This window comes from Tachysurus vachellii, chromosome 9 (genome assembly GCF_030014155.1).
Source record: "Tachysurus vachellii isolate PV-2020 chromosome 9, HZAU_Pvac_v1, whole genome shotgun sequence".
NCBI classification, from domain to species: Eukaryota; Metazoa; Chordata; class Actinopteri; order Siluriformes; family Bagridae; genus Tachysurus; species Tachysurus vachellii.
The window spans coordinates 19,523,163-19,595,251 of NC_083468.1; the positions used below are offsets into that span (position 1 = coordinate 19,523,163).

At 36.7% G+C, this 72,089-nt stretch overlaps 6 protein-coding genes and 1 long non-coding RNA gene across 7 annotated transcripts in view; 3 read left to right on the forward strand and 4 right to left on the reverse strand.

The window, feature by feature from the left end:
• Positions 1-5,415: 5,415 nt before the first annotated feature.
• LOC132851671 (pro-adrenomedullin-like) lies at positions 5,416-7,340 on the forward strand. The gene is made up of 4 exons (XM_060878647.1): positions 5,416-5,556; positions 5,769-5,885; positions 5,988-6,107; positions 6,647-7,340. Exons 2-4 carry the CDS (start codon positions 5,782-5,784, stop codon positions 6,852-6,854), a joined length of 432 nt encoding a protein of 143 aa, XP_060734630.1. The 5' UTR covers positions 5,416-5,556; positions 5,769-5,781; the 3' UTR covers positions 6,855-7,340.
• A 1,329-nt stretch (positions 7,341-8,669) lies between these two features.
• Positions 8,670-10,767, reverse strand: LOC132851550 (uncharacterized). The gene is made up of 4 exons (XR_009649039.1): positions 10,702-10,767; positions 9,761-9,829; positions 9,120-9,290; positions 8,670-8,764 (listed from the first exon to the last, which is right to left on the reverse strand). It is a non-coding gene; the product is annotated as an uncharacterized LOC132851550 (long non-coding RNA).
• Positions 10,768-12,148: 1,381 nt separating this feature from the next.
• On the forward strand, positions 12,149-14,257 carry dusp3b (dual specificity phosphatase 3b). The gene is made up of 4 exons (XM_060878646.1): positions 12,149-12,338; positions 12,599-12,831; positions 12,903-13,128; positions 13,854-14,257. The coding sequence occupies exons 1-3, from the start codon at positions 12,217-12,219 to the stop codon at positions 13,100-13,102; spliced, it is 555 nt and encodes a 184-aa protein (XP_060734629.1). The 5' UTR covers positions 12,149-12,216; the 3' UTR covers positions 13,103-13,128; positions 13,854-14,257.
• A 705-nt stretch (positions 14,258-14,962) lies between these two features.
• On the forward strand, positions 14,963-22,995 carry utp4 (UTP4 small subunit processome component). Its single transcript, XM_060878160.1, has 16 exons — positions 14,963-15,101; positions 15,909-16,084; positions 16,213-16,401; positions 16,580-16,754; positions 17,373-17,584; positions 17,923-18,094; positions 18,934-19,025; positions 19,135-19,231; positions 19,971-20,035; positions 20,121-20,243; positions 20,954-21,110; positions 21,223-21,329; positions 21,415-21,510; positions 22,067-22,252; positions 22,521-22,631; positions 22,767-22,995. The coding sequence occupies exons 2-16, from the start codon at positions 15,926-15,928 to the stop codon at positions 22,881-22,883; spliced, it is 2,058 nt and encodes a 685-aa protein (XP_060734143.1). The 5' UTR covers positions 14,963-15,101; positions 15,909-15,925; the 3' UTR covers positions 22,884-22,995.
• A 563-nt stretch (positions 22,996-23,558) lies between these two features.
• On the reverse strand, positions 23,559-35,404 carry wfdc1 (WAP four-disulfide core domain 1). Its single transcript, XM_060878161.1, has 7 exons — positions 34,920-35,404; positions 27,054-27,249; positions 26,718-26,801; positions 26,451-26,591; positions 25,151-25,201; positions 24,986-25,048; positions 23,559-24,565 (listed from the first exon to the last, which is right to left on the reverse strand). Exons 1-6 carry the CDS (start codon positions 35,028-35,030, stop codon positions 24,993-24,995), a joined length of 639 nt encoding a protein of 212 aa, XP_060734144.1. The 5' UTR covers positions 35,031-35,404; the 3' UTR covers positions 23,559-24,565; positions 24,986-24,992.
• Positions 35,405-45,120: 9,716 nt separating this feature from the next.
• Positions 45,121-49,568, reverse strand: si:dkey-246g23.4 (uncharacterized protein LOC559426 homolog). Its single transcript, XM_060877752.1, is given in 11 exon segments — positions 45,121-45,245; positions 45,775-45,818; positions 46,186-46,230; positions 46,232-46,351; positions 46,387-46,467; positions 46,469-46,667; positions 48,175-48,243; positions 48,246-48,322; positions 49,332-49,420; positions 49,423-49,472; positions 49,475-49,568. Coding segments are annotated over 11 exon segments (993 nt in total).
• A 21,485-nt stretch (positions 49,569-71,053) lies between these two features.
• The window catches only part of kcng4a (potassium voltage-gated channel, subfamily G, member 4a), a 26,286-nt gene continuing 25,250 nt past the window's right edge, over positions 71,054-72,089 (reverse strand). Inside the window, exon 3 of the mRNA XM_060878162.1 lies at positions 71,054-72,089. This exon is cut by the window's right edge and continues 167 nt beyond it. Within this exon, the coding sequence (XP_060734145.1) occupies positions 71,381-72,089 (709 nt within the window). The 3' untranslated portion in view covers positions 71,054-71,380.

The following is a 72,089-nucleotide window of genomic DNA, read 5'->3' on the forward strand; positions in this document are numbered from 1 at the left end:
GAGACACACACAAAAGAGAGTGAATGTTTCTATAGCTGCATGAGCAAACTGTAATTGGGATCTGTGTGTACTGCAGTCAGCAAATCAAAGTACAGTAACAAGGTCACCTTTGTAACGGTGCACCAAGATTTACATTCATTTTCATCTCTCTATCTCCCTCACACACACAGACACACTCACACACATACACAAATGTTGCCGTCATCAGAATTACAATGCTTATTATACATATTCTCATCTCCACTGTTAGCAATGTTAGTTTCACTATTTAAATATTCTGAAACAAACAGCAAATCTTACTTCTGATATCTGGTCCCTCTGATCCTATCACCTTCATCAGAGATCATCCAGGTCTTGTGTTCATTGTGTTTCTGTGTGTGTGAGAGAGTGTGTTCTGCTGTGTTGTATTCAGCTCTGCAATGCAGCTTCTCATTCAGCACAGAACACAAAAAACTCAGCCTCTCAGCACTCCTCCATGCTTCTTAAAGCTCTGTCACTGTAAAGAGGTGAAATATGACCCAAATACAAAGTCACACAATCTGCACTGATGGTGTTGATGATGGTGAGGTGGAGGGATTTACACTGAAATGCAAAAATGATTTTTAAAAGTTACAGCATTTTCCACAGAGTTTTGAAATAAATTTGGTACATATATTTAGTGTCTTTTTGTAGATCTTATCACAATAATATGTAAGCATTATTAATAGCTAGGGATTTGTTTGATGTGTCACTGCTGTATAATCTGCCATAGACATTGTAAAGACAGTAAAGATAACCGTACTAAGACATATATTTATATAATAGTCCAGCCTAAAGAGTATTGTCCTATTTGCTCAGCTGCCACATATAAATCTAAATGTAAAAGTCTCTCTCTCTCTCTCTATCTCTCTCTCTCATATATATATATATATATATATATATATATATATATATATATATATATATATATATATATATATATATATATATTAACATCATATCTCTTCATATCTGACAAAATTCTTTTTACAACTACACATTTTAATGCAGCAACAAACTGATACTTACTCAACATCATCCTCTGCCTCTTCTCACACACTCATCTCACACACACATGACTTTGCTTGTCGTTATGAAGACTTATTTGGAACTGGTGCCAGCTAGTGACACTCTCTGCTTCCTGTAACATCAACCAAAAGTCCTACCTCTTTATCAGGCTCCTCCTCTTCAATATAATCTCAATATACCTGAAAATCACTGTGGGAAAAACCAGGTGGATTAAATCAGGCTGTTAAATAATGGAATTAAATTGATTAGAAGGTCTGACGTTGGCTATATCAGCAGCTCTGGCAGTAGGGAAGGCTGCAATACAGTATGTGCTCCATCACATATGATGTCCTATATTAACCCAGAAAACTCAGAACATTTACATTTGGTTTCCCCGAATGTTCCCTTTTTTGATTAATAATTTCCAAACATATTCTTTCGTGATTATACAACAAATAACAATAAAAAAACAATAAAAAAAACATATCTAAATACAAAATATTATTCAGGGAAATTCTCTTCTAATATTAAGCTGTAGTAGCTTACACAGACCATGCATTGTGTACAACTGAAGGATTGCAGGCTGTTGTCAACTGTACTCTGAATAAATGTTTCTTGATTCTTCATGTTGATTTTTAAAAACATAATTTAAAACATAATTAGTTTGGTTACTCGGTGAAGGCGGTGAACCCAGTTGAAAAGAAAATAGCACAGTCAGAGAATAAACATAAATGTTTCTATAAGGAGCCCAAAAAATGAACCTAGAAAAAAGTTAAAGTGGATCCACTACTGTAGCTCAAAGAAAATTAAATGGGGCTAGTTCGTGTACAATGAGACACAAACTAGCCGCAAGTAATTACAATGAGTCCATTTAAAAGGCATCCAAATGAAAAATAAGGCTTCACAAATATTAACACAAAAAAATCTGAGAAAACAGGCGTGACTAATATTCAGTTATATTCACTAATATTGTGTTTCTTAACACAATTCAGCAAAAATGCTCAGAAAACAGAAAAGGAAACAACAGGCTAAAGGCAAAAAGAGGAACAAATAGAGAACATCGAGGTAACAGGAGAAGCTGGTGACAAAACATCAAATGATTAGTAAAGAAACAGGGAAACAGGGCCACTTATATACTCTCACAGGAACCTGTGCATTAGTGAGAATAATAACAACTGATAAAATGTCAGGAAACTTGACAATGAGTGCAACAAAAGTGCACAATGAGAATCCCTAGTGGCCAAAACCAGTCCATCGTCCAGACCATCACATAAAATAGAAGATAGAAAACCTGCCAGAAACAGGATGTCTAATTCTGTGATTTAAAACAACACAACAGCACAATTTATTCTGTGTTTTCATTGTTAAAAAAAAAACTTTTTGTGTATTCAATTCAATTCAAATTTATTTGTATAGTGCTTATAACAGTTGTCACTGCCTCAAAGCAGCTTTACAGAACATAAACATAAAACAAAATGTTAATATAAAGAATAATTTACAGATTAAAAAAAATAAAGATATTATCTATATTTAAATGTGTATGTATTTATCCCCAATGAGCAGGTCTGAGGTGACTCAGGTGACTGTGGTGAGGAAAAACTCCTTTAGATGATGAAGGAAGAAACCTTGAGAGGAACCAGACTCAAAGGGGAACCTCATCCTCATTTGGGTGACACTGGAGGGTGTGATTATAAATATACAGTCTGATAAATGTTGTATTGATGAGGAGGTTGTTGTCCTCAAAGACCACATGGAGTTGACATCTCTTCTTTAGTATATCAGAGTCTAACTGGAGCTGGTAAATCTCTAGATGTCTCAGGATCCTCACAGAGTCGGCCTCATCTCAGTGGAGGTCCAAAATCTTCATGGCCCGGAAGACAATCGGACATGCCCGCTCCCTCTTAAATCCAAATCCAAATACAGATATGAATATTACAGGGATTAAACAGATACAGATAACGGCCTTGTGTTGCATTTCAAGTTTGTACTAATAGATATTAGGAATACAGCTGGTTACTGTAATTGAATTTATCCAAGCACTCTTTGTCTGTCCTTATTTCTTTAATTGAAGTTTTTACAATTCGGATAAGTCAAGGCTTTGATTTCTATAATAACTATATATATAGTTTTCTATATAACTTTTCTATAATCAAAGTGACTTGTTGTTTTCTTACAAATTAAAGCAGACACAACATGCGTGGTGTAGAAAATTACCTAAAACATTCTTGATAATAACGCAATCACATCTGAATTATCCTAAAGTGTAATTTTCTAATGTGAAGGTTTAGTTGGCATGTATAGTACAACACAGAGTGTCAAAGTGTGTGCTTACATTTATGGGCACAAATTCATTAAATTCCTGCTTTCCTTCAATGCCGCTTTTACTGTTGATATCACTGGTAATGGAGAGGGAGGAACGTGTGACTAAAGGCCAAATCACAATAACAGTGGCCACTGACCCAAAGCAAAAGTAAAGGCTATGTGAAGCGAGGTGACATTGAGTCTTATTCGTATGTCATAGAATCTTGCCTTGACAATCCATGCATAAGATTTCAGCACAGTAATGTTCGATGCAAACAGTCTGCTTCCACATTGGAATGTTTTAAAAAATTTATAAACTATAAATTGTGAATAACTTGATTTATTTGTCAAGTACGCATAAACGAATACAGGGCCTACTCCTTCTTAAATAAATGAAATTTAAGAGTTAAAAAAGTAAAGCAATATTGAATGAACAGAAATAAAAAGAAATAAGTGAAGCAAACATTACAGAAGGAAAGTGATGTACAGAACGTGTAGGTGAGCTACATGTAATAAGAACACAGTAAAATTTCAGTGGAGTAAACAAGATTTTTATAGGATTTTCTACAAGAGTATGAATATAAAAACTGTGGAAAATCGAGCATTAGTGGGCTTAGATAAACTTTTGCAATTAATTAGTCGGAGTGAAACGGTTACAAATTTTGTGTTCGTGAATGAATTCCAGCACAAATGAACACAACCTCGACTTTATTGTGACCTCTTCACACTTTTCAAAACTGCTCACATCCTCTTTATGTTAATGATGTAATAAGATGACATTTTTAAAACAACACTCTTCAGAATAACAATGAACCTAATAACAGGGAAATGACTAATGTATGATTGGAAGATCAGTGCTTGCTTTACTCTTTACGAGGGTCTTGGCTTTAGTCCCTAAATTCTGATATCATTCTGCTAAAACATCCAGAGCACAAGCACAAGTGAACTCTACCTGTCACATGATCTAACGCAACATCATTCAGTTTTACTTACGCTAGCAATCCATACAGTAACTAGGCAAGTAACACTACATCCTACTGGATTCAGAAAAGTGATTTATTACATCATTCACAGAGAAACGTGGTGAATATAGACACTGTTTACGCATAAGCCTCTAACTGCACTACACACTCAGCTGCTATGAAGTCAGCTTGGACACAGTAGGCGACAAAATTCAACCAGCAGCTGCCTGGTTATTGCTGCAAGGAATGATATAATATATGTCATCAGAGATCCATCTTAAAATATTAGGAGGAATGAATTTCAGTTGATGTACCCTAATGTGAAAAGTCATTTTGGAGGTTGTTTAAAAATCATTTATGGATGTTGTGTAATGCCTCAGAGCATCAAGCAACAGTCTCAGCACGTACAAACCATTTGATCAGTTGATTGCAGTATTTCCAGGGACTTGTGATGTGCCTAACGTGATGTTACCATAGTCACCAATTCTCAAAGTCAAGCATATTTGCAATTCCACTACAATGTGAAAGAAGAGGTCACTAAAGTCAGTGTACTGGAACACTGCATCTAAACATCTAGACTGAAATGTAGAAATAACAAGCATCACAATGACTCTTGATAGAAATAAGTGTCCTAAAATAACAGTGTTGCGACGTCAAAGCATAGGATTTTATTTTATATAAATAATTGTCTTTGTTTTGTGTCTGAAATTTCTGAACCATGACGTTCATGAGCTCATACTTCAAAGAAGTCTCTGTAATACATAAATATTACAAAAGTAGAGAGTCTTACAGCCTGACAGCTTTTCAAGAATGAACAATGACCAATAGAAATTCTATGCAAAACAATTACTTTAATAAATTTAGTAAATCGGGGAATGATCAAATCAAATTGGTTAGAGATAGATATATATATTGGTATAGAGAATAATGATGTCGCTCCTTTAAAAACACATAACAGCAACCAGAGTTCTATTTTTAATGCATGTAATGCACAGGACTGGGGACTTGGCCGATTGTCACTCACCTTTGCGCCTCAAACGTCCGTCTCCTCCCACTCTCTGTAAAGAATAAAAGGCTGGTTTGCCTTTTAGACTAGTGTCACAGCTGTATCCTTCATTATCACACACACGCAAACACACACACACACACACACACATTATTTTGGACATTATTTAGAATTTCCTATTTCTCCAGACCAACCAATCAGTGTTGAGAAATCAGGAGTACGGTTCTTAATTCTTACTCAAGAATAAAGCTTCCTTCTCGGGTATGTACCTTGCACTGCTACTCAGACATGATTATCATAACATGAATGTTTTAGTTTTCCCTCAAAGGTCAAGGCTAAAACAGGTTTGAGTTGGAAAGACATCCAGCATTTATCATCCTGCCTTTGGTGTTTTTGGGAACTGTTCAGTTTTTACAGAAATGCATTATTTGATGATTCATAAACAACTACAATGTTCTGAACTCTTTCTGCAGGTCAAAGTCAAAAATGAAGAAAGTCTCTCTGAGTATTCTGATGTGGTGTTTGCTGGCAGCTTTCATGCCTTGCGCTTTAAGTGCAACACTTCCTTCTAATTCTGACAGAGAAAATAAGTATGTTTAAGCATCAACACTTTTTTAATAAGTCTCTCCTTTTGAAATTACAAATTTGCAATTCTGAAGCTGGTAAGAGTTTTGCTGGTGTTTGTGTGCCAGACTGAATATGGCACTGCAGAAGAGGCATCTCTGTGTGCCTAAAAGGAGTTTAGAAGATTCAGTTGAACACCTCGCTCAGCAAGAGAACAGGAATATGGGCACACCTATATCACAGAGCAGGTAGGCTTCCTCTCTCCCCAGGAGCATGTCTGGATTTTGGCATCCAAAGTGGGATGGTAGCACAAGAGGTTTGCATTCAAAGAATATCAGTTTTTTAAACTGCTGGAAAATAAGTTGTCACACTATGACATGAATGAGCTTCATTGTAGCTATGTAGTTAATGACTTGTTTTGTTACAGTGATACAAGCTAGATATGGGTTATGAAGTTATAAACGAAATGCATAAATAAAAGTAATAGACAGTTTGAGATATGATTTGAAGTCAGTGTTGGGGTTGAAATTCGGGGGTGAGGTTTATACTCATTTGTTTTTTTTTTTTGTTTTTTTATCAAAATATAGACAACAACAAAACTCTAATAGCAGACACTATTCAATTAAAAATGCATTGCTGATTGAGCTTTTCTTCAGCTGCAGGACACACCAAACATTCGAATGTACTTATAACTCAACTACAAGACACAGATTCCATTATGTGAGGCTCAGTGGATTAAAATGCCATGTAGAATCATTTCCTTTTTTCTTTCTGTTTCTTTTTGCAGTGATAATCCAAACAGAAGGGGGAAAAGAGGTTGTAACCTGCTCACCTGCTCAGTACATGATCTGGCCTACCGCCTCAGCAAGCTCAGTAATAAGATGAATAATGCTCCCCTACACAAGATCAGTCCCTGTGGCTTTGGCCGGAGACGGAGGCGTTCCCTCTTTCGGCGCTCCGCTGCTCAGACCCATCTGACTGCATCTGAGACATGACTCATAACAAACAGACTTAGCCCTAAGCCTTTATCATCTTCTTGGCTTAGTTTTCTTAAAAAAATACAAGCATTGAAAATGGGAAATATCTGCTAATGTCAAAGCAACCAAGTACTTTCTTGAACATATTTTATCAGACAGACAGAACTTAAGAAGAGATCTCAGGTCCTCTAGATTGGGTAAAACGCTGCAGGAAGCTCTGTTTTGTAAGAAAGAAAAGCAGAGACTATGAAAGAGATAAGAAAGGTGTGGCGTAAGATAAAACAATAAAACAAGCTTGAGCAGTTCTGTATTCATTTTGGATATTTCTAATTCTTTCATAGCTTTGGGATCAGACCAGCTCGCTGTCTCTCCCCAGTGCATTGCATATAACTTAAAGAAAGTGAAAAAGCAGTGGGTTTTCACAGATGAGTTTTACAGAAACTTAAATACTAGCTAAGAAACCTTCACCAATCCAAAGAAGTTTTTGTGAAAGATGGATGTGAAATGCTCAGACATTAATCTGCTCAGTTACCTACAAAGAGAACTTCAAGCTCAACATGTGAATTGGAGAGGAATGTACAATACATACATAAATATACTGTGTATTAAGAAAATAAGTGTATATTACAGATTTGATGTTTTTATACATCTATTAATACAATAATCTCAGAGATGAAGTATTTTTAATACACAAACTACTGCATTGCATACTGAAATAAATTATTGAACTATTAGTTTTATAATGCTTTAGTGATAGATATAAGTTCTTTTGAGTCATTCCGATATAAAAAAAAACATACTGCAAAGGTGATAAACATAATGAAAATGTTTTATTTCTTGTTTTATTATAAGAAAAAGGATTAAAATTATAATATTTTACTCAGCATTTAAGCACTCCTTCATTATGAAATATAAATGAGTGATTAATGATACAGTGTCACATTTACAAGATACGACAAAAGCGGCACAAAACATGCAGAGTGCAGCAAGACAACAGTATATAACATGGTACAATCTTTTAAAAGGAAATAAATAACATTGAATAGCATGGTACTGTATCTTTCAAAAATAAATAAATAAATAAAATCGGTGGTCAGCCTTTTCTAAAACTGGACTGACTTGGTAGGGTTGTTTTCTTTTCTCAGTTCAAATGTAGTGTATTTGTCCACATTTGGGAGAATGTTCAGATTACTGCATTGTTGATTGTTAACTGTAGATGATATTGAGTATCTCATTTCCCAATTATGAATTATTTTAAAATTATATTATATTTAAAATGATTTATATATTTCTATCTACTGGAGCTCTTAGCTGAACCCATTTTTGAACAACACATAATGAAAACTAATTTAATTTTATATCTTCTCCTTCTATAGCTCATGGTAAGCCTGCATACATTCTTCGTATCTTCAACTGATGTTCTTCATCTCTTCTAAAACACAACAATGAGGCAAAAGAGATCAAAAAACATGGGCTTAATGGTTTATGCAGCATGAGCATTATTTCCACATGGACTATGCAAAGCTTTTTTTGCTTACCTTCAGTAGCTCCTCATTCTCAAGGTGACACTGAGAGAGCTCTTCTCCCAGCTCCTGCACTGTGGAGCACAGCTTGTCTACCTGGTCCTTCAGCTCTGACTTCTCTTCCTCCAGCTGACTGATGGAGTATAGAGCGTCCTTGTGTTTCAGCTCTGCATCAGCCAGAGACACCTACAAGTTCAACAAACACTGCTTTAATTACTTTTATACCCACACTCTAATGTAACTACACAAGAACAAACACATACACACAGAGTTTCCAACAGCTGTCATGGTTTTGCAAGAAGACAAGTTTACCTTCAGCACTACCTCCTTGAGGACCAGCTCCTGTTTCAACTCTACATGTTCCAGCTGCAGGGCTTTGTGAGCCTCCTTGTTTTGCTCACACTCCTAAAACATGAAAATGTACATATAACTAACCTTGTAGTGTAATTAAACCTGTATCAGACGGTTGCTATACTGTTTAACTTTTAATGTTGCTTGGCTCACATCTAAAAATCCCTTCTTATGTACTGATATTCTATAGAGAGTTCAGAAATAGGTCCGGTTTGACAAAGTCAAATAGTTGTTTGAGCAGCATCATTTACAGGATGCAGGAATTTCATTGTTTACTTTTTTGCTGAATGATTGTAAAAAGCACTTGTATGCATTGAGTAATGCAAAAATGTCACCAGAACTCTTACTGGAATTCAGTAGTGTATTAATCCAAAAACAGACTCCTTAGAGCAAAGCTTTATTTGCTTACCTTCAGTAGCTCTTCATTCTCAAGGTGACACTGACAGAGCTCTTCTCCCAGCTCCTGCACCGTGCAATGCAGCTTGTCCACCTGGTCCTTCAGCTCTGACTTCTCTTCCTCCAGCTGACTGATGGAGTCCAGAGCGTCCTTGTGTTTCAGCTCCGCATCAGCCAGAGACACCTGCAAGTTCAACAGACACTTCTGGCTTTATTTTCATACACACAAAGCGTATTCATCAGTTGTGAGAAGAGCCTAAAAAGTGGGTGCACAGAAAAGGGACCACATGACAAAGACAAGGATCAACACAAACACAAATTCATGACCTTAATAGCTACCTTCGTTTATGCTAAACAAGAGGTTCAATATAAAAATGCAAGTTCATTAATAGGAAAAAAAACATCCATTCTCTGAATTGTGTGTATATATATACTTGTCTGGTTTGCTGTTGAGACGGATGATGTGAGACTTCCACTGTTGACATTTTGGTCAAGTACAATTAAGGACCACAAAATCTTACGTTTTAAGGTCTACATGAGCTTTGATACCAAAATAAATGTGAACATCCTACTAGTGATGACATGATGAAAACCTAAAGCGCTTAATGCCATGTGTCCAAATTTTGTTTTGTACTAGTGACGTGTTTCACATACCAAGCTTTTTGCCTCATTCTCTTGTGCCTTACGGAGCAGTCCCTCCAGCTCCCTCACTCTTTCTTCCGGCTAAAGGGAAATTTACAACCGTCAAAGCAGAAGACACAAGAACACAGAAACACAGTTTAAGCACTACTTCGTTATGAAACGTAAATGAGTGATTAATGAAACAGTGTCACATTTACAAGATACGACAAAAGCAGCACAAAAGTGCTGCAAGACAACAGTATATAGCATGGTACGATCTTTGAAAAGGAAATAAATAATATCGAATAACATGGTACTGGACACAAGAACACAGAAACACACATGTACACACACACACACACACACACACACACACTTCGAAAACAAGCACATTTATTGACAGAAGATCACTTCTTTGTATCTAACGATCATATAGCCTACAACCTTGTGTTTGTCAGAAATGCGAAGTTTGTGAATGTTTTTTTTGAATAAAATAAAAATAATAGAAAAAAATCATGATCTATTTTTTGTTTTCTTAAAGGCGGGGTGCACGATGTTTGAAAGCCAATGTTGACATTTGAAATCACCAAAACAAACACGCCCCTAACCCAAATGGGTGTCACCCCTGTTTTGATAGCTCCGCCCCACACATACAAACGTAACCCAGGCAACTATTATGGCGGAACCTGCTGGGGCAGCTGACCGAGGGGATATTTTTGTCAATAAATGAACTCAATGAGTAATACTATAGTAATACAAATGTGTTTTTGTAGTACTGTGTATGTTGAACCGTGGAAGGTTTAGCTCCGTTTCAAGCGGAAGGGGCGTTAGGGGCTTGTTTGTTTTGGTGATTTCAAATGTCAACATTGGCTTTCAAACATCGTGCACCCCGCCTTTAACGTCCCGAAAGTCTTTTTTACATGTAAATAATATAATTTAAGGGTTAAAAGCATAATAAATATGTGCAGTTTTACCTGAGGAGCTCTGCAGCATATAGGATGAGCTTCTGTGGATGGAAACACTGAAGCCTGGAACTGACCTGAATGTAAATATCAAAAACAGTAACATCACACAATCACAGAATATGTTTCTTCTAAATGTACACAATCTATACGTGTGGAATATGATCTAATAAGAAAACACTGACAGATATTTTCACGTTAATGAACTCAAAACTCTCTCCATTTAAACTGACAGAAAGAGAAGGCGGGGCTTCCAGACGGCGTCCGTTAATCTCATAGGGTGAAAGTAACCTATCAATCATCCCGGATTCAAACGACGATTGGCTCAAGTGCTAATTCGCGTTAGCGTACTTTTAAATGAATTTAAAATGCCGAGCTTCTTAGCAAAATGCTTAAATGGTGTCAGGTCTGATATACAAATTATTGTATATTGTTATATATTTTTAACAATTATATATATTGTTATTTCTATCTCACTTGGTGCAGTTTAACACTGTTAGGTTAACAATAAACTGAAAATAGCTTACCGTCGGTCAAGGCTTTCTTCCTCCTAAAGCAACGTTTGTATGTAACATAACAATAAACGCCGACTGCAATCCCAGCCGCACACAGCAGGGGGCGCGTCGGAAGATCGGCTGCTCGAGGGTTAACTGAACCAAACATTTTCCTACTTTATCCACAACAGATAACTTTCTTAAACACAACAACAGGCAGAAAAGCGAGTTAGAGGCGATCTGTAATCTTCGCGTTCTACGATATTTCGTCACGATGGTATCCGAACACATTTAAAAAACAACAACATGCGTGTGTGTCAAATCAAAACAAAACAAATCAAATTTTATTTGTCACATACACATACATACAGGAGCACATACAGAACACGACATGCAGTCAAATGCTTTTTACACTAACTATTTAAGCATAAAAGGAATGGAATTAAGGATAAAAATAAAACCAAAAGAAGATATTATACTTTTTATTAGTATAAACATTTATTTTAAAATGGCAAACAACAAAAATAAGAATTGAAAATGAACAATAATAGTAATGAGAAATTTTCATTAAAAAAGTAATAATAATAAAAACCAATCACAATATTTAATTCCATGCGATGTATAATGTTAGGGTTTATATAATGTAATAATATGCATAATAATGTATAACACACAATATAATAATCTTAAATTCAATCTACAGTTCCGTTCAATCTAGTTAAATAAAATATAAGTATAAAATTCAAATATTTTAGTTTCATAAATGTAAATGTTATAATGGATTTTATTTGCAATTTAAAAATAAAATGACGACGATGTACTGTATATATGTATGCTGCGTGTGCGTGTGCGTGTGTGTGTTTGTGTGTGAAAAACCTCAGAATCGTCAGTCATACAGTCTACATTATATATTAAAGTACAGGAGGATCTGCTGCCATCTAGTGGTTAACAAGGATAACATTTCAGTCGTTGGAATAAACAAGTTTCAGGCGTCATTGACAAAGGACTTACTTAAGAGGATCTACAGTCGAATATGAACGACTATGGAGTGTCTGTGCAGCAGCTCAATGACCTTCTGTCAGACGAAAATGGCCACTTCAGCATGCCATCTAAAGATTTCAATGAAGTCTGTCCCAGGATTCTGCTTGGAAATGAGTATGTCTTACTATAGCTTAAAGATGACAACAATGCTGCCCTAGTTATACTATCATATACACAGATGATTTGTCCTTAGTCAAATCATCTTTTGGCTGTAATTACTGACTGTATGTGCATATGTGGAAAAAACATATGTGAAACACCCAAGAAAATGATAGATTAAAACAAAAACATAACACTGATGGAACAGGACCTGAACTATTTATAACTAGTCACATGGCAGAGTAATAGAACTTCCTCTATCCACTGTATTACAGGTCTGTGGCCACAAATGTGAAACTCTTGAAGCAACTGAAAGTGACCCACATTCTTAATGTTGCTGAAGGAGACTCATACATGCATGTGAATACAGGGGCAGAATATTATGTGGGTACGGGCATTATCTACCACGGTATACCAGCCAATGATGTGGAACATTTTGATCTCAGTGTATACTTTAAAGAGGGTGCAGACTTCATAGCACAGGCCTTGGAATCTAAAGGAGACAGAGGTAAAGTTTCAGTAGAACATGATCAGTATTATTCATGTATTCATGGTCTTATAAGGTCTGGTTATTTCTAGGCAGGGTGTATGTGCACTGCCAGAAGGGGTACAGTCGTTCAGCAGCAGTTGTCATCGCTTACCTGATGTTGAGACACAAACTGGATGTACGAACCGCTTTAGCTACAGTGAGAGAGAAAAGAGAGATCGGGCCTAATGATGGTTTTCTGTACCAGCTCTGTCAGCTCAATGACACACTGGAAATGGAGGGCAAGTTATAAAGCAGAGAAGGTCAAACATTTTCAAGGTAATATGGTTTCACTTGTATTTGCAATATTTGAATCTTCTTCCAGCAAATAATATTTTCCTTAATACTTACATCATTTAGCAGACACCCTTATCCAGAGTGACTTACAACTGAGCAACTGGCCTTGCTCAGGGGCCCAGCAGTGGCAGCTTGGTGGACCCAGGGTTCGAACCCATAACCTTCCGATCAGTAGCCCAACACCTTAACCACTGAGCTACCACATCCCTTATTATGTTCTGTGTGTTCTGTGTTGTCCATTGTGTGACACATTTATTAAAATGATTAGAATTCAAATTTTCTTTTTGATCTTGAATTAATTCATTAATGGTGTACCATTTCTCTCATGCAAAAAAAATACATTAATATATAAAATATAAATAAATACATATAAAAAACATAAATATATCAATAGTAATATCAACCAGGTTGGAAATAGTAGTAATTACAATGGTCATAAATACTTTTTAAAAACTTTGTTACAGATTTCCTTAGGTAAACAACAATCAGAAAGCAGCATATGACCTTATAATGGAACAACTTTATTCTGATCCTTTAAATTTTAAAATATTAAAATGCTGTTTGTGGGCCACTGAAATATGCTTTGTAGATGTGCATCTGAAAGTCTGTATGTAATGGTGTTGCTGATCATAGTATTCAAAGCTGCACTGTTTCTCTCACACTTCTTCCACTTTTTTCCACTTCTTCCACGTTCCTCTACTTTTCAGGAGATCAGGATCCACAACACTTCTGGCTTTCAGAACCTCTGAAGAGAAAAGTGAGCAACAAGTGATCTAGGTGCCATGATTGTTCTGAGCTTCTCACAATGATTAACACTCTAAAAGCCTAAAACAGTCCAAGTTTCTCATTGAAGAAAAGACAGCAAAAACACATTTCATTGTTTTTGTTAAAGGAAAAGGAGCGGAAAAAAATTGCAAAGACCTTTTTTTATCAGGTCTTCACTATTTTGTATTTATGTCTTGCCATCACTTGCCATCTAGCATGGAATCATCATGAAGAACTATGATATGACATGATGCTTAGAAGTTATGAGCAGTTTTATTAATGTGCGAATTATAGCGACCACTGGGTTGAATTTAGAGAAAACCTCTTGGAACCTTATGGACGTCGTTTAAGACGTGATCCTTTACGCACCGAAAGATTTCTTTTTCTTTTTGGTTATCTTTTTCTTTTTTCTTTTTCTATTTTAAGTATTATATATTTATCTTAATTGTATTTAATCTATCTAATCGTGTGATTTCTTGGTAAATAACTGATGCAGCACGGTAAATGGTGAAAAAAATAAATATTTAATTTTCTGGTGAATAAAATCAGTTTGTTTATGCTTATTCAGGTCTTTCTTGGTGTTCACCTGTAGCTCTTCATAGCTCATATTATTATTATTATTATTATTATTATTATTATTATTATTATTATTATTATTATTATTATTATTATTATATTAGATACAAAATTTAAGGAAACGTTGACAACTAACAAGGGTTTTATCAGTATAGTAACACATTTGTATAGGTAAAATAATAATAATAATAATAATAATAATAATAATAATAATAATAATAATAATAATAAGAAGAAGAAGAAGAAGAAGAAGAAGAAGAAGAAAATATTTAAAATATAAAAATATAATTATTTAAAAAATAGTCATAGTTGTCGTTGTGTTGCTATTTCTCCACTATTATTATTATTATTATTATTATTATTATTATTATTATTATTATTATTATTATTATTATTATTATTATTATAATAGTAGTTGTAGTAGTAGCAAGAGAAATAGCAACACAGCACGGCGACAGCTATGTCTTTTATTTTGTAGAGTAAACTCAGCGCGTCTGCTTCCGGGGTTAAAGGGCCTCAACGTGGTACAGCAGGAGCTCAACGTGTGTAGCAGCTCGAAATGAAGCCTCAGCTTTACTAAAAGCGGCAAACTGTAAATTCAGCGTTTAAAGGAGGTAAACTACTACTTACACATTTAATCGTGTCGAGAAACATTTACCGCCTTTCTTTCTTATTAGATGAGTTAAGTGTAAATTCCTTTAGTTTAACAGTGTTGACCAGAGGAAGCTGCAGCAGCTCCATTATGTGAAGTCATTTAAAACTGTCTGTGGTGCAGAGATTCAAGTAATAATTATATTATCTGAACTTTTATTTGGTTTAAATGAACTGCGTTTAGTTATTAGTTTGTCCATATTACCTGATGGTTTATGTGGTTAAGACGTTGGGCTACTGATCAGGAGGTCATGGTTTCGAATCCCACCTCCACCAGGCTGCCACTGTTGGGCCCCTGAGCAAGGCCCTTAACCCTCAATTGCTTAGTTGCAGCTGTATAAAACGAAATAAAAATGTACGTCACTCTGGATAAAGGTGTCTGTTAAATGCTGTAAATGTCAGAGGTGGACTGATGAACTTTTGTGTATAAAAAATATATAATGTATAAAGATTAGAATATATAAAGATTAGAATTATAAAACAGAATCCACAGATGAAACGTAAACATTGCTGCATTCATTTAATCGAAGTTACTTAGAATGTATTTGTGTTTATATGTTGTGAATTAACCTTCTTGAAATCCAAAGTAGTTTCAGTTCAATATTTAGAGATTGACCTTAAAAACCTCAAGCATTTTTTTTCCAATTTCAGCTCACAGAATTCATTCTGTATTGTATTTTACCTTCTGTCATTACTTGTATTTTTCTTCCCTAAATTTTTACTTACATATTTAAAGAAAAAGTAAAAACCGTCGCTGTGTTGTTTCTCAGCTTTAATCTGTTGAGTGATGGGGGAGTTCAAGGTTCATCGTGTTCGGTTCTTCGACTACATGCCCTCAGCTCTTCAAGCTATGGCTTTTGAGCCCCAGCACGAGCGGATCGCAGCGGCGAGGGCAGATGGCTCTGTGGAGATCTATAACGTGGCTGATAACCTCTTCCAGGAAAAGGTCTGTGACTCTGGCAGAACATGGTGTACATCAGGGAAAGTGTGACTGAGTGGCAACCAGATCAGACACTCATGTATATTAGTTGATGTGTGTAATGCGATGAACTTATTACAGTCGTGTGTTTACAGGTGATTCCGGGGCAAGAGAAGCGAGCCACTGAGGCTCTGGCCTGGGCCGGAGAGCGTCTCTTCAGTGCAGGTTTAAACGGCGAGATAGTTGAGTACGATTTGGACAATCACAAGGTGAAATACACACTCGATGCTTATGGAGGCCCAATTTGGGCCATTGCCAGCAACAAGCAAGGAACTCATTTGGCTGTAAGTTCAATGCTTGTTTTAAGGTTTCTTATTGATTTTGGATGCAAGTTATTAAGAATAAAGAAATAAAGATGATCATAAGCTGAAAAAAGGTTCTCATCAGTTAAAAACTCACCCATTCTTATGATATGTTTTTTTTTTATAACCGGAGTATTTTCCTGTATGTGGTTTTGGGCAGGTTGGTTGTGAGGATGGTACTGTTAAGCTGTTTGAGGTGTGTGAAGGTAAAATCCAGTTTGAAAGAAATCTGGCCAAACAAAAAGGACGCATCATCTCATTATCATGGCATCCTTCAGGCTCCAGGATAGCTGCAGGAATGATGGACATGATTCGGGTGTTTGATACTGAAACAGGTAAGTTTTAGAATGTGAAATGTCTTAGGATACATGTACAGTAATCTGGATCGATTTGGAAACGCATCTTTAACTCAAAGTTTTAGTCTTTTTTTTTTTCCTAGCTTGACCAGTGAAAGAACTTAGTGTAGAACTTAGAACTGTGTAGTGTGGACTGACGAAACAGTGATATCGAAAGCATCGATGTCTAAAAGTGTCTTTAGCCTTGGGTAGTCCATGGCCACTTTTTTAATTTTGTGTTTTTAAAATTCATTTATTTATCTTTTTATACCTCATGTCATTTGCAGAGTCTTTTTTTTTGTTTGTTTTTTTTTTAACTTTTACACTGAACTCTATAAAGTTATGTAGTTCATGTCACTCTGGTTGTGAGTAAATCCTTAGTTGAAATGCAAGGTTGTAGAATGTTTTTAAACAGTTATTTACCTCAGAGTTGCATTGTTTTATTGTTTCTTCTGCTCTGTGCACCTTCTGCTAGCACTCGATTAAAAATCCCTGTGAGGCAGCACTACTTGTTATTTTCTGCTTGATCACTTTGCTTGTATTAATCATCTGCTAAATGAGTAAATGGAAATGGAAGTGCTTTATAACTGAGTCCTTGGGCCTTGTCTTGCTGCACAGGTCAGTCAGTTCACAGGCTGCTGGTGGAGCGTGGAATAGGAACAGCTAAGGGTAAGGAGTGTGTCGTTTGGAGTGTGGTGTACCTCAGGGACGGCACCATCGTCAGCGGAGATTCGTCTGGGAAGGTTAATATATGGGACGATCGCACAGGAACGCTGATTAAACGCCACCAGGTCACCAAGTGGGATGTGCTGACATTATCAGCTTCACAGGTGAAAAGTTGTTTGTCTTTGTGTGTATCTGTATTTTTAGAAAATCAGCTGTGGGTTACTTTTCCACACTCTCGGAAGGCTGATGTTTTTTTAAGAAGAGATGGTGGTGGTTTGTTTGTTTTTAATATGAGAAAAGTTTCCAGCACGATGTGACTAGCTAATTCTTATTGGATGGGTAACATGTCACTACTCACACTATTTATTCTACACAATGGTGTGGAATGGTCTCTCTCTCTCTCTCTGTGTCTCTCTCTCTCTCTCTCTCTCTCTCTCTGTCTCTTCCCCCAATCCCTCTCTCTTTTAATTGGTAAGTATTTGTCTTGTGTTACGACCCACAGGATGAGACCAGTGTCGTTGCCGGTACATCAGAGGGAACTGTGGTACAATTCCAGTTCCTCTCCATGGTTCTAGGACAGGAGGAAAAAGAGTGGGTCCGAACCAGAACCTTCAAGAACCACACACATGATGTCCGAGCTGTTTTGGAGATCAACATGGCCGTTGTTTCAGGAGGTTTGTTCATCATTTTGAAATTCTTTCTACCTTAATTGTATTGAGGGGTGGAAGTGATGATTAAAATATCTCCATGTTTAATATATAGGTGGGATTTGGTGTGTTAGCAAAACTGTTTTCACACTATTGTATATTTGTGTTTAAATGCACTATTGGGTTTAATGGAATAAAAAAAAAAAGTTTCATGCTATTCTATTAGGGAGGCTTTTACACTGGCAGATCAGTCTAAAACATGGAAAATTCGTCAGGCTAAATTGTCATGTGGAGCAGGAAGCCCAACCAAGCCGACCTGAAGGAAGTGGTGTGACTTTGGTTGCCCTTCATGAACCCCCACACCGTTGAATGTGAACACAACTCGTCCTCTGGTCAATACTTGTTTAGGATATTAAGTAACCTGTGCGCGTGTTTTAGCTGATGATGACGACGTTTGTTAGTTTCTACAACACACACACACACCCTGACTGGTAGGGGAACATTTGTGGGACAAAGAAGAGGTGAGGAGCCTTATGTCTCATAATGGCAGCACAATAATAATAATAATAATAATAATAATAATAACAATAACAACAAAAACGCGTCAGTACATTTATGTTCTCCAAGCATGTTTGTGCTTACGTAAGATAAACAGAAATGCACCGGATTGAGACCACATCAAACTGCCCAGTGTGAAAACATCCTGAGTTCAGTGAGACCTCAGTTTTGTCTAAATGTATATAGAAAACGGTGAAATTAAACAGAGAATGAAGTATTACATTATTCACTCAGCTATTTGTTGAGATATTGACTTTATTGTTTTTAACATTTTTTTGCTCTGTGTGGTCTGTTTTTCTGCGGTTCAGGAATGGACACCCAGCTTGTCATGAGGCCTCTTTTGGATAAAATTGAAGTGAAGACCACTGCCACTGCCTTTCGCAAGATCCATTTTCCTCACGTGAGTTTTGGCACCTTAAAGCTTTTCAATCTTCACCTACAGCTGAACACGACTCAGCTCTGCACAGCTCTGTGCTAAAGAGAATTGTTTTGTTTTTTTCACCATGTAGCGGAGTTTAGTGTCCTGTGTGAAGAAAACGGGTCTGTTGCTGTTCCAGTACCCAACACATCTCGATCTGTGGAGACTCGGGGAAAGCGACGGCAGCGGTGAGAGGAAAAAAAACAACATAATATACATTAAATAAAGTTTAATTCTTATTTAAGTTTGTACGTTTTAATGGTAACAAAATCCAGTCACCAAACATCCACTCATTGGCCACTTATTAGAAGCACCTAATTCATGCAGTCATCCAGGCAGCACAGTGCATACAATTTTGCAAATACGGGCCAAGAGCTTCAGTCTTTCATTGTTTGGTGAAAGATGGGCTTGAGTATTTCAGTAACTGCTGATCTCGTGGGATTTACACACGCACACTGAAAGTCTGTAGAGTTTACACAAAATAGATTGATTTAATTAATTAATTTTTTTAATTAAATTTTTATTAAAAGAAAAAAAAAGGTCATGAGAAAGATCACCTTGAGTGATCTTGACTTGTGGCATCCATGTGATACTTTGGTATTATCTTTCAGATTACTATTACAAATCTATTTCATATATTACACACACTAATTTTTCAGCTTAATATTAAGGCAGTTTAGATTTTGTCCCCTATTTTGATTCATCCCTCTGTGCAGCCCACCTTAAAATATCCATCTAAAATAGTTTTTTTTTTTGTTGTTTTTTTCCCCTTTTTGATTTTTATTATTTTACATTCAGCGTTGCTTGACGATAAAATTTTCAAACACAAAGTACTTAATAATAGTAATAATAACTAGAATGGCCATCTTTAAAAAAAAAAAAAAAAAGTGATGGACTAATTTTTTTTTATTTTTGTATGTTTTGTAGGGATGCCTGGGAGCAGTTTACCTATTAAAAGGAAACCAGAGAAATTACTTCATTTAAAAATAAAGGTAAAGGTTGTGCTTCTAAATCAATCACTCCCAAGCTCTGAGAATCCGGTATGTCTATTGAATTTATTTCTTTTTTCATGGTCAGGGTGAGGATCATGTCCGCTGCAGTGCCGTGTCTCCGTGTGGAGAGTGGATTGCTTACTCTACAGTGGCCAGTTTCCGACTGTACAGACTACACTGTGACAACAACAACGTCAGCATCACTAAGGTCAGATGAGTTTTATATACTGAAGAGTGAACAGATGCGTCTGAGCACGTGAGCTGTAGGGCTGCCTGGAACACAGCTCTCCTGAAGCTTTAAAATGAGCCACTTTATGCTGCTCACCATCATTTCATACAGCTGGAGAACCCTGGTGTGTGAGGGTGTGAAGGAAGACACACTGTCTTTCAGCAGACTTTCACAGAAACTCAACAAAACTATAACAGCTTAACAGAGATTTCAAGTTCTTGCTCTGTGTTTGTGTGTATTCAACATGAGACACAAGCCCATCACCTCTTTCTCTCTCTCTCTCTCTCTCTCCCTCCCCCTCTCTTGCCCTCTCTCACTCTCTCTCTCCCTCTCCTGCCCTTTCTCCTGCCCTCTCTCTCGCCCTCTCTCTCTCTCTCTCTCTCTCTCTCTCTCTCTCTCTCTCTCTCTCTCTCTCCCCCTCACTCTCTCTCCCTCACTCTCTATCTCTATCCCTCTCTCCCTCGCCCTCTCTCTATCCCTCTCTCTCTCTCTCTCTTTCTCTCTCGTACTGAAAACTTAAACACACAAATAAATATGCTGGCAGGTAATAAGACACAGGCCAGAATCATCTGGTTTGACTTGCCATCTCCCTGCCCACAGTTGACACACACAGACGCCCCATCACCACAACAGTATATCAGGCTGAGAAATATATTTTAATAAATAGCTGCTGTACTTGTTTCTTGTAGGTGTCCAAGCTTCCAAAGATCTTCAGCTCAGCCAATCAGATATGCTTCTCTTCAGACTCGTCTCGCCTGTTTGTGGCTTCCACTTCCTCTACTGTTCACGTGGCAGCTCTGAGCCAAACAGAGTGCAAGCTCGTATCCACTCTCAAGTCAAAATTAGGTGAGAGGAAGAATATAAATAGTTTGTTTTGTTTATTTTTAGGAATCTGCGCATGTGTTTTTAATCACTTTAAGATTCATTTACACTTTTTCTCCCTTTCTTTCTTCTCAAGGCTCTGGCCAAGCCATTCATCTATTAGCAGCCAGTGAGGATGGGAAATGGCTGGCCTCAGCCAACAGTGGCCACGAGGTCCACGTGTATAACCTGAAGAAGATGAAGGTACACTTTAACACCTACATGTCAAATGAGGAGGAAATAATGAATGATGTGTATAAAATCACATCCTTGACTGTGTGTGTTTCAGGTACACTGTACAGTGCCTATTTATAGCTCTGGAGTCAGCGCCATGGCCATCCACCCAACAACGAACAACCTGGTTATGGTTCACGCAGATCAGCAGGTACTCAACGCACAAAATACCCCAGTGTTTACTCTGTTAACCAAATGAAACAATATGTACACTAAATGATTTCCTCCTCGTCTACACACACCCACTGAAAAAGGAGTTCTTACTGGTCTTTACTCACATTGCTTAAATATCTAGCATAGGTTGCCATCTAGATCAGCAACACAATATCAGCAACACAATATTTTCTAATTCAAGATATCATGTTTATTGCTTATATTCAATAACAAGCTGTTATTTCCACCAGTGCTTTCATTAATATTTGTTTAAATCTCTATTGAAACTTTAATAATAATTATTATTATAATGTATTATTATTATTATTGTTGTAATTATTTTTTATTATTATTATTACTACATCACGTACAACTTGGTGTAAAATGGCAGCTAAGTAAAAATGCTTCTCATGTTTCTCTCTTCCAGCTAGTAATTTGGTCTGAACATGTGTGTTCTACATGTTTTGCACTACATTAGTCTTTACAATAAACAATGCTTATGTAACTAGTGTAGAATGAAGTGATTTTAAATGTTTGTTGTTTTGGTCCTGCAGCTGTTTGAGTACTCGATAGAGCAGAAGCAGTACACTGACTGGAGTCGACTGGTGCAGAAGAATGGTCTTCATCATGTGTGGCTGGAGAGAGACACGCCAGTGACTAATGTGACCTTCAGTCGCAAAAACCCAGCTCACATTTTACTCCATGATATGTACATGTTCTGCGTCATTGATCAAACCCTGGTAAGACATAAAGTTCACTTTGCTATTATTCTTATTTGCATAATGAGAAACAGCTAAAAATGTGATTTTGAGTGCTAGAGCTTGAAATGTAACTAATAGCTGATTGCCCCCAAAGTGGTGACCACCTTTAAAGAATCTGGACCATTTTTTTTCATACTATTAATACTCCTCTTTGGACTGATTTGTGGACACTTGGGGAAATAATGTTCATTTCAAAACCTGATGTTATTCTGAAGTTTATTATTTTTATTTTTTATTTCCCTTCAAGCCGCTACCAGATCAGAAATCTCAGTTCTACAATCAGCTGACTCTGCGAAGCCTGCCTGAAAAGGAAAGGACATCTCAAAGCCATGCTTTCAAAGTTTGCAAGACTTACAAGGTGTGTGTGTGTGTCTACTAGACCCCAACTGCTCTACCCAAAAATAGTGCATTCATCCATGAGAATCTTCCTCAATTTTAATCGGTTTAATATTTATAATATTTAGCTTTAATATTTTCACTTCTTTCCCCACAGGAGCTGCTGTTTGCTGGGCTAATGGAGGATCAGTCACTGGTGGTGGTGGAGCGCCCCCTGTTGGAGATCACTGCACAACTTCCACCACCCGTCAGACAGAAGAAGTTTGCTACATAAGTGTGTGTGTGTGTGTGTGTGTGTGTCTGTGTGTGTGTCATATTGTGAACCTGCTCATCCCATGCTTTGTATTAAATGTTTACTACAGTAATAAACAGAATATTTACTGTAATACATGCATCATGGGCTTCTCATTTTATCTTAAACATTGGAATTATTTTAATGAGTAAAATGCTTAAAATCTAGTGAACTGCATCACTAATTAATAACAGCGTTTTGTTTTGCTTCTCTGCTTCTCTGCTTTTCTCTTTTCTCCTTGTCATAAAGGCATAAAAATGGCAGTTAATCCAGATGATTCAATATAAACTTGACATTAAGGCAGATGAATAATGACGCGTGCTGTAGACTGCAGGAAAAAAACAGAGATTTTATTCACACAGGATTTGCAAAAGTACTGCAAATTTCTGTAGCACCTTCTGTATTCATGATGTTTTATTGCTGCAGTTTTAACATTATACAAAACCAAAATTCTATCTAAAAATCCATATGAAGGTATTGTACGTATGTAATTATGATCACGTGATCATATATTATACAGCATGTCAGGTGACATAATGTAGTAAATATTACTTATAACTTAGTAATATATTATAACACAGGGTCTGTTATAGCATCTGTATCTTTTTTTATAATTATTTCAGATTTTAGGAAGGAGTCTCTAGGAGTTAGTGTGTATATTTATTTATTTATTTATTTCATCTGCGTCTGAAACCGCTTACTTCCATCCAATAATTAGGCGAAGTAGTGCTTAGGGGGCTTTAGGGGGGCTTAGCCCTCAGTGAGAATTTAAAACAAGAAGAGTTTTATATTATATGACCACTCTGGTAATAAGAAAAGTGAAATTTCACTGCTTTTGGTTGCCGTCTTTGCGGCGATTAACATTATAGATAAACGCTTCCAGCTCTGACTGCGCGTGCACGCTGCGCGTACCTGTGCTTCTTCGTTCAAATAACGCACTTTTGAAAGACTACAACGCACGCGCGTAAAAGCAAAGTAAAAAAATCGCTCTTGGGTCAAACTGATAAATAATTTTCTTTCCCATCCACGACATGTCCTGCATTTTAACGTAATTTTTATTGTTTATTTATGAAAGTAAAAATTATACTTATAGTCTTAGGGTGGCTGAGATGACAGACAGGGGGCTGGAGACACCCTAAAAAAGGTCTAGAACCGCCCCTGGTTCCAAGGCACTCAAATTGTACAGAGAAAAATTATTTCCAAGAAATTTCATTTGCTGCTGAGACTAAGTGAGAACAGGATGAATATCTGTTTCCTAAGCATCCATACAGTATTCTCAGCTGCAGAAGACTTCTCCTAGAGGATCCCAAAACATTCCCAATCTAAATAACAATTTGTAAATAATTTGGAGGAATCTATGACAATTTTTTGAATGATAAAATAATGCCTGAGGTATTTGTGCACATACGTGTTCTTTGGTTTCCGGAGCCTGGGAAAGTGTATAAGGGTAGATGTAGCTTTGATACTTTCTCAGCTTTATCATACTTTAAATATTCCAAATAATCTGAAGAACAAATTCTATTGTTTACTAAGCAGTATGTGTATATACGAGAAAGGAAATGATGACTTTTCTATGTTACAGCACCTCAAATATAAAGCACCAAATAAAGTTAAGGATATCCAGTTTCTGTAGAAGTGTTGACTGGTTTTGTTGTGTAGGTCACCTATCAGAAAATAAGAGAATATTCATGTAAAACATTAATGTGTAGTGTGTAGATAATTATAATATGATGCAGCAAAATGGTAATGCATACAGGTCTGCATTAGTCTGAATTAATAGATTATAATCCATGGATGATATAAAATACAATATTGACGTCTCAACAAATCAAGAATTTCTCATAGTGTTGAACAAGTCCAAATGCCTTCTATCTTAATTTACGACCTTTGATTGAACTGCCAACGTTCCGATGAAATATGGGAGATACAGCAGAAATATATGCATATTAAAAAAATCTCAAGATCCAGATCCATTTATTTTAGCACGCAATGATGAGCTAATAAAATGCTCTTCACAGCTGTATGATTCCTCACGCAGCCAAGTACATTTTCAATGTCATTTTTCAACAACAAACAACCCTCACCTGCGTTTCAGCCTAAGTGCTTGTGATATTTCTCATAACCCACTGCAATATTGGCATTGCTTCCTGTTAGGAAGAAACAGCAAAGATTAAAAAACAAATTGTAAGTCTTAGAGGTTTCTTCCTATGACTAATTTGCTGTAGATATAAATTGGCAGTAATACTAACCTAGGGAATCCTTTTGCTCTTTGAAGTACTTCTGCCTAAGGCTACGACCATCTAGAGGGAGAACAGTTAGTATAGCTAAGGTAGAAGAGGTTGTGCACAATATTATATTACAGCATTATAGCTATATTTTATATCTCTCTAAGTAGTTACAAGTGTACATGCAATTACTGTATTTACTTGTGGCCTGGGAAATACCTCCATAAATACATATACAGTATATTCATCTTCTGTAAACACTTTATCCTGGTCAGGTCATGCTTAGTGAAGATGAATGAATGAATGAATATGTACATGCATTGTCCAATTTATAAGAGACACCTGTACACCTGCTATGCACATTACAGTGCATGATACACTTGCTCACATTAATTTTACTCTCGTCACTCAACCTATCTGCAGGGATTTGGAGCAAACCAGAGAACCCGGAGAAAATCCACACAAACACTGAATGAACATGTGAAATGTTAGACATACAGTATCCTGAGCTCAGGATGGAACCAGGTAAACTATAGTCTTCTTTATATAGTTCAGAAACCCAGAGCCTCCGTTTTGTTTTTGCTCATATATCTTTGTTAGTTTTCTGATTCCTTATTGCTGTACTAAATTGATCAATAAATGTATTTTTGTCATTTTCTCATTGGCTTACTGTGTGTGTTATTTTATTAATGGTGTAGTTTTTTTGTCTATGATTTAACATCATTATCAGAAATACGGAAATTGTTTCGGAAATACGGAAATTATTTTTCAGCAAAATCCAGCAGATGTAAGTTCTGGCACTTTAAAATCTGCTTAATCCTAAAAGTGAAAATGGAGACAATTGCATTTAAAGATTCCTTTCTGTCTGGAGGAGCACTGTGATCATTTTGACACTGCTATTTGATTACAGACTGAATTGATTAGGCTAAAATCCATTTCACTATGGCAGTCAGCCCAGCAACTTGATCACACTATGACAGCACACTTGAAAGGTTTTAGACACCTTTAGGTTGACTGCATTTAAGACTGAATTTGTTAAACAGGCTTCTTACCCATCACTTTCTTGATCTTTGCAGGGAGATTAATAAAATAATTAAATAAATTAAACAAAACAGCATATCCAAATCATTTTGGTGAAAAATTATAAATGTATAGCTTCTTACAGTAGAGACCTTAAAGTATGCATTAGATATAAAAACCCTAATTTTCACCAAAACCTCAGTTATTTCAGCTATTTTAAAGGAACTCATTTACATTGATATCTGACTGGTTTTCACAAATAAGATGATGAACAGGATATGAGATAACTGAGCTGAATTCAGACCCGCGTTTCCTCTCTGTTTGATACACTGGCCTCGGTTGGGAATGCCTGCGGTGGGGTTTCCAGGGTTAATGATGTGGCATTCATATCCGGTAGGACAGTGTAAGGGCTCATCCCCATCCTCTGTGGTGCTGCACGCCTCAGCTACAAACACCAAAATAAAGATAACAGCATGTTGGTAGATAAATATACATAATAAAAGCTGTTATATGATCAGGTCTGTGGTGTATTGGAGGTTTACATTATATGATGATGATGATTACTACTCACCCTGGAGAACCTCCTCTGGTCCGTCTAAGAGCCAGCCATTTCCACCAAGCCATCTTGGCTTTGGCTGCACCAACCAGTCCAGCACTGATCAATACACAGAAACACAGTGTGAGCAAACCTTTGGAAAACTTTTGTTAAAAAGGGAACCTCTAACTGCATTTAACTCTAGTTCTACACAGTTTAATATAGTAACTTCCAGAGAGTCCTCAAATACACCAAAAATAATTAGATGTTACTGCCTGCCTTTGCTACTTCCTGGACTCCTGGACTGACCACCATTTTTGTGCTTCGGATTGATGACTGTATGTATGTCTGCATGTGGGTGTTTATTCCTACCAGGTGGAGGCTGAACTGATTCCAGACAGGCATAGATGCAGCCATTGTAACAGCAGCGTTTGTGCCTTTCACACACTGAGTCCGAGCGACAGCTTGGAACCTCACACGCCCTCTCAGGAAGCATCTGAGGTGGAGGTGGGCACCGATCACTCTTCTGGTGTTGAGTGGACTGGGAGTTGTTTGGGTACTCATAGTCCTGCAGGGAAAGTCAGAACAATCCTTATTAATCATACATTCTCACAAATAAAGGTAATAAGCTGTATTGTTTGATTAGGAAGGGATCTTTTGCAAATTTAATTTAATATGGAAGGTGTGGTCCTTAGTATTCAATTATGTAATTTAAATTATTATCACAACTACACTACATTCACATTTAAAGGTCAAAGATAAGGTACAAAACAAGTACCCTTCATTGTACCACATCAGTGACAATGAAAAGTATTGTGTTTATTTCTGAGGGTCTTCAGGATCCTGTTCTAGAAACTTTGACATGCCACGCAATCTAAAAACTGTTGTTCTTCTTCTACACACTTAATGGTTGACTGGTTTCTAAGTTTGTAGTTAATCCTGGCATCATCAAGTCCTATAGATGGCGCAGTTTGTACTTTCTTATAACTTTGGCTTCAACACCTAAACCTTTGTAGGTGCAGACTCATTTCTCACAGTGTTCTCAAATGTCTCAGATTAATAATCATTTAGATATCGTGCTAACCACATTCTCAACAGTGTGTAAGTATTCAAATAAATAGTGAATTCTGCACAGATGAATCATGTTAAGAGGCCCCTTTCCCTGTCTCACTTGGGCGTAGGCTATGCTGTAGCTCTGCCAGGGATTTGTATTCATGTGAATCAAGGTCTGTAAAGCAGCCCTGTATGCACTGCTCTTAGTTCTCTGATCTTGGCATTCTTTCTATGCTTTCTATAGAAAGGCGAACCGGGGACCCCCATGACGTTAAAGTTCAGGACAAGAGATTTACTGTTATTACTGTTTGCCTACCTATAGTATAATAGAGACACTGTTCTTCACTGTTCCCCTTTAAAAGGGGAAAAGGCCATAGGGATTTGCAATAGAATTTCCGTTCTCTTTTTGCAGGAGTTGAAGGATGTGGGCTAATTCCACAAAGGCTTGACTTCGAAAATGGTCTAGAGCCAGGTTTCCAATAAGAGGTACTGTTTTTGACAGAATTGTCTCTGTCTCATAACCTCGCCTCACTATTGTCCTTTCTTTATGCCTGACTACAATCCAGGACTGCTTAATCATCTTGGCAGTTAACCTCTGAATGTAGGAAAAAGGATAAATTGTAATCTAGTCTGCATTCTGCAGGTTAAATCTACCCTGAATGTAGATACAGAAGTGTTTCTGTCTCAGAGTGCCAGTGTACTTTGATGCAGGGTTGCCAGGTCTGTGTGACCGATGCATATACTGTACCTTGCAGTTTAAAACTACTCCAAAACTCCCCAATTGTCAATAAATCCAGTAAAACTCATATACGCCAAAGTCATGATGACATTTGCACTATTATTTACATATTAACTTCTATTGATAGAATTAATCTAATGTATGCAAAAACCAACCCACATTAAAATAGCACTAACTTTCTGATGTGATATTGAAGCAGGATAAGGCAAGGCTGCCTTGTGTGTTTATTTCTTTGGCGGTGAAACAACCGTTAAAATGAAAGCAAATGTTTGGAATGGATATTCAAGCAGTTAAGTGTTTATATCAAATAGACAAACATTTGCTGTATAAAAGGAGTACAGATCAGCACTTTTTCAGTTGATATACTGCATTAGAAGGCAGCTGAGGACACTGGGCATACAAGTTATTTGATTTATTTAATTTGCATTCAGGACAGAAATATAAAGAATCCAATAAGAGGTCTAATCATGCTGTATTTTGCTTATTCTCTATGGCCATTTTTCGTGGAGATCTTGTTTTATAGCAAATAATTGGAATAAAATTGGAATAAAAATCAGGCTTCACTTGATAATTTTCATCCCCCTGGGCCGGTAGGTGTTGTATGATAGTGAAGACTAAACTGGTAGGTGGGAACTAGACTAAACTAAATTCAAGAGAATACGTTAGAGGGTCTGTGCATTAGAAATGTGCACCGCAGTGATGTTTTGTCCATAGAAAAAGAAAAGAAAGAAAAAAATGATTATTTTATTTTTAAAAACCCCAATGTTGGATAATTTCATTTTTCTGTAGTTTTTGATATGAAGTTGGGCTGAACTGTTATGTCATTGTGGAACTCCTACACACATTGACACCAAAGATTACAACATTGCAGTCCCAATTCAGTGTTCAATTCAGAATCATTCTGTTCCAATTATTAGTATTTTAAAGTGTGGATCCATGGACACTTTTTCATCTAACGTCACCCACAAATCCTAAAACAAATTTTAGAAAGGTGTAAATCTGTGAATGTGTGAAAATAAATAAAAAAATAAAACTTCTGAAGTATAAATTACGTAAAATATAATGAATAAGAACAGCTGAAATGCAGTGAGGACTTTGTTTTTATATAACTCTGCAACAATGCTATCTTCTTTCATGAGACATGTTAATATGTCCCAGTCCTTGCACACTCTTTTGCTACACACTCAAACGCATGTAGTTTTCTTCACAAAAAGAGTACATACCTTTACTTCGGAGTATAAGCAGGCAAGACTCTCTCCTGTCCATACTCACCTGATTACCTGATCACAAACAGCTGGACTCAATTACACCGTATCCAAGCTCACAGTATATAAGGTCATTCAGTTCACACTTTCATTGCAAAGTATAGGCTCTGTGTTGAAATACCAGTCTATACCAAGCTGGTGGTTATTGATGGACTTTCTTTTGATCTCGTTTCTGGTGTTCTCACCTTGCTTTTTCCTGCCCTAATTCATGTTGTTTGTTCACTCCCTGGCCTTTGCCTTGACTTTGACATTGCTTCTGGATTACCTCTTTGTTTTGTTTGCAAGTTCCAATAAAGCTCTTTATACCTGCACCTGTGTCCTTTTCTGCTGCCATGACATGGACATTTTTTCCTGGACAACCCTGGTTAGTGATATTAGCTCTTTGGGAAATTCATCTGGTGTATTACCACAAGTTCATGTAAATCTACTGAAAATGATTATACTGCATTACTATGTTGTTGACACTGAACTGCTTAGTGACTTCATTTTGTTTGAGGCTATGTTGTTAATAATGTCACCCTATTCTGCTCGAATCTGTGGTCACAAGCAGCAGCTGACTAGTTATACAGTATGTTTTTACTGTTTGTGACACACATTAAATGTCTTGTTAATATAATTTATATGTTTGTCTTATAAGTAAAAAATAAAAAACTGCATCCTTTTGCTCACTTATCTTCTCTTACGTTTCTTTACACTTCTTCTCTTCATTTTCATACTGAAGCCAGAACAAAATGGGTCTAGAACTTTACATAATCTGATGACTTGGTTAAGCTAAATGATCGTTTTTTTATGCATCGTTCTTCCAACCAAAATGTTTCTCATCTGCTGGTCACTTAAGCTTTTTTAAAAATGGCAGTTTATTTTAACACAGTGATCCTTCTGCCTAATTAGGAATAGCGTACTTTAGTTACAACTGGGATAGACACTGTGGCCCAGACAGTCTGACTTCATTCATAGCTCTTACAATTAAATAGATTATCTTTCAGTATCTTGTAGTATCTCCTTCCTGTTTGTAGTTAATGGTCCTGGGATCTCCATAAGACTGTGTGTTATTATGCAAGCTGGGATGATTTTCTTCCTGTTTGTTTCCTTCTCCTCTAATGTAGGGATGTCAGCAGCTCCATGATGAAAGTATTTACTGGCTACATCGTCTCTCACAGTGGGACAACCGCAGACTAGCTGCAGTCTTGAGAGACTCCTAAACAGATTTGTGATTTAAATCTGCTGTCCACATTTAGGTCGTGAGAGGTTGTTTTTTTTTTTTGACCAATTAGAGTTATATGATATGAAGTAACTTATGATAAAAACAATTTCAAAGTTTTAAATTAAGAATATTTTTTGCAATAAATATAGCAAGATGCTGTGATGTTCAGTGTTTTTTATTTTGCTGGAAATAATTGAATGGATTTTTACTTGATTCCTGTCTCGGAGGACTTTGAGTGTTGAAGTGTGCTTTAAATTTTAATTTCATACCTGCACATCTGGGGAAGCAGTGTACACAATGAACTCTTTTTCTTTCCTACATCTGGCTGATTGCTTGCTGCTTGACCTTGACTCAAAACTAGGAGGAGGATCTTACAAGTGATTGGCAGCTCAGAGGAAAGTGCACAGCCTCCATTCCTTTGACAGTGAAGTTAATTCCTTCTAATTATTTCCTCAAGCTCATCCTATCCTATCATAAACCCTGGACTGTAGTCATGCTTTGGAATGATTAGTGATTTGGCTGTGCATCTAAACCAAATTGCAAAAACTGCTTTTGCTTCAGTGATAACTACATGTTGGTCATGCCATCCTAAAATCCTGTTCCTTTGTAGCCAGGAAGCTGTAATGAACTAATTGAGTAACATTACCAAAATGTTACAGTTCTGAATGATTACCTCTTCAGCTGACTGAGATTACTGCGCAGTCTGCTGAAGAGTGAACACATGACTGTGGCTTTGTTAACTCGCTTAAGGTTCAAAGGTCTTCAGAGTGCAACTAGGAACCATTTGAATACTTTTCATTGTTGAAGCAAAATTACATTTTGGTTGAAGACATGTAGATTTTCATTTAGAAGATTTTATATTTAAAGATCAGTCCATCTACAACTTTTAGATTTTCACATCCATCCATCCATCCATCCATCCATCCATCCATCCATTCATTCATTCATCCATCAACACTGGGCACATGGCAGGATAAAATAGCTAATCATTGAGAGGAAAAGAGAAACAGAAAACCTATGAATTATTTTTACATGAAATAGAGAAGAGAACAACCATGGATTTGTATCAGTTGTCTTTTGTTAATGTCATTTTGTTTATTAGTTATAAGTTTGTTTTTAATCTGAGAAAGTTGCAGAAGCTATATATAATGCTGCATAACACTGTTATAAAAGCAAATTTGATTACCACTTTAGTTGAAGGGCACTGAAATCAGTCATTCAGTTGGCATGCCGGCTTTGTAAATAATTCAAGTTGTATTGAAGTGGTGCTTAAGAAACATTTTGAAATAGAGCACCTGCATTTCAGCTTTTTTCTAATTCCTTTATGAAGATACATCAATTACACAAAACTACACAAAAGTCAAAAATAATAACTTCTGAGATAAAAGGTTTTAAACAATATTCTTAGCCATTAATGGTATCTGATGGCTTTACTCTTGTTTTGTTTAAAGCAATAAATGTCCCAGAAAATCAAGTTTTGAATTCATAAATCCTTCAGTATTGCTTTATAAAATATTTATGCAATACTTATGAATATGTTATGAACTCTGTATAATGTAGAAACCTTTTAAATAAAGAGAGAAATAATGTTTCATACTTCTATCCCATGTCCAATCAATACAAATGACATACATTCATATGAATTTACAAAAAAGTTTTCAGGCATTTTTAAAAAAATCTAATGAACAGACATTTCCTTAGACGATTCTGAATTTGTTTGCTGATCAGGATTGCGATTCATCCCGATTCTGTTTAGTGGGTTCTACCCTCCACTGGGTAGATAATCGTAATGTTCTACCCCACACACATCCCAGCTAACAATTTTCGTTTTCTGAACAATAAAATTATAACATATTTTGTGTCTCAGAATAAATTATTACTGAATATTCTCTGATTATTCAAGTAAATCTTTAGAAATGTTCTTACAACACTGCTGCAACATTATAACCATACAGTCATTTACACCATTAAGTATTTAGAATGTCATGTTTTTAAAAAATACTACTATAAAAAACACTTACAAGCAAACTTACAAGGCAGGACTCATTATTTCAGTTGGACTTTTGTAGAAAGTCGGAAATACTTTGAATTAAATGCTATGTCATTTTCAGCTTGCTGAGAAGATTTCTATAAACACAGCCTACAGATGATGTGGTTGCATTGTCAATATTTAGGGCAGCAGAAAAACATCATGGTAAAACCCTAACTGACAGACATTGTGTGTGCCTCTACCCAAAACATCTCCCCCTTTTTTTTTTTTTTTTTGTTGCTGTCAAAATCAGTCTGAATCTGCGAAATAAATAGGTGTGTACAGATGCTATGGAGGTCACACGTCCCTGTACATGCCCTGGCATGCATTATAAGCACAACATGTATCTACTTATAATACTGTATATTCTCAACCCAAGATAAACAGTAATGCAAGCAGTAAGGCTGGTAGTTACAAGTTTTTCTCTGTCACTAATTTCTTGTTTGGATCATACAGAAATATTTCTGAGTATCCCTTCATCCAGCTTGTTCTTTCACCTTCCCCCACTCACCTACTGTATATATATCTGGTGAATAGCTCTCAGAGACATGTTGATTTATTACCCAGGCCTGCAAAATGCTATGAGAAAAGCCATGCAGTGTGACGGCTGGTTCTATCTCTTCTGTTCCTTCAGCCATACTTCTACTGAAGCTCTCTCTACTGAAGCTGAAATAGTGCAGTGAATCTTCCTGACAAGTCCAACATTTCACTAAACACTAACTAAAGTCTAGGAACTCCAGCTTCACCCTTAATCCAGCCGACATGGTGTTTCTGTGTCCTTCCTTTAGTCCTGTTTGGTTATTATTCAAGTCTCACTGACTGCAGGATGTGAAATTTAGTGAACATTCAGTGCTGTTAATGTGGCGTACTTTTGCTTAGGCGTGCAGAATTTTTTGCTGGGTCATGTGTGCACAAATCCCAAAATGCATTAGCTTTTCTATGCTGCATATTACTGCATATAATCAGAAGGAAGCTCAGTGCCAGGTGGACCACACAGAGAACAGTACTGGCTTGACATGCACATCCACAAATATCCACTTTATTTGCAATAAAAATTTCACTGTAGGAAATGTCACCTTCTGAGCTTCTGCTTTATGGGGAACAAGACAGAAAGAAATGCTTATGGCTGGCTGCCCTAATCATGCTCTATAGTCCAACCCCGCTTCATCATTTCATGTGAAGTATTTTGCAAAGAGCCAGAAAGAAAAAAAAGGAAAGATAAAAAGCCAGAAAGGAAAGATGATGTTTTTATAGGGGAAGATTGAATAAATGAACCAGTGCCTCTACTTGTCCTAAATGTACCGGCTTTGTTAAAAGTGTGCATGTCAGGATAATAGAGCTGTGCAGCATCACATACGCTGTCCATCTTTAGCCCCTATTGTGCTCATGTGAGCTAAAAAGCAGATGTCAAAACAAATTCCCACTTTGAAAGCCTGAGAACACACACACACACTCACACACACACACACACACACACACACACACACACACACACACACTACTCAGACACATTTACACAATCTATATATTCAGTAAAATTAACTTTGAATAAAGACATTTGATCCTAAGGCTTTTTGTAAACCATTCCATCTTTCCCATTAAACTAAACTTTGCCAGTAGACCCTGTGTAAACTCCTAAAGTATTGGCTCCCATCATAAAAATGAAGGAAACATTACATATATCAGTTTAAAATTTCCACTCAAATGACTGGAGAAACAGTTTATATTCTCATAAGAACTCCTTGCCTTTACCTAGATTTTGGAGTAAACATTTGAGGTTGCATGCATGTACAATCTGAATATTCCCTAGGAATATGAATAAAAACAGAAAGATTCTTAAAAATAAAATGGTACATATGTTTAATCTTGAAATATTTCACATTCACTTTAAATTCATTTTGACTGTGTCTGTAGATATGCATAAAATGAATAAATATCTGACCCTGACCTTCTGGCTGAGTCCTCTTCTCCTGAGTCTGCGTTTGCTCTCTGTGCCGGTGACGAGCAGCAGCAGGCAGACGATCAGGGCTAGCCGGCTTGGGATCTGTGTGCCTGCCATGGCCTTTCTCCTTCACTTGCTCCTCTCTTTTCTGTCTTTTCGCCTCTTCTTGCTCTCCTTTTGACTCCCACGCTTTAAAGTTTTTGTCTTGCTGTCTCGACTCTTGCCAGTTTTTTTTTGTCCGTGTGTGTTTATACTGTGGTTTCCTTTTGGAGTTTGTGTGTAAGTGAGCGTGTGAGTGAATGCATGTATTTCCTCGTGGTTGCCCCACAGCCTGTAAACCAGTTCTGGCTTGAGGTCTCTGTCCTTGTTGCACTTACACAAACTCGCTCATACTGAAGAGGGCTTTATGTCTGGCAGAACAAAATAGAGGGAAGGTGAGAGGAGACGCAGTATTAGAGCGTGGGGAGGGTTGTTGGGGTGTTGTGAGGGGAAGGAAAGTATAAGAAGTATAGAAAAGTGAGGGAAATGAGGCAGCTGCCTCTGTGTTGGATATTATGAGGAGGGGTTAAACATATCTTCTGGCATGGCACGCACGTGGTTCTTTCACATGGAGAGAGAGAGAGAGAGAGAGAGAGAGAGAGAGAGAGAGAGAGAAATGGGTATAAAATCCAGGATTATTAGATACAAGGTGATGGAAAAGGTATATTTGTGTATTTATGTGTACTCTATCTGCTAAATCCAGAGACTGTGTGTTTGAAGAGTGCGTTATCTTTAATGTCAGGGTAGATTTTCGCATTATTTAAGCATGATGTGTGTTAAACTACAGAAAAGGGGCCTCTTGGCTTTGAACATCAATGTTCATTCTTAAAGTAGGGCACCCCCCGCTGTGCCTTACTCCCTGTGAACCACTTTTATAGTGTTGAAAGGGAAAAAAAGACAGCTCAAATCACTGTTACTATCCATTTTACTGCAGAGAGACATGACCAAGTGAGATTACGGAGAGAGCAAGAAATGAGCACCATGTATTACTCTCACAGTGAGGACGCTCAAGCATGAGCATGTCTTTTCAATATGAGCAGCTGAGAGGTCGATGAAAATTTTCACAGCATGCATTTTGTTCAAATTGCACGGCACAGGCAATGACAATAGCCTTTTCAACAGTGGTCGGGAAAAACAGATCAATTCGGTCTTGCTTTCATTGGAATTATCAGTTTGGCAAAGCAACAGGGTTTAAGTTGTTTTTCCTGATCACAGGTAAAAAGCACTAAGTTAAAAATATATCATGTTCTACATACAAAAAGTAAATTGTTTGCAAACATCGCATAGCGAATATCACCTTGTGATCATTATTCATGCTGTGTTAGTGGTTTGTAATAATTAGACTTCTTAACAATATAATAAATGAACAGATAGAGAAAACAGAGTCAGTTTGTGTCACAACAGGTGTGCCTTTGCTTTCAGAGATGTTCTGCTACGGTCCCATGCTTCCAACTTGCTAGTGTTCCAGCTGGACTCAACCAGATGGAGCTGAGTAGAACAGACACCATGGTCAGGTCAGTCATTTATCCAATATGAATACGATTATAAATACAGACTCATTAACATTGATGCTGAATCTGGAAACGTGAAGGCTCGGCGGAGAAGGCTCCAGCACACCCTTTTTTCTGCTTGAACAATCAGCAACATCTGCTGAGCAGAAGTGAACCATATGAAGATGAAAGTTGACATGAAATGTGAGACATATGAATTTAATCATGAATGGTTAAGTGAACCAATTTCTCGTTCAATACTATATGTGGAGGAAAGGGCATGTGTATAAACAATAATATATATTATTTTTATATAATTATAGACTATTTATTATTTTGGGAAGCACCTTTGCGTTACACTTTCTAGAATTTCTTTACATGTGAAGCAGTAAATTTAAACTAAGCAGACTACTTTATGATATAATTTTATTGCTTGTATTGAGGTGATTATTTTTGAAGCCACAATATATTATTTTTATGCTTATATTAATTATTTATTATTTAATTATATATATATTTGCCTTACAGTAATCTACACCTGACTTTAAAAGAGATTGCGGTTACTATAAATCCCTTCATATATAACGTTGTTTTCAACATATGTAATAATTGTGACAGTATATCTGCTATCTTTCTAAGATGAGTTGATAGTCATCTAATTTCTCTGAACCCCACAGGTTTGCAGATGTGTAGCAGAATGCAGTGCATCAAAATAAGTGATTACCCTCATCTAGAGTGCATTTGTTTAAACCTGTGATTTTATCTGCCTCTTGTCTGTGAATAAGGTTCATGATCTATGTCTTGATAAAGGAAACAAAAGGCCTGGCACCATTCAGTTTTCTTTGGAGAGAGACCAGAGATATGTGTGTGAGGATGTTCTGGTTGTAATAGAAAAAAAAATGCTGCATCGCCATCAGAGTTTCTTGTTTAGTCTTCATTCATTTCACTGTCTGTGTGTCTTATATAAATACCTAGAATGTGCATGTAGGCATAACTGGTGTGATTTGTATGAACCTGGCAAGTGTGTATGTGAAATGCAAAGATTCTTGAACTTCTGTTAATCTGTTAACAAATGTGTTAAAAAAATTGTGTTAACCCATCTCAAGAAAATTGAGCTTTATTGTGCTTTACAATATTTGAACTCACAGATTTGACTTTTTAGAATAGAATTAGCAAAAAGGAAATAGCATCCATAGTAATGACAAAGTCACTAAGACTTCAATTTATAATTTGTAGAACGTTAGAAAGTGGTCTCCTCTGTCCACAATACAATATCATTAAAACTACAGAAACAACAATAAGAGAACGTACTTTTCTTCCTCTCGATGTCTTCAGCAAATGAGATGTATAAGATATTAAATGGATTCAAGCATTAATAAAATGATTTTACAGGTATTTTATATCAAGAAGAAGGTGCTATAGATATACTGTTTGATCAAAAGTTTGTAAACACCTGACCTTCACACTCATTTGAGGGTCTTCATCAAATTCTTGCCACAAAGATGGAAACACACAAGGATGCCTTTGGATGTTATAGCACTACAATTTCTCTGCACTGCAACTAAGCAGCCCATATATCCATTTTCCAGCATGACAATGCCCCTGTTCACAAGCCGAGATCCAGGAAGACATGATGGATAAGGTTGGAGTGGAACTCAAGTGTCTTGCACAGGTCCCTGACCTCAACCCTACTAAAGACCTTTGGGATGAACTTGGATCATGTGACATCAGTGCCTGAGGTGACTAATGCTCTTCTGGGTAAATGAACACAAATTCCCTACATACACATTTCATCTAGTGATAATCGTTCCCAGAAGAGCAGAGTTTATAAATAAAACTGGACTGGGACTAAATCTGGATTGAGATGCTCAACAAGAACATATGGAGGTTTATTAATTAATAGTCTTAATTAGGTATATAAGTTAAATATACAACTTTTTTTACCTTACGAATGCCAACCCATGCTTTCAAAAATAGAAAAGAAATAAGTTAAAAGTAACCTACAGATTTGTTATATAGAGCATAGATATTTTTTTTTAATTCATTACAATTAAATTTATTTGTATAGTTCTTAACATTTTACATTGTCTCGAAGCAGCTTTACAGAAGTATAGAAACCAAAGGAAAATCAATAAATAAATAAATACTGTATATACTGTACAATTTGTCCCATTAATGTAGCACTAATATCATGTGTGACATACTGCTAACAGTCTTCATTCAGTTAGGGTTTCTCCATTTATCCTGAGAAAAGTGTTTGAGATGCAGTTTAGCTTTACAGCCTCCCAGGCTTGTGAGTTTGTGCCCCACTACGAGCTCATTATCCTAACCTCCTACAGCTGTCCATATCACTCGGAATTAGGCAATATTCCTACATCTGCTCTAATCAGCACCACCTAGCCACCTTATGAGCAGAGAGAAGAGAAAACAATAGAAAAAGAAAGGGAAAATATAAAAAGAAGGTACTCTGCTGGGGCATTTTCTTCTCTTGCAATTGATTTCCTCTTGTTTTTAGCTTCACTCTTTTACTCAGCATGGTTCCTAGTTCTGATTTTCTTTCCGTCCTGGTGGCTTGAAGGTGTCCTTCATTATTTAACCTTCCAGTGGATATCAGTGAAGTCTCTCCTGTTGTTTTATTGTAAGCTACTGCACTGTTACAGTATTCTATCACTTGATCCTTAAGCCATACACGCTCAGTTCACCCTCTTTGAATTACAGCCAAGTTGAATTCCACACGATGACCCATGTGATCGAGGTCACACAGAAAGCATTTGGTTGCTTCTACAGGGTCTAGCTGGCAGGGAGTCCACCCTCAAGGTCATATTTAGGGGCCCTGGCTTAAAGGGGAGAGTTTAAGGTTGGCATAGCCATTGAGAATCCTATGGAGCCACTTAGCTGTGGCCAATCAACTGTTTCCAATTAGGAACTTCAAAGAGGACACTGTCCATTCAAGTTCAGCAGAAAAAATGTCTCAGGATTCATTCATGTGGCATTGCGTGCCTTGTGTGTTCAATGTTTTTTTTTCTTCTTTCAATTCCTTGGATGGCAGAGAAAACAGATGTAAACAACCAATCTGCTTTGACATGAGAAAAGATTTTGTTGGGAAGATCTTAGGCACTGTCACTCTGGAAACACAACACTGTTAACTGTTGAGGTCTGGACTTCCAATTACAGAAAATAAAATGTTGTGCATAAGATTAGATATCTACAATCAAACCACCTTAACACTGAATTCTAATTTACATATGGCAATTTGAAAGCATATTTAATTTGTTTAGAGTCACAAACCGCAGGTAAGAGGCCAAGAACCAAAGGGTTGATTGAAGGTTAAACGGTTCAAAGGACTAAAAGCTTTTTGTTTTTTTCCCCCCGGAACAGGATCTTTAGATGTGAGGACGGAAATGTGGGGGCAATTTTGTTTGATCTTCCTTTTCACATTTTATCTGATAATAGGAGGGTACTCCTCCTTCTCTAAGTGGTGTGTGTGTGTGTGTGTGTGTGTGTGTGTGTGTGTGTGTTTGTGTGTGTGTGAGAGAGAGAGAGAGAGAGAGAGAGAGACAGAGACAGAGACAGAGAGAGAGACTGTATGTTTGCTTCTCTATGACTGCCTTGTTTATAAAAAAAAAAAAGATAATTAAAAAATTTAAATATATATTTATATATATATATATATAGTCTCTCCCTATATCCCTTTAAGGGAAGATCTGGCATGCTACTGTTACCTGGGGAGCTGTATCCACATTCAGCAGGTAATTGAAATGAATTTATTAATGACACTTAACCCGTAAAACTCTCATCAGAGGATCCAGTGTTACATCATACTTTTTCTAACCTCACTTCATCTTCATTTTTCAAATCTGTACAGTTGCTGAGAACAGTTTTAATAGTTACTAATTAGTATGCTTTTAGATGAATAACTGAATAATAAATTATGACTAAAGATTTAGACTAAATGAAAGGTCAATGTGGGGTTGATGAACCAAAATTATTACATTTATTACTGAATTCTTAAAGTTATTAGTTTTTTGACTGGTCATTTCAATTTGAATGGGTTTAATCCAAATCTCAATAACTAAAATAATTTCAATTCAATTCAAGTTTTTTCAATTCAATTCAATAAGTCAGCCTGTAATTAATTTCAGCTCTGATCTAATGTGTTCTGTGTTAAAGATTTCAGTCTCTAATAAATAGTCAGAATGCCCATTTACAGGTACAATAATAGCCAGAATATTATAAATATATAAATAAATCTGTGAAATGTATAGTTAAAGAGTTTTGTGGCTCCAAAAAGCTTGAGTATCACTGAAATACAAAAGTGTGTGACTGGATGAGTGTTTCTACTGTAATATATTATATATATATACACAGATGTTCTCAGACTTTGCTCTGAGAGAGAGAGAGAGAGAGAGAGAGAGAGAGAGAGAGAGCGAGAGTCATGTAAAATATATATGTTTTAAAGACTGCAAGCCTTGTTTGTAAATCTGCTTAATATAGCCAAGCCTCAGTGTGTCATTTATTTTCAAGATTTATAGAGGCGATGAAGCAGAACTTATTTATGTTATTCCAAGAGTCAGATTTCTATCATAAGCCTTCAGATATTTTCTGGGTTAAAAGTCACTTATCTGTGAAAACCATGAAAAAACCTACCAAAAACATCAGATGTTGGGAAAAGATATTTTCTTATATTCTCTTGAAAGTATGCTTTGAAATCCTGTACAAATCACTTTGCTCTGAGAGGCTGCATCCTCTTTCATAACACTGGATAAACAAGAAACATGTGTGGCTTATGTGTCTAAGAGATAGCACTTACTACTGAATGCATTAGTGTTAAGGCCTCGAAACAACATTATACACAATTTGATTATGGGGTCACTTATCTTTACAGATTTAGGAACATTTTCACGAACAATTACGTTATGATCACTACATAACAGCGCAGATTAGATATGGAGCTAGTAGTACTAGTCTGATTTGTAGGACAAAAAGTTATTTTGAGTGCTTACTCCTGATCAGCACTAGAGGGCAATCAGAAAGAGCATTCCTCTTTGCCTAAATCTCCTTAATGCAAATGACTCAAAACTCACTCATGCATATTTGATGTTTGTATGTTAGATGAAAAGGTTAACTTTAGATCGCTTCAGTTCATCGTTCAAAAACAGTTCACTGAATAAAGATTGTTATCAGTTAAATGTTTCTGAATTGGGCTTCTTAGACTCAGATGCTCTCAAAGCCAAAGACATTTAGAAAGAAAGCACAACATCTTCTAGTGAACATGATTTTAAACTGAAAATGTACCAAAGAAAGCTTTCCAAACATCACATTCTACAAAGAAAGTGTGTACACACGCAGAATCACATTTAAGGCTTGGTTTTAACATACAGCTGAATAAATGATTATGCCGTGTCCATGACCGCAAATATTACAAGTGATGAAGTTCCTTTCAATCAAAAATAAATTATCCTGTTTTTCATGCATTTTGTATACAGATTTCTAGCATACTACACTGAATAGCATAATAATTTATAAAGCATTCACTTTTTTTTACTATAGTTACATGGTTTTACATTAAAATTGATGTAGGTATCTACACATTACTTTATTCAACAAACTGGACAACTTAAAAACACAGAATTTCCAACAAAAATGATTTACTCAACTCCATCAGAGAGGTTTTCAGACTTTGTGTGTTCCTGTATTAATTTCTCTCTAAGAATGATTAAGACTGATAGTATTTATAGACTCTACTGTATACTAAGGGATACTCATTAGACAGACATATTAATGAGCTTTAAATGTAAATGTAGGATGCTAACTTAACTTTTTCTGTACACTTTGTTTCCAATATTAACATCCTGAGTGCTGAATCACCTTCTGCATCAATTAAATTCTTACTGTGTTTAATTAACACCTCAGTTTTGTGTTCATTTGTATTAACACTACAGGTGTTAATTGAACGTTGGGTATTTTGCAGCATGTGGGAAAATGTTTCTCAGAAATCTACAGATGTGCGTTTATCCTGTGTATCAATGTACTATGTGTTGCTTATGCAATTCTATATTGCAATTGATCTACTTGAACCTTGGTGTCTGTGGATAATGCAGCAGCATGAGGCCTTTCCCCACATCCACACTAATAAGCGACAAAGAGAAAGGAGACCATTAGTTTTCCTTGTAGGCGCGTGACACTGAGCCACAATTTTAGTAACAAAGCAATAGCAATGCCAGAAACATTTTCTCAATTCTATGCAAATTAGGCATGAAACAGTAAGCTGACAAGTCCCAACAATTGGCTCGAATGATTCATTAGACCGCTGGGATTAGTTACCATTTACTGTTTAAAAAACAGAAGAAAAACATATATCTGTGTTATTTTATTTTTTCCTTATATATACAACATCTCATTAAATGTGTATAGAGGCAAAGTAAAGTTTCGAAGGAAGTAGAAAAGATGGCTTCGAAAGATTCGCCTGGTAAGTCTATGTTCTAGTACAATTAGCTAGCTTTGCTAAGCTTCCAATAAAGCATATACAAAACCTAGTACGTAACACGTAATTCAAAAAACAAAATTCAAAAATAATTAGCATTTCATTAACGTAATTAAATTGTTTTAGTGTTAGTAACTGTACACACTGTGAACATTTTACACCTATTCATTTTGGCAATTAATTAATCAGCCAATCATGTGGCAGCAGGACAGTGCATAAACATCTTGCAGACATGGGCCAGCATCTTCTGGTAATGGACATTTCTTTAATTGGACAGGTAAAGACTGGAAAAATGTAGCCTGATCTGATGAATCTTAATTTTTGCTGAGGTACACAGATGGTAAGGTCAGAATTTGGCTCCAACAGCATGAATCCATGGACACAACCTGCCTTGTGTCACCAGTCCAGGCTGGTGGAGGTGGTGTGATTGTGTAGGGAATGTCTCTTTGTCACACTTTGGGCTGTGAAATCCATCATTGCTTGAATGCCACAGACTATTTGTGTATTGTTACTGACCATGTGCATCCCTTTATTTCCACAGTTTGTCTGATAATACTTCCCACATAACAATGCAGCATGTCACAAAGTGATCTCAAACTGATTTCCTGAACATGATGATGAGTTCAGTGTTCTTCAGTGGTCTTCCCAGTCTCTGATTTGAATCCAGAAGAACAGCTATGGGATGTGAAAGATTCACAGCATGAAAGTCCATCCAGCCATCCATTTTCTACCGCTTATCCGGGGCCGGGTCGTGGGGGCAGCAGTCTAAGCAAGGACGCCCAGACTTCCCTCTCCCCAGACACTTCCTCCAGCTCTTCCGGGGGAATACCGAGGCGTTCCCAGGACAGCCGAGAGACATAGTCCCTCCAGCGTGTCCTAGGTCTTCCCCGGGGCCTCCTCCCGGTTGGACATGTCCGGAACACCTCCCCAGGGAGGCGTCCAGGAGGCATCCGGAACAGATGCCCGAGCCACCTTAGCTGACTCCTCTCGATGTGGAGGAGCAGCGGCTCTACTCTGAGATCCTCCCGGGTGACCGGGCTCCTCACCCTGTCTCTAAGGGAGCGCCCAGCCACCCTGCGGAGGAAACTCATTTCGGCCGCCTGTATCCGGGATCTTGTCCTTTCGGTCATGACCCAAAGCTCATGACCATAGGTGAGGGTAGGAACGTAGATCGACTGGTAAATAGAGAGCTTCGCCTTGCGGCTCAGCTCTTTCTTCACCACAACAGACCGGTACATCGACCGCATCACTGCAGAAGATGCACCGATCCGCCTGTCGATCTCCCACTCCATCCTTCCCTCACTCGTGAACAAGACCCCAAGATACTTAAACTCCTCCACTTGAGGCAGGAGCTCTCCACCAACCTGAAGGGGGCAAGCCACCCTTTTCCGGTTGAGAACCATGGCCTCAGACTTGGAGGTGCTGATTCTCATCCCCGCCGCTTCACACTCGGCTGCAAACCGTCCCAGTGCACGCTGAAGGTCCTGATTTGAGGATGCCAACAGGACAACATCATCTGCAAAAAGCATAGACGAAATCCTATGGTCCCCAAACCGGACTCCCTCCGGCCCCCGACTGCGCCTAGAAATCCTGTCCATATAGATAATGAACAGGACCGGTGACAAAGGGCAGCCCTGCCGGAGTCCAACATGCACAGGGAACAAGTCTGACTTACTGCCGGCAATGCGAACCAAACTCCTGCTCCGGTCATATAGGGACCGGACAGCCCTTCAGCATGAAAGTTAACCTGAAAAACCTGAATGAATTATGTGATGCAATCACGTCAACATGGAGCACAATCTCAAAGGAATCTCACATCATATGCAATCCATACCACAAAAAAAAAAAAAAAAAAAAAAATTAAGCCGTATCAGTATAGTGTTTCTAATATAAATAGTATAGAGCTTTTACCAATTCTAAAATAAAATTGCAAAAGTAAGTGACACAAGCCACATTGCTACTTAGCTTCCTTAGGAGAACTCTCCTAGGGATAGATCATCAGACACAGTGAGGCTGATGTATATGTCATATTAATTCAAAATCATAATTACAGTAGTTTTGCCAAGTTCCACACTGTCAGTCACAGCATATAGCAGTAAGTGAAATCATTACTCCAGATGTTTCTACATCACCATTCGAATCCATTATTCCTGTTTTCTTTTTAAACTTTTTTCTAAGCTGAGGAAGGTGTTTCTTAGTTTTGTTTGCCATGTGACTTCCTGGAAATCTAATGCAGCTGGAGCATTGCAGAGATTATAAGAGCAGTGCCTTCCTGCAGAATGCCTGTGCTAAAGCTGCTGGTTTTGTCTATAAAGCCTCCTGGAGTCATAGAGGTGACATTTTTAATGTTATTCAAGCAGTGTTCAAAATTCATTGTGTGTTAAACCAGCTTAAGAGTAAAATCACAATAAAGAGATTAGCCTGCACACTGGGTCCTATTTTAGCAACACTTTTCCCTTCTGCATGATTTGTGCAGCTTCATGCTGAATGCTAATTTGAGGTCATAAATGCAGCACAGCTTGTTTAAAGTCACTGGTTTTCTGATTCTTGTCTTATCTAGCAAGTTTATTTGAGTGCATGTAATGTATATCCTAAAGCATTGACACAATTTCTGCATTCCCAATGACACTGATTAATGTGTTAGCATCTAGACAAACTAATTTACTGCATAACTCCACAGATCATTTCAGATGTATGCAAACACTTTTAGTATAAAACTTTTGTTTATTTGTTTTAATGGCACAAGTTTAGCACTGTTTAGCAGACACAAAGCATTACCACAGATGATTGCTGCCACAGCATGCAGTGCTATTTCTCACTACCACCTTGATTGATTTGGTGCCATTGCCATGCTCTTGTGATATATTGTTAGAATATTGTTTGTGAGCAAGGCTACATATTGCACACAGAAAACTTAAGGAGAGTTACACTCTATAAAACATGCCATAAATTTGTGTTAGCAACAGCTATGACAAAGGATAAGAAAGAACATTTTTCTGGTAACCAATAATGCATGAAATTAACACAGCCGTGTCAGAGAGGAAGAGGGAGAGAAATGGTATTTGACGGATTCTGTGTAAGGTGCTTTTCTTTCTGCATTCTAAGTCATATTGAGCATAGTTTAAATCCTCATAATCTTTGCAGCATTTTTATTCAGTGATAAAATTTGAAGGCGATACTGCTGTGTATTACTGTCATGACTGCACTTCAATAAAATGCATTTGCTTCGGCAAAAAAAAAAAAAAAAGCATTGCATTACGGTGCAAGGAATAGAGCAGGAGCAAAGAAATCAAACATTGCAAACAAACAATGAGTAAACCATGAAATAAGGGTTGTCAAGTAACTATGTGTAGTCAACATAGTGTAGAATCTTGCTTCTTAGGGGCTTCTGGTCTACTGCTGGATTTTCTTCATGAGTCAGGAGCCTCCATGCAGTTCATGGTCTATTTGGGAGAGGGACTGTAGATTGAGTCTGCCTGGATCTGTTGAAAGCTCACCAGAGAGGATAGTCAGTGGCCACAGAAGTGCACCACACTCACATGGGCAGCTGCACAGCTCCCAACACTAGCATGGCACCCCTCCAGGAATAATGGTCCACTAGAAATTGGAAGAAAAGTGTGAAAAGGAAAGTGACGATTCATTCACCTGTGCTGGAAAGAAATTTGGCAACAGGCTGCGGATTCTAAAAATAGCAGCCCAGCATGGCTACAGTGGGGGTTCAGGTCAGAGCATATCCAAAACCTGTGGAAAACAACAGTAAAGAAAGAGGGCAATTGTATCAGAAACAGATTGGACAGTTTAGATATGGAGTCATAGCTGTCATAAAGGCACAATACATACAATGTATTACCATAATGAAATGCTTACTTCAGGAATCAAGCTTCCTTGATTAAAAAAAAAAATACTGTTTACAAACCTAAAGTGCAGACAAATAATTTTATCTATCAAACATGCATAGTAAGTGTGTAAACCTCAGCCTTTGACATGGTACGACATGATTTCATTTCATAATGTAACAATTTGATATTTGACAATATCTGTGAATCTGCATATAATATAATATGATATAATTTGATTTAGAAGTGTCAGATAAATATACGTCCAGCACTGGTGTATCAGAGTTATGGGCAAATCACATATTCTGATTATATATGATTTATAATCAATTAAAGATTAATTCATTATTCGATTTATGCATTGATTTGTACCAGAATGAAAAAAATGGGTGCATCAGTCTAAGTTATCAGTCCAGATTATTGCATCCTTAATACATTAATAAGAACCTCTGATGATTAAAGAAAGGCTAGTAAGCAAAGCAAAACCTTGATCACCCTCCCCCCAATCCCCCAGACAGGGTAGGCGAAAGTGAAAATTGAAAAAGCCAGTGGTTTGAAAATTCCTCTGCAATATTAATTATGTAAGGTCTGTTTTGTTCAGTGACTATATAGGCAGTAAAAGGAAACTCTTTCAGTGCATAGAGATGCTATTATATCTCTAACATCAAAGTGAGAGCGGCATGGATGACTGCGGATCTTAATAATTATGTGTACAGCATTTGTTGAAAATGTTCTATATAGAAGGAATTTACTGTCTGTAAAGATCTGGGAAATAATCACTACATTCTGAAAGCCCTACATGATGATGAAGCCTTTGAAGACGATGTATAGGTGAGAACTCAGGTTCTCATTCTGAGTTTAGCAAATAGTGGAGTGTATTCATTGTTCAGTTTCTCTTTCATTATATATCACAGATATTAGTATTATATTGTTGTATATAATGGGTTATATTTAAGCAGTTCAGGATCTTGGTGATGTTTGAAATTTCAAATCAATTCCATTGACACTCTTTGCTCTTGGAAATTAATAGTGACATCCCTGCTTAGATACACACCATACTACCAGATTCATTCCCTCCTCTCAACTTGCTGATTGACAGTTGTTGTTGTTACCCTATCACTGTGAGTGAACAGGGAAAGCAGGTGAATGTCACTAAAATGAATAGTTGTACATTCTTGTATTTCTTCAACCTACATTTTTTGGTCTGCTTACTGGTTTTAAGAATGAACCACAACAATCTGACTTTTTAATTAAAACAAAACACTACAAAGGTTTGTGAAAGGTGTGGTTTCTGCCCAGCACCTTGAATGTCAAAGTGAAATTTAATAAAGCAAAAGTAAATAGCAGGACTAATAGGAGAAAGAGAGCGATAAGTCAAATAGTGAGATGTTTCTCAGTGGCAGTCCTTTTACCTGTCCGAAAGCCCACAGTGATGTATAGTTGGAGCAGATTTTGAGTGTATACTCCACCAACCCTGCCACACTGCTCAGCAGTCCTCCCAGCATCACCACAACTCTGTGGCCAATACATGCACTGAACGCAGAGCCAACTGGAGCCGAATCAGAGAAACACAGGAAACACATTTCATGAACTATTATCCTTGCTTCAGTGGATAATCTCACCTGAATAGCGTAGATTTGTACCTGTTCTGTTCATAAAGAATTGTCCTGTGCTAGTTGCTGTACTCTTGATCATAATGAACATATTGATTTTTACAGGAAATTTGTAGAAAAAATATTTTTATTTTAGAATTCCACTATCCAATGTCACTCAGAAGAAAATGGGTTCCCTTTTGAGTTTTTCAGCCTCATGATATCTCAGGGCATTGCCTCTAGCTTGACCATTCTGAATCTACAGTAAGTCTACGTTCAGCAATCTGTTAACATGATTTAGAAAAATGTCTATTGTTAAAGTGCTATACATATAAAATAAAATTTAAATACTATAAAGAAAGAAGCTACAAAACCATGACAGGGCATAAAACCAAATATACAGAGTGCAGCAGAAGGAATACGAGAAATCATTTATTTTTTAGAGACTTTTGCTTCGCTGCACTTTGATCAGCTGAACTTTGTTTGACGCTACTTCTGAGGAACATGACTTAAACAAATGTCAAGAGATTACAAGTGATGCTTAGTGCAGAAATCATGCTGTAGTTCACAGATTGTCAAGATGTCGTGTGATGAAAGGTTTGTACAGAAGCACGTCTTGACATTTGTGGAGTTTGCTCTTATAGAATATTAATCAGTCTCTGCAAGGCCACAAGAGGTTCATGCAAAGTTGGGTGAGAATTTAAATCAGCAGCTGCCCTCTGGTGGTTAATGACACAGGTGTTCTCTCAGAAATGCATACATATTGTTTTTCGGGACACATCATAGTGACAGCATTAATCTAACAAACCTCATGGAATGTTTTTAACTCAAGAGAGCAGACCAAAATACAGTATAGACACAAATACATTAAAAATAACTTTATGTAAATGATTCACACACATTCTCACCACCAATCCATCAGCACACAAGCATAAACATGAATCTGATATGGTTGGATAACCAAAACATACCTTTTGGTGTATACAGTTGCTACAGAGATGGATGTTTGGCTGCCTGCCATTGTAGTGGTGGTAAAAGTGGTGGTAAAATTCCATTGGAAAACCTTTCAAAAGACTGGATTACACCAAACTTCAGCCCAAGCACAAGAAAGGCAGATATACAGTGAACCAGCCATATCCACCACCAGGAGGATATAGAGGTCTAATGGCACGTCTCTCCTTGGGTAGTGAAAAAGTGTATGGTATGCACTGCATCATAACATGTCTAGGAGAACTCATTCAGCATAGGATATTTATTACATAATTCATTACAAAGAAAACAGAGGGTGTCAGTTCATTTACAAACATAAGCGATTCAATAACTAAAACCACAGCAGTACTTGCTCTCCTGCCGAGTCTATTTAGATATAGGTATACTGTATATAGAAAGTAAGGCTTTCTTTTTGTTATAAAATTACCCTTTCGATAAATATCAGGGTTAATTGCGCTTACTCACACTACTGCACTGGTTAGTTTATATTATTACATATGGTGAATATGATATCTGTTCCTTGATTGATTGCTTATATGTCTTCTATATCCTAGCACTTAATCTGGATTTTGTGTTTAGTGTCTGCTCTCTCTGTTTTTCATACAACTACCTTTTCTTTTCTTCCGGCCAGTTGGTAGATATTTAGTTTCTGTATTGCTGGTTAAGAGCTAAAAGCATGCGAGGAATTATCATAGACTTTAGTGCACTTGAATTCAACAAATGCAGCTCTATTCAACAAATAAATAATATGATTTAGCCACTTTAGCTGGTTGATTCTAGCTTTTAGCTTTAGAGAAAACCCATCTTAATGTGCTAATGTGTTTTGCATTGATCTGGAAGGTGTGGAAAATGTGCACTATATTGAATAGGATATGTTTAATTTCATTAGGTGATTTAGAAGTTAATTTCATAACTTTCCTTTGTTCAAAGTTATTCAGAGTGCAGCAGTCAACTGGGCAAAAGTCTCAGATGTCCCTTTGAACTGTATAGAAAGAAGCGGAAAGGTGAAGATAATTGGATTATTTGTGTTAGTGAATGACTTGTTGCTTAGCTACCATGTTTGTTTTCTGCTTGGCTATGATATTGTTAGGTTATGTTAAGCAGGTGGAGACAGTAGGCTATTACTGGCCATAACAGGTCTACCAGCTCAGCCCTGCTCATTATAAAATATTACGGATGTGGAGGGTATGCATACAAATACTATATTTAGAACGGCAACATCATTAGTGCCCAAATATAATGATTGCACAAGGGCCCATCTTGACAAAGTTCCACCACTAACTAAAATACTAGAGTTTATTCATTTTCCACTGATAATCAACACCTGCTAATTAATGCTAAACTCCCACAAAGACTTACAATGAATACAAAATATCATCTGCAATCTTGTTAAGTAAACAAATTCCGATAATGACAATTTTTGTGATTTTCTAATTCATATATAAGATTTCTTTTTGTAAAAACCCCTGTGTTGCTTGAGTATACAGTATTTTATGCAATTTACCCCATCAGTTCAATGCCTGGCTGTTACTTTGGCATCCTAAATTTACCTCGGTAAATGGTAACCATAACAGATCCTTCACCAAAGCTTCTTTTGTTTAGCAGCTTTTTTATCCAAAGGTTATTTATGTTTATTATTCAAAGCACTAGTTGTTTTTTTTTTACCTATTATTTATGGTAGCATACAAATATTAGCTGTTGCCAGCTGGCTAAACAACAATTTATTCACCAGGTGAATTTTTCCCTCCAACAATGGAGTAGCACTTGTACACATGAACTTCTTTTCCATAAACAAAAGCATAAGATTATGTATAGTATTGAGGATACATACTGTATTTTTATCTCACAGAAGTGAGTACACCCCTCACATTTTTGTAAATATTGTATTATATCTTTTCATGAGACAACACTGAAGAAATGACACTGTGCTACAACGTAAAGTAGTGAGTGTACAGCTTGTATAACAGTGTAAACTTGCTGTCCCCTCAAAATAACTAAACACATGGCCATTAATGTCTAAACCGCTGGCCACAAAAGTGAGTACACCCCTAATTGAAAATGTCCGAATTGGGCCCAATTAGCCATTTTCTCTCCCTGGTGTCATGTGACTCGTTAGTGTTACAAGGTTTCAGGAGTGAATGTGGAGCAGGTGTGTTAAATTTGGTGTTATCGCTCTCACTCTCTCATACTGGTCACTGGAAGTTCAACATGGCACCTAGTTGCAAAGAACTCAATGAGGATTTGAAAAAAATAATTGTTGCTCTATATAAACATGGCATAGGCTAGAAGAAGATTGTCATGGCCCTGAAACTGAGCTGTAGCATGGTGGCCAAGATATTACAGTGGTTTAACAGGACAGGTTCCACTCAGAACAGGCCTCGCCATGGTAGACCAAATAAGTTGAGTGAACATGGTCAGCGTCATATCCAGAGGTTGTGTTTGGGAAATAGATGTATGAATGCTGCCAGTATTGCTGCAAAGGTTGAAGGGGTGGGGGTCAGTCAAATTGGTCTGCATGGCTGTCGTCCCAGAAGGAAGCCTCTTCTAAAGATGATGCACAAGAAAGCCTGCAAACAGTTTGCTGAAGACAAGCAGACTAAGGACATGGATTACTGGAACCATGTCCTGTGGTCTGATAAAACCAAGATAAACTTATTTGGTTCAGATGGTGTCAAGCATGTGTGGGGCAACCAGGTGAGGAGTACAAAGACAAGTGTGTCTTGCCTACAGTCAAGCAGGGTGGTGGGAGTGTCATGATCTGGGGCTGCATGAGTGCTGGAGAGCTACAGTTCATTAAGGGAACCATGAATGCCAACATCTACTGTGACATACTGAAGCAGAGCATGTTTCGGACACTGGGCTGCAGGGCTGTATTCCAACATGATAACGACCCCAAACACACCTCCAAAACAATCACTGCCTTGCTAAAGAAGCTGAGGGTAAAGGTGATGGACTGGCTAAGCATGTCTCCAGACCTAAATCCTATTGAGCATCTGTAGGTGGCCACACAAAATATTGACACTTTGGGCCCAATTTAGACATTTTTAATTAGGGGTGTACTCACTTTTGTGGCCAGCAGTTTAGACATTAATGGCTGTGTGTTGAGTTATTTTGAGGGGACAGCAAATTTACTCTGTTATGCAAGCTGAACACTCACCACTTTACATTGTAGCAATGTGTCATTTCTTCAGTGTTGTCACATGAAAATATATAATAAAATATTTACAAAAATGTGAGGTTTGTACTCACTTATTTGAGATACTGTAGGTCATTTTGTGTATTTATTTCTTTTGTTTGTTTATTTTTTCATATTTTTGATATTCAGTTTTGTTACCTCCAATATGGTATATTTATATGACTAGACATGGATCTTTTTCCAACTAGATCTCTTGCTGAACATCAAAACAACACTGAATCAGTTTTCCATTATGTCCCCAACTCAATCCTGACCATGTTTCCTATTGCTTCTGGAAGAATACTTTACCCAAATTCTAAAAAAGTGAAAGTTCTTTTGATCTCACTGTGTTATAAATACTTTAGGATGTCACAGTGAAAATTTCACATCCTCAGGAACCCAAGAACTTCATGAACTGCATTTCAGTCCTGAAAACCAGAACATTAACATGCACAGAATCTTCAGGAAATAAAGTGAAAACAGCAAGCTCTATAAACATTCTTGAGAACTGCCACACACTTTGACACGACTGTCTCTGTGACAGACAGAAAAATCTAATTAGAATGCAAATACATTTTTTCAAATTCTGAAAACACTGTAATGCTGAATAGTTCATCAAATTGAGTTAATACTGATCCGTAAAATTAAATCGTAAGTCAATGTTCACATTAAACAGCTCTTGATCAGGACATATGGAAATGATCAGGGAGCGATTATAAAGAATAAAGGCTAGGACACTTTCCAGAAGACATTACACACTGGGAGAAAGTGAAAATGTTTTTTTTTTTAAGTTTTTTTATTGCAATTTATTCAAGGACAATAGAAATAATGAGCTGGAAATGTGGCGGTGTAGAGAATAGCAAAACAATAACATGGTTAATTCTGTTTTAAATTTAAAATCATACCAAAACAAATCAGTAAAATGTGCTCTTTTGTGCACAGAATGTAACATTGAATTGCTTCATTATTCAGAACCTGTTTCAGAACTCCATGACACTGATCCTTCTGAGGCTGGACTTGGGAATTTAACTTAGGTTGACAAAACAAATGACTCACAGTACATTCCACAAAACACAAGGGACTATCCCTGGTTTAAATCTCTATAGTTTCACGTTACTGAGAGAAAATTAAATCCCAGCAAGTTCCCAACAATACTGCAGTCATCCATAACCAAAGGAGAATAATTGGCCCTGTTGAGGGTGGGAAGGTATAGGAATATGTCATTTAGTGTGACAAATTGAGACCATCTGTTAGCATGTGTTTACTGAACAAGGCAGTTAGCGTTCTACTCTAAGCATGTACAGCAGTTTGAAAAAATGTGTTTCTCCCAGATCCATAACAGTCATACAGCAGGGAAGACTTTGATTAGGTTTGATTTTGGTTTGTTTTTTTTTTTTTTAAAGTACCAATGATTTTTCTTCTTCTACATTCTTCTACTTTTCCTGTTAGGGGTCGCCAAAGCGAATTATCTGTTTCCACCTAACTGTTTCCTCTGCATCCTCTACTCTTGCACCAATTACCTCCATGTCCTCACTTAACACATCCATATATCTCCTCTTTGGCTTTCCTCTTGACTTCTTACCTGGCAGCTCCATCTCCAACATCCTTCTACCAATATAACCATCTCCCTCCTCTGTACATGTCCAAACCATCTCAATCTTGCCTCTCTGACCTTGTCCTCAAAACATCCAAACTGATCTGACCCACTGATGTGCTCGTTCCTAATCCTGTCTATCCTTGTCACTCCTAAAGGGAACCACAACATCCTCCTTCCTGCTACCTTCATCTCTGCCTCATGTCTTTTCCAACACTGCTACAGTCTCTAACCCATACAGCATAGCTGCTTTCACTACTGTCTTGTACACCTTTCCTTTGATACTTGCTGACAGTCTTCTGTGACACAGCACTCCTGACACTTTTCTCCACTCACTCCAATCTGCCAGCACTCGCCTCTTCACCTCTTTTCCACACTTCCAGTCACACTGGATGGTTGACCCCTAAATACTGCAAGTTAATACTCATTTTTTTGACTATGGTGAAATTTTGACATTTTCCAATTTAATGAAATGAAGTAAAGTTCTAGCATTTTAAAACCTGGTTATCCAGCACCACAGATATTTTGACAGCTGGTATCTGATTACAAATTGAATTGATTTATATCTATTTCTCTACAGCATGCTGCTCTCCAACAATTTGCTTAAAGCCTTAGATATCAATGCAGATCATCTGTTTATGCCACTGAGCTTATTAAGCAAGCTCCTTATTCAACATGACATTTACAGGCAGATTTAAAAAAGACTTCAAAATTATTTTGGTGAAATAGAAGATGAGCTTTATTGTTACTATTGAATTAATAACAAAGTTTATTGAACATGATGAACATTTCCACATCATTTTGGTGAATTATAGCTTATAAATTTGTTTTGGCCTAAACATGACTTTTTTTGTCTGGAGATTACTTGTTGAATGTATTTACTTTAAGACATTTTTACACTGGGAGTTTGATAAACCAATTTCATTAAAATTCAAAAATATCCCATTTGAAGAGGGTTTTAATGGTTGGTTGGCCAAAAAAGTTGCAGAGCTCATTTAAAAGGCTGGAATAAAGTTCAGTTAGTTTAATTACTGTAATCTATCAAATACAAACCTTTAATAGAGCACAAGCAGTGGGTTACATTACAGTGAGTGATCCTGGTTGTTAGTATTCACACCAATTTAAACTCCAGTATGTGATTAATAATAAATCATTGAACAAATATAGAATTCATTCTCCATTTATGTGTCTTTTGAATAAGAAACATGATGATATATAGCTACAGACACTGAAAGGTTATAAAGCACTTTTCTACTGTAGGGATGATAAAAAAGCAAATTAATCCTTAATATTTGGTTTAATTTTAAACTCTAGTAGGAAACAGTACTTGTGAAATAAATGTAGAGCCACAAATAATTAACCAACCGTTGGGACCCATTTAATCTTTATTTTAATTTTCATTTTATAGTTAATATAATTTCTGTTCTTCTCTTGCCTACCACTGTTAGAAAAAAGCAATTATTTTTTGCTGGAGGTTAATCTGCACAGCATAGAACCAAAATGTGCTCATTGTGTATTCATTCAGGTGTCATTTCAGCCCACAACATTGATCCATTTCTCCTGAATCTTAGACTCATAATAAGAGAACTATAGGTGCCAAATGAAAAAAATGGATGTCAAGCTGTTAAATTCTAATAAAAAATGCTGTAGGCAGACGAGAGATTTAGTGATTATATCAAATATTCAATCAAAATAAGGGATGTTTGCCTGATGATACTGTTCGTTGTAGCCTACAGGATGTTTTGCATTTCCCATCTCAGACTTTCCATTAGGGAAACTAAGCTGTTGTAGCATACACTATGTTAAACACATCAGAGTGTTTGATAAATGATTTGTTTTGCCATTGCTTCACAGTACTGTTTCCACTCATGAGACTGAAGTTTAGCAGTGTGAGCTACAGTGCAATGGCCTACCGCATGTGGAACATGAGCGATGCTTAAAGAAGGATATGCACAAACAGCATGCATGTGAACACTTCAGACTCACCAGCTACATCTAAAATTCTCCCCAGTGGCAAAATCGGTTACAAAATAATGTTTCTTTAATGGACATTATTTCATGAAATGTATCCATGGTTGAAGTGTGTAATGCAAATTTGCCTCTGCTTTAAGTAAGTAAGTAAGAGTGAGTGAGTGAATAAGTAAGTAAGTAAAAGTGACACTATGTGATTGCAAGGGTACAATTTATTAACAACCAGCAAAGCAAATTCAAATACCTTAATGAAAAAAAAATTAAGCTGTAAAATAATGTATTGAAGAATATTAAGGTTTAATGTAAAACAGCGGTGCAAATGTGGTGGAAAATCCTTTAAGGCTATACTGACAAACAACAATTTCACAAGCACATCAGCAATTTCAAAATTTCTTTTCTTCATCAGCAATTTCTTCTATATTGTCTATGGTCATGTGACAAACTGCAAAGGTACTTGTTTTTGTTGCTGGGGGAAATGTTCCATATTATCAAAATGTTAAATAGGAAATAAATCCATTAAAACTAAAAAAAATAATAAATATATAATGTGCATGAAAAAATAAATCCCCTCGCCATCCTGTCATTCATTACGCCAACGTAATGAATATCGGACACTTCAGTGTACCGAAGATTATTTTTCAATTTGGTAAGTGAAACTTTTTTTAAAGAATATATGCCTGGTATGTAGATCATCCATGCAGGTCCCCATGAATGAGTTGTTACACTAAGCAAATTAATAGATACCTGATTTGCCTTATGTTTATAGTTTATGACTTCAGAAATGTTGTATTTTTAATCCCTATTGACTCTGAATTCCTAGCTTCTAATTTTGGACTTTATCATTAAAAAGCTACTAAGTTAGGGATTTTAAGGCACAAGCTCCAAGGATACATCTGTGCACTTCAGAAAAGCTATATTGATTATTTTATTATGAGTTAAATTCTGCATTGCTTAATCTGAGTGTGCACTGTAGGAGTAATGAGAACACAGATCACACTGTTTGACTTGAACTCTAAATGCCACTGCTGAAATCACAAAACTGTGCGAGTGTTCACATTGTACAAGTACCTCATGACGCATGTGCTCATACCAGGCAAGTGTCCAAAATTTAATGTCAACTATGTCTCTAGTCCGCTCATACTACAAAAATTGTTGACAGCCAGGCAATCCTGAACAAGGACCTTTCACACATCCTACCTCTGTAACATTTAATTGGACTGACATTTTACACTTATGTTTAACAGCCCACTAGGCCACGATTATAAACAGAATCTCTGTAACTGACTGAATATATTTACTGTAAATTACTGTCTATTGTGTAAAAGACTGTATATCACACATACTATATTAGGTATTGTATACTGTATGATGTGTGTTCCACATTGTTAAAATCCAGCACCAAGACAAATCCCCGGTATATTCTGGTGAAAGATTCTGAATTTGATTCTAATTCTCTAGGATGTACAGCATACTGAAAAAAATACTTTGATAAAATAATGCAGATTAGTTTGATCAGCTGCAAAAACACAGGATGATGGACCATATTCATAATTTTCTATCCTAGCTGGAAAACACTAGTGATCATCCACTATAAACAAGTCGATTAAATAAGCTGGAAAATAACAGCTGTCAAAGACGGCTACTAGCTTTACTAGCTCAGACTAGTAAATGGATTTTTTTGGCATCTGGTAGTTGGTCATACCCTGTTAATATTGCTTTTTAAACATGGAATTGGCAGTGTTTATTTTTTTTTTGCCAATTTTGAAAAGTAACTTTACTTCAGGAAAAATGTGAAATATAGAAGAATCAAAGAACTAGCTTGAAGTATCAGCACAAGTATAGTTTAGATAGCTAATAAAATCCAACTGCTGCGAATAGAAATGGTTTATTTTGTTCACAGCGCTAATCAGACAGGCTGTCAAGCCACAATCACCCTGTTCTCAACCACATTTAACACTGAACAAACAAAGATTCTCACAATTTACCCTACAAGTGTTTAATGCTAGCTGTTTTTTTAAATAGATTTTTTATTGTTAATTAGAAATAAAGTGAAATGTGAAAAATATTAAATAGTAATTACATGAAAGAGGTTAACTACATTTCTAGCTTCCCATCATCAATGCTAACGTAACATTAACTGATTTTAAACTTAAATTTCCTTTCCAGCTGTGGATTATTTCTTTCATGTTATTCAGATTCAAATTCTTTAGTGTTCTTCAACAATTCTGTACACATATTCAAAGTTTAGACCTGGTAACACTGGAAAAGTTGATTCCCTTTATGTTCCATTGTGACTGAAGGTGATAAAAATCGCTGTAGTTTTTCAATAGTAGTTGTATGTAGTAAATAGTAAAATGTAGTTGTTCAATTAGGCAAATTATTTTATGTACTCATGGGTTTGATTTTGTGTATGAAAAGGGCACATAAAATGTTAAGATGTAGCTGGATAATGGCTTGTTTCAGCAGCCATTACAGACTCATTAGTTAATGCAGGCTTATTTACATTGCTGTCTATGCTGTAATTAGCTATGTGAGCTGACTGAGCAGTTTATTTTTTCTGGCTTTGTACAGCACATTGTGTTGTGTGGGGAAAAGTAACTATATGTGTAATTGTGCCAGGTGCTATAAAGGTATTTTCTGTAAATGTACATCAAATTATGATGAATTGTTCTAAGTGGACAGATGATCTGTTGGAACTTGCAGTTGTTACAAACAAGTGTTACAGTAAGTGAAATGCTGTGTTCACATTTGAGAACTAAAAATACTAAAGAATCTTAGACATTATGTTACTGGTGACTGTCCTGTTGTGTGTTTAAAAGCCAACCAGTGAATAGCTGGTGAAGGATTTTAAGATGCTTCTGTCCACAATCCAGCATTAAATCACTCACTCTCACTCATTCTCTACCGCTTATCTGAACTATCTCGGGTCACGGCGAGCCTGTGCCTATCTCAGGCGTCATCGGGCATCAAAGCAGGATACACCCTGGACAGAGTGCCAACCCATCGCAGGGCACACACACTCTCATTCACTCACACAATCACACAAAACAGACAATTTTCCAGAGATGCCAATCAACCTACCATGCATGTCTTTGGACCGGGGGAGGAAACCGGAGTACCCGGAGGAAACCCCTGAGGCACGGGGAGAACATGCAAACTCCACATACACAAGGCGGAGGCGGGAATCGAACCCCCAACCCTTGAAGTGTGAGGCGAACGTGCCAACCACTAAGCCACCGTGCCCCCCGCATTAAATCACATCATTACTCAAAATAATTTAATCTAGTTGACAGATAGTCATCTATCTATCATGTTTCACACGTGAGGTGGGATGATTTGGGTCATTTTATTTTCCACTTTTTTTTATTACACAGTTGATCTGTCCATAAGACTGTCCCAGAATCCAAATTTATATATGATTTTGAAGCATTCTATGCTTTTCACTTTTAGGTTTACAAGTATGTGTTGGTCTTTGGCACAATTAAGTGTCCTAGGGAGCATTTTTGAGCAGTATTTATTTATAACTAAAAAGATTCTTTTGTACTTCACTATTATGTTTTGTTTTTCCCAGGTTTTCAATATGCTTAGCAGTATGGTAATTTTAGCTTTGACACATTTTAACAACAGTTTTTCACACAAATCATTTTTCCAGCCTGTTCACTAAGGCAGCTTTAGCTCTCAATAAGCAATACACAAAACTAAATATTCATGAATAGTAATGCTACAGCATTGATGAATTATCACATCTTGAGAATTGGTCAGAAGGTATTAAAAGCAGCTTGACTGCAAGGTTAATCACAGTTTTAGAATAATGTACTCGTTCAAATACATTATTTTTTCATTTGTAATACTACATAGGTACACACTCCACATAATCGAATAAATAAACAACTAACAAATTTTTTTCTAATATTCTAATCACCGATGTGGTGAAGCTTTATGTGCTTTGTGAAAAGACAAACTGCATTTTTTAATTTTTCATATATTAACTTCAAAATAGAGAAAAATGAGAGGCTGAAGTAAGGGAATGACTGTTTATAGCAATATGACCTGAGTGATAACAGGAACAAATCTGTCTCATGGATATTCCACAACACTAAATGTAATTATAAATGGATAAAAAATATGATACACTTCAGGACATGCTGTTATTGGAAAATAATCATCTTTGTTGTGGCCACAGCATTGCAATACATAAAGCTTATATTATATTGTCTGCTTAGTAAGATGTTAATATCTTCTCTCTTTTGACTTGATTTAGTTTGGGACTTGCTTGCTCACTTGGTCCAATTACAGTTACATATACAAATAGAAATAAATAAAACAACTTTTGTTAACATCATTTGTTAAAAATAAGCCAGTTACGCTACTTTTTTGTATTGCATATGTAATGCCTAAATTATATGCCTACTCTTCTAATTAATAATGGCGAGATCATGTAGGGAAATATTTAATAATAAATTTATATATATGACATTCAATGAAATATAAGGACATTATGATGAAATAATAGAAAGGGACAAAAACAGAAACAGTGATAAAATATGAGACTATAACTTTCAAGAGGTAGCCCCTTCCTTGAATTAATGATGTATTCTGGGAAGTCTTGTTGAATAATAGATCTATTGTGGCAATACCTCTGTTAAATAATATATTAATGGTGGATGGAACATGACGTGTCTGTATTATAGATATAGTTTTTTGAACTGTAGATTACCACACAGGCACATGAAAATGCCAAATAAGTCTGTCCTTGAGAATTCTCTTTCATTCTTTATGAAACAGCACATTTTTATGATTCCTGTGATCTTAGTATTGAGATAAATTCTTTTGATTTTGTTGTTATATAATGACTTCTTACATCTTCTGTTGTGTGGTAACCCCACCTCAAATGCACTCTCTCTCTCTCCAATGTGCAATGTGTAATATATGCAATTGTAAAATTATCCAATCAGCTAATTATATGGCAGCATGCAATGAATAAAATGATGGAGAAAAAACTTAATTTCCACGGCAAGTTTCAACATGTTATGCATTCTGAGATGATCTTCTGCTGATTGCATTTGAAAAGAGTCGTTATTTAAATTTCAATAACTTCCTATTTGCTCAAACCAGTCTGGTCATTCTCCTCTGTTCAACGAAGTGTTTCCACCCAGAGAATTGTCAATCCACTTGTTTTGCATCATACACAAATACTGAAATAGTCTGTTTACATGTTATTTAACCTGTTTGTGATTAACCGTTAGCACAGACAAACCAGAGCATCTTCTAATAATTTAAAAAAGTCCAAATCAATCACCATCAACTGAGGCCTTAGTCAGAAGAATCACAGCAGGAGCAGCAGCCAGATTTCTGGCTCCCTATATAGTGCTGATTGTGAATTCTTTAGAGCGATAAGACATCTCTGCTCAGTACCCTACAAAGAGGCTCTTAAAAATTTGAGCTGAAAAATTTCCGATGCTGACTATCCTTGGCAGAAGGTGGAACATGAAGCAGTATATTTTTTTGAACGTTAAAGTTAGTTGAACATGTCCTGCAATGACCCCTGTCTCACAATTTCTACCTTTTCACTATCATTATCAAAAACCAAGGTTCTAAGATACAATCCTAATGGAAATGTTTGTACGTGGGCAAATTTACATTGTTTGTACATTGGAGAAATAATGTTGCTGTACTATACCTTTTTTCTGACAGTACTATACCTTTTTTGATGGTTTGAGAAGGACATTCTATTTTGGCAGTCCTTCTGTCCCATTGGCTCACACCCAAACTGACAGGTGTCTCTGTACTTATCCAGATGGCCCAAAAACTGACTACAAAGCTTGGAAACTAGAGGAGTTAGGTGTGGGTGAAGTCCATTCTCTGAAGCATAATGGTACACATACTGTATCATCTTCAAATGTGTAAGCTATTACAGAAAGCAGTCATTTTTTTTTACAAGGCTGTATGCTGGACTTTGATGCAGGTATACCCCAAAAAATGCAAGAAATAATATACTTGAACATAATGACAAATGAATTACATTCTTTGCACAGGAAGTGCTAAGGAAAAAGCCATTACTTGTGCTATTTTCTCTCTGCTGATTTCAAAGGTTCCTGTATGACTCAACCTGTGCTTATCTATCATTCTCTGCACAATAGTTAGAAGGCCATGGAAGAAAGGTTCCACCTTTGAAGCTTCTGGTATATCTGTTTAATGTTATAGACCTGTCCCCTTTTCCTTATTGTACTGGTGAAAACACTAGATCCAAGTATGCTCTAGAAGAGCACCATGTTATATGTTATTAAGAAACAAAATCGGCCTTTTTTTAATTAAAAACATCACAGGAGATTTGTAAAACAATAATAAGCTCCATGCCATATTAAGATGTATATTGTAATGAGATAAGTGTATAATAAAATATATAATAATAAAACAATAAGTGTAAATGTTTATTAATCTGACCTATAGCCAAACTTCTTAAGATTTGTTCTGTCTTTACTTAGTGTTTACTGAGGTAAACAAGCCCAAGGGAAGGTAAAGGACAGCACTTTTATATAAAACATGGTCTTTTTGAAAGACCATGTTTTTATTCGAAAGATGGTTTGATACAAAAAGAATTCTGAGGAAATACTTCCCAAGTAGATATGTAATGCAATTTCAATAGAATTTTGTGCCACCATTGGCAAATTAGCACTTTTTATGATAATTGTGTCAAAGTTGCCAGCATTGGGTCAACATTGGCACTTTTTTCGTAACAACACTATTAGCTAATGACAGGCCAACATTTGTCTCAATGTTGTTGCAGTCCAGGTCCAGTGTTGTTCAAGTTTTGGCAAAGGAACATTTATCATCAGCAACTTTTCCCTTCTAGCCCAATGGACCCAATGGCATGCCTTTACTTGTAGTTGCAGCATAGGCCATAAGACATTTTCTTTTTGTCATAAATTGTAAACTATACTATTACTGTAGCTGTGGTGTAGTATGCTGTTACAAAAGGTTGGGAGCCATATTGAGGAAATGCAACCTTGTATGTTTGCACCTTAGACTGATTCTGAATTCAAAAAGAACTCCCGTTCATAAGCATTAGGGGATTGTTCAGTTATTACCTTGTATTTATTGATACTATCTAGTTAACTAGCTAGCTATCTAGCTCAAATTTGTCTCAGGTAGATGAGTGGGATTTCTGAATCAATGAGTCACAATTGTCTGACTTATTCTCAGCAACACATTGAGCAGTTTTCAAATGTGTTACAGATGACTACCATACGTATTATACTATACCATAAGCAATAAATACTATATTGCTCACTGTTAACATTAGCTATGTTTGCTAACTGGTTAGCTTAGCATTACATACATATATAACTTTTCCAGTTACTAAATTATTAACCTCTTAGTCACAAATCAAAATTCATATCTAATTTATTTTATAGCTAACTAAATTGGAAATGTAGTGCTCCCCATATCTACATTTTTGAATATAAATATTCCAAAAGGGGTTAAAAAAAAATTCAGATGCCTTCATTAATTAGTATGTAACTCTTGCTTTTAGTTTAAATGACTAGCTTTTTTCACTTTTTTTTCTTTTTCTTTACTTCTTATAATAGAAGCACTTTACAGTGTGTGTCATTTGTTTATGTAAGGCTATAACTATCAACCAGAATACCCAGAATACATCAGAATACCCCAATTCACAAATAAAACACACAATTTCCACAATTTATCTCAAATGAAGCAAATATTATAGCACATCCTATCTTTGTGTGTGTGTGTGTGTGTGTGTGTGTGTGTGTGTGTGTGTGGCGTGCGTGCGTGTGTGTGTTAGTGAGTTAGTGCTTGCACATGTGGGGGATTAATGCTAGATGATAGGTTTGCTCTGTAATTCCTGTGGAACAAGATAAAGACCCCATCAGGGACATATTCACAATCTGTGCCGACAGTTCAGTTGATTAAGAACCCATCCAGCAGTGGCACTGCTAAGAAGGCAGAAACTCCACTTCTCTCATTCCTACATCTCGAGAGTAGTCACAAATTACGTTAGATTTTCAATACAGGTGAGATGAGGGAGAGGGCAGCTTCCAGGCTCCATCCAATTTTACTATTCTCCCTATCTCTTTCTGGCAAGGTGAGAACAAGATGAGATTGTGAAACTGGCCTGTGAGGCAAATGGTTGAGGTTTAGAATGATGCTCTTCATGGGCAAATTCAATCGAATGTTTTTTTGTGGTTTTAGATTAGATTCAGCATGAGCTAATGTGCAGTAATTGACCACAAGCTTGTAAGAGAGCTACATAATATATACAGTAAAATGAAAGAATAGAGGGAAATGGGAATATCAGACAGCATATTAGAGCCATTATATTAGAATAATGGCCTGAATTATGAATATAAATACAGCATATCTTGACTTGATATTGATATTTTATTTTATTTATGCAGAGAAGAGTAACTTCTCAGTTAAATTTTGCTCAGCTTAATATCACTCAGCTAATCATGCAATATTGTTAGTTTAATTTCAGCTCTGACAGAATGTTGTATATTTATATTTCTTTATGTAGTATATATCATGGAATCTAGACTTTATTGAATGTTTTAGAGTTTTGTGGTGAATAAAAAGAGGAACCAATAAGATCCTTTTCATGAAAATTAAAATATTAGGAAACACAAAACAGAATGCATTTTCATGCTGACATCAGTAGGCAGCATCAGTAAAGATTTTTCATGCAGCTGAGATAATAACATTTTTAATTTTTTTAGCATTAGCCATTTCTATCTGTTAATATTCACTTTGCAACAAAATCTTCATTATGGGAAAAAAAATTAGTCAATTCAATTTTACATAGTGTAGCATACTTAATTGGGAATGTGCTAATTCTGAACTCTACATAGCGCTGGAAAATATTCAGTAAAAATATCTATCCCCCTTAAATCATAAATCTGTCATGATTCCAGGGATATTTATTATTATTATTATTATTATTATTATTATTATTATTATTATTATTATTATTATTAGTGGTATTTTGACTAGCAAATATGCTTTATAATTTTCGACTTTATCTATTTAAAGTCATCTTATAACCCAAGTGTAATGTTTACATTGATGACATGAAACAGTGATTTTATTATTTTGCACATGTATGCAGTTAGTCCTGGAGAGAAAATAGAGAACAGTGGATAAGAAATGTTTTGTTATTCAGCATCTTATTAACTTTCTAGCTTCAGTGCAGAGAGGAATGTTGTAAATTTCCTACTGAAATGCCATATTAAGAAGCTGAGATGTGCATTCGCCATGTATTATTCACAAGCTCTTGACTCAGATTCACATCGGTTTGCACCACCAGACAGGAAATACAGTATTATTCCATTTATTATCCCAAAATAAAATTCATCAGACAGAATCGTCATTTTTGAGATATAAGTATGTAATAACGATATTAATTTTAGTCCTTAATTGGTGAATGAATTTACAAATGTAAACTACTGTATTTAAGATAACAGTAATTGCAAGATCTCAATATAGTAGACTCGTTTAGTTTCTTACAGTAGGTTAGGGTGCAGATTTATTAAACCTAAGATTTACAGGTCCAGCAGTAAATTCAGACTGTAACTGGTGGAATAGTTTAGACACACAGTGATTGATTAGGTCTTGGCCAGGATTTCTCAGTAAGATGTAATTACCTGTCTGTAGTGATAAGATCGTGAACATAACACTTCAGTCTTGTTTTACTGACAGAAACTGCTAATCAGGCCTGTAGTCTTAATCACATACTCTGTAGCTGTACCAGATAGACTACCATGGTTTTCACATGCCAACTATTAACTATACAAATTTCATGGTAGTAAATCATGATAGATTAGAAATTTTCCCAGTGTCAGGCAAATAAAGGAGATTAGGTCTTGTCGTGCCTTGTCTTGTCTTGTTTGCCTAATAACAGTGTGTGGGTTATTCCTTTTACAACCTAGCAAAAATGGTTGTGTGAGTCAGTTTCTGTTCACGTACATTATGGTTATTGTCTCTTCTGGCTCTCTGTTTTCATCTTTCATTAAGATAATTAAATATTTAGTTTTTGTTTTCATCATGTGACTGTCTGAAGATATGCTTTATGTTGTGCATTCTGGTCTGGTGTATGTGCATCCTGTTTATACCCACCTGTTTTCTGTTTTTTGTTTCTACACAAAATCTTACCAAGCATTTTGTTATTACAGTATGTGCTGCAATTCTGTTTTCCCATGTTCATGTGTCTCTTCTTGTTCTGGTATTAGTTCCTGGCTTAGACGGCTTAGAGCCTCGCCTATGTTTGTGGATTTGGAATATGATTTTTGTGTATCCTTGTCTATTTCTACCTACTTGTGTTCTGGGCCCTGCCTGGTATAATGATGATGATTATTAAATGTTATAACCTCAATTCTAAGGAAATGCATGCGCGTCCTGCTTTTTTTAGTTAGATGTTAAGACTAAAAAAATGCAACTTATTATAGAGAAACTGGAATGTTTTGGAGAGTTCTGTCCTGAAGACTCTCCCATGGTAGAAAGCATTCTGACTGCTAAAAAAAACCCTGGTAATGGAGACTCCTTCAATACATGTTAAACAAAATCTCCTTACAGAAAGCTTCAACATATCAAAAAGTTATAATTTCTTAAATTATATTTTATTATTATTATTAGCCTTAAAATATGTTTATTAGCTGCCATACATGACCCTGTAAACGAGTCACTATTGAATTGTTGAAACAATAAATAAAGTATTAGAACATATTTATGTATTATTATAAAAATCTGGTTTTAATCACAAACCACACTACAGTCAGAGCTGCTGTTATGGAAAATTATTCAACACCTTTTTGACCAGTTGGTTTTAAAATTTCCAGAACTAAACACGTCAAGCAGAAGTCATGAAAGAAGATGCAGACACAACCCCGGAGGAAACGTTATGATCCACTTCATGTCATCTCTTCATATCCTGTGATTCAGACACACCTGTGGATTAAAGAAGAGCAATACAGAAGCATGCAATTCTATTATACAGTATTTAACAGCTTATTTAATTTAGAATGGTCTATGTATATATCAATGACTACACATTGTGTGATAAAGACATTAATATATAGTCTTCAGCTATGATCACGGCTCAATTCCTCAAAATATAAGTCTACATTGCAGTCATAGAAAGACCCATCTGCTGTAACGGAAGGCTCAAAAGTATAAAGAAGATAATCTGGTCTTAAATAGACTCTGCAAACAGCCAACAGCTTTATAAACTCTTCCATAATAACCAACAAACAGCTTGTTAGCAAGAAGAAAATCATATGGCACTTCTTAACAAACAAGAGAAAACAAATATAAATGAGCATCCTTTTCTCTTCATCTCTGCTTTGCCAGTTTGTCGTGCACAGATGTGGGGAGCTATACTGAGAAATTAAACCTGCACAGAGCATTAAATCTGCCACGGCCTATATGCAACCCCATTATTCATTTTTAAAGCTTTGCCTGAAAATGAGGAGGAGACAGAAAATTGATCATATTGTAGGTCCATGAAATGTACCCAAAAATCCAATTACAGCCATCTGTCATACACAGTGAATGTTCAGTCAGTCTGCTCCAGTGATGAAACTCAGGAGAAACCCTGCGTATGGCTGGGAAATTTCATTAACACCGACAGCAACTAGCATGATTGTCTTTCTCAAAAACTCCACAGAAGTACCAGCATTTGTGATCAGCTGGGATGGACAACAATTTCCATTAATAAGCTTACCACCAGAAGATACAGAGATATAAGGAATGTGTGTGTGTTTGTGTGTGTGTGTGTGTGTGTGTGTGTGTGTGTGTGTGTGTGTGTGTGTGTGCATAATCTATAGTCAGAGTTGCAGCTCTCTCTTTCCAAAAGGCTCTGTTTTGGTCAGTGATGACTAATGTAGAACTCTGTGCTTCACTTCCCACTGTGCGTTTGAAGACAAATGGAGCATCTTCAAAAGGCCAGAGTTCACAGTGAAATTTGGACAGTTTTCAGGTTGAACTGAGATCACACTCTGTGCTTCCTTTAAACTGCACAGACCAACCGCAAGCACTGTGTTTAACACTTCTAAGGATGCACATAAATACCAAGTGTGGTGAAAAAGACTGTATTCAAATGCAAAGTAACCAGATGGAGCAAATGCAGTAGTGACATTCAAGAGTTTCTATACCTGGGTTCAATTATGATGTGATTCCATGACTGGGCTGCCATTTAGCCATTATTAACATTGAAAACTACATTTTCTTTTTATCATTAAATGTAACCAAGTATAAAGTGTGTACTCTTCTTAGGTAACAATATCTATCAAATATCTATTTGTCAGTAGCTTGTGACCATGGATCTTGGTGGAGCAGAACTACATTAATTATGACTAAATAAAGTCAAAAGCTATCAGACTAATGCTATAGGTTACTATCCTAAGAATTTTTATAATAAACTCCATAATTGTGAGTTGATTGTCAGCCATCATACATCATCCAGCATACAATCTAGCAGCTAAAATTGAGTGGATTCAGACATACATTTGTTTAACTGTGTTAGATACAGTAGGTGTGCTCACCAGATTTCAGCAAAATCTTTAGCCTACATCTCAAGGTCCGCACAAAAGACCTTATAGTATCTCAGAAAAGGTCAGGCATTGGACCAGCAAGGCTCTTTTTTTTTTTGTTTTAACCTTTGCTGTGGTGTGCAAGCAGTTCTAATGTTTGCACATCATCTACTCTTTAATCCCTCTTTCCTTTGCCTTTTCATGGTTTGCAGAAATGCATTAGATTTAAGGTGAACTGTCCTGTGTGCTGTTGTTCCTCCTCCCACAAAAGAATCATAGATCAAGACACTATTATATGTTAGTAATTATTGCTGTTGCCTTTTGTGATCACTAGGATCACTAGGTCAATAGCAAATACACAAAATGCAGTGATCTAGCATGGTGTCAGGATCACGCCCAAAGTTTTTACCTGTCGGAACTTTAGGGGCGTTCCAGCAGTTGTCTCTTGTACCCTTGTGTTTTTGTTTATGTTTTGTGGTCACATGTCTGCCCTGCCCGTGTCTTATTCCTTACTGCCTCAGCACACCTGTTCCTCATGTGTCTAATTGTGTCACTTTCCTCTTAATTGTGTTGTCTTCGTGTTCTCGGTCTTGTTTCTTTTAAGATTCGCTTTTTTTTTCTTCCTAGTGTTCTCTGATTTTGTTTGTGTGTTTTTCTGTTTTTAGCTCTACTCGCACTTGGGTCTAAATTTTATCCGTGATGACACCTGTTTTTCTCACACATGGATGAATGAGATTAGTACAAGACAAAAATTAATACGACAAAATTCTAATATAAAGCCAAATATTTTTAAGAAATAATAAACATTTAGTTCAACTTCTGTAACCCACTTGTACTTTTAATGTAATCTCATCAGTCAGTATGAAAATAGTCTGTTTTAAGGCTCTCCTGATGGACACATTTAAGGCCCTAAATAATGATCTTTCTAAATTATCCACTTGTGGATAATGGGGCAGTGTGTAAAATCCAATTTTAACCCTTCCAGCATGTGACCACCCAGAAACGCGTTCAGAATTTATGACTGCATTGTGAGGGAATAAGCTTGTGTAAATTCAACCCTTACATCACACGTGGAATTCATGTTTACGAACGAGAAATTCTGGTCAGGATCTGAATGCTAAAACCACTGCTTGGGAATCTAAAGAGATTCTTGAATCTATTTATTTTATATTATTTTGTAATATACATTTTATAGTATGGAGGTTTGATGGCTGAAAGATAATACAAGAAAAATTTAAATTTGTGTAATTTGTTATAATATCAGGTGTATCTTATATTTTTAGTGTCGGCTTGGATTAAAGAATGCCTAGGCGTTAGCAAATGTTTGATGAATGTTATTTTGTAATATGCACTAACTGCAAAGTTGAGCACAGTTGCCATGAATTTACAGTACATCTAATCAGCAATCTCATCAAGATTAATCCTTAACTGTTGGCCGTCTCATCCTTTATGTAACGAGTATGATGTCTGTGACTTTTAAAGACTATGAAGGACAAAGACACACACACACGCACATGCACACGCGCACACACACACACACACACACACACACATACACACACACACACACATACACACACACACAGAGGCACGGATGCACACACACACACACACACATACACACACACACAGTCAAAACACTGAGTAGTAATTTCGAATACTGTGCCAAAAACGAAAACAAATAAACCCTCCTTCAAAATAAAACCACTTACAATCTGTATGATTCATCTTTGTTGACAGAAATATTCTTGAATTAATGTTGCACTATTAATTGATTTTCATTTTTTGATGTCAAATCCAACATTCTAATTCTATTTAATTACTTACAGACTGCAGTCGACCAAACTTACAGACAGACTTCGACCAATCTACAACTAAACACCAACACACACATTCAACCCTGACACACACACGCACAAATACATACACAAACACCAACACACACATTCACCCTGACAAACACATCCACCCTTTCTTTCTTTCTTTCTTTCTTTCTTTCTTTCTTTCTTTCTTTCTTTATTTCCTTCTTTCTTTCTTTCTTTCTTTCTTTCTTTCTTTCTTGTGTGTGTGTGTGTGTGTGTGTGTGTGTGTGTGTGTGTGTGCGTGCGTGTGTGTAATGTTTTGAACAGTTGACAGAGCGAATTAAAAGGCTTTCAGTGAACCAAATGAAAGATGAAAACAGCACAGGCAAAGTGCTTGTATAACTACAGCCTTTTATTTTCATCCTTTATGGGTCAGTCACTGCTGTCTGTCCAAAATGCTACAAAGGGACAGCAAGACTAAATGTGCCTAGAATATATTTCTTTTTTGATATTATAAATGCAGAACTGATTGGAAAGCAGTATCATACTGAATCAAGAGAATGTGCTAGCTTGTGTTGATCTCACCAATGACACAAGGAATTAAAAATAACCTAGGCTGCTATCATTACAGCATGACAAAGCAATAGCTATGACAAATTGGGATGATAAAAATCATCTGCATGGTTTAATAGACTCAAGGGTGATTATTAAATCTGGAAAAAGTTATTTAATCCGAGCAAGCTGTATATGAAAACTGCATTTTTTTCAATTAGAACTAGTCAGCTGATGGCTGATGGAAGACAAAATTGCCAGATTCACATAGTGAAAGTCTCTATAATGTTTTTTCTCTTCTCAAACAGAGTGGCCCTTTACATCCTTCCCTTCATCTGAAAGGTTAGAAGATCAGGAACCACTACAAAGTCCACACTATCAATAGTGTCAATAGTCTCTACAAGGGTCCTACCGGTAAGGAGTGTCTGTTATTCCCTGACAAGTCTCCACTGTTACCTAATAGAGACACACCATCTGTGTATCCAGCCTTTTCAGGATCCAGATGGAGAGCCAGTATAGGTGCAGAATGATCCCCGCTTCTTTCTGGCTCCTCGCCTTGTCTGTCCACAGCTGCAGCTGCGGATATAGCACACTCTTCCTTCATGATGCGCTGGTGCTCCTGTTTAAGCTCCTGGTAGGAACGGGAGAACATGTGGAAGATAGAGGTGGCAGGAAAGGCCATAATAAGGATGCCACTCAGGATGCTGCTGAGTGCCACCACCTGACCTGGGATGCTACGTGGCACCATGTCACCATAGCCCACTGTCGTCATGGAGATAATGGCCCACCAGTAAGAGGCAGGGATGCTGCTGAAGTCCTGCTCACTACTTAGCTCGCTCTCAGCCAGGTGCACGAGTGGTGAGAAGAGTGTCACAGCTACACACAGGAAGAGAAGCAGAAGCCCAAACTCACGCGTGCTTCGTCGCACGGTCAGACCCAGAGTCTGCAGCCCCAGTGAGTGCCGTGCGAGCCGCATCACGTATAAGATCCGTAGTGCTCGCAGGATCCGCAGCACCAGGCCCAGCTTGTCCAGGTAGCCCCTGCCTGCAGATGAGCGTTCTTTGTCTAACCCCACCTCTTCCTCTTCTTCATCCACAGCCAGGGAC

Coding starts and splice junctions, on each gene's coding strand:
- LOC132851671 (XM_060878647.1), top strand. CDS start 5,782: ATGAAGAAAGTCTCTCTGAGTATTCTGATGTGGTGTTTGCTGGCAGCT. Junction 5,886..5,987: donor AATTCTGACAGAGAAAATAA/GTATGTTTAAGC, acceptor TTTGTGTGCCAG/ACTGAATATGGCACTGCAGA. Junction 6,108..6,646: donor ACACCTATATCACAGAGCAG/GTAGGCTTCCTC, acceptor TTCTTTTTGCAG/TGATAATCCAAACAGAAGGG.
- dusp3b (XM_060878646.1), top strand. CDS start 12,217: ATGAACGACTATGGAGTGTCTGTGCAGCAGCTCAATGACCTTCTGTCA. Junction 12,339..12,598: donor AGGATTCTGCTTGGAAATGA/GTATGTCTTACT, acceptor ACTGTATTACAG/GTCTGTGGCCACAAATGTGA. Junction 12,832..12,902: donor GGAATCTAAAGGAGACAGAG/GTAAAGTTTCAG, acceptor GGTTATTTCTAG/GCAGGGTGTATGTGCACTGC.
- utp4 (XM_060878160.1), top strand. CDS start 15,926: ATGGGGGAGTTCAAGGTTCATCGTGTTCGGTTCTTCGACTACATGCCC. Junction 21,111..21,222: donor CACTCTCAAGTCAAAATTAG/GTGAGAGGAAGA, acceptor TTTCTTCTCAAG/GCTCTGGCCAAGCCATTCAT. Junction 21,511..22,066: donor TGGTTCACGCAGATCAGCAG/GTACTCAACGCA, acceptor TTGGTCCTGCAG/CTGTTTGAGTACTCGATAGA.
- wfdc1 (XM_060878161.1), bottom strand. CDS start 35,030: ATGGCAGGCACACAGATCCCAAGCCGGCTAGCCCTGATCGTCTGCCTG. Junction 26,802..27,053: donor ATCAGTTCAGCCTCCACCTG/GTAGGAATAAAC, acceptor TGTATTGATCAG/TGCTGGACTGGTTGGTGCAG. Junction 25,202..26,450: donor CAAACAGAGAGGAAACGCGG/GTCTGAATTCAG, acceptor TTCTCCCTCTAG/ATGGTCGTAGCCTTAGGCAG.